This window comes from Spea bombifrons, chromosome 8 (genome assembly GCF_027358695.1).
Source record: "Spea bombifrons isolate aSpeBom1 chromosome 8, aSpeBom1.2.pri, whole genome shotgun sequence".
Lineage (NCBI taxonomy): Eukaryota > Metazoa > Chordata > Amphibia > Anura > Pelobatidae > Spea > Spea bombifrons.
The window spans coordinates 45,292,966-45,353,913 of NC_071094.1; the positions used below are offsets into that span (position 1 = coordinate 45,292,966).

Sequence of the window (60,948 nt, forward strand, 5' to 3'; positions counted from 1 at the left end):
TTAAACTTAAAAACAAATGGGGGGGGAATGACAATTTTTTTTAAAAAAAATTTTCTTTACTTAAATTCATTTAAAAATTAATATGAAGCGGAAAAAATCTTATATTTTTCTGCTTGCAAAAGTATCGTTTAATTTAAAAAATCAGACAGAAATGGGCGTCGATTCACTAAACGCCACGCTCTATCCGGAGAATGCGGATTGGGCGCCGACTCCCCGAACCGGTCAGGACCTCTCTGCGGGTCAGAACCGGCCGGGTTCAACGTCAGGGCAGGAATACGCTCCGTTTAACCCTTTATCTCCCCACCTCCAGCGTTTGGCGGAGTCACCCCAGTGGTAGGAGAGAGAGAGAGCAAAAGAGACGAACGGAGCGAGGAAGGAGACGGATGGAGAGAGGCCAAGGAGGAAGAGCGCGATGGAGGGAGGCCGGGGGACCGGTGAGGGAGGCCGGGGGACCGGTGAGGGAGGCCGGGGGACCGGTGAGGGAGGCCGGGGTGGGGGACCGGTGAGAGAGGCCGGGGTGGGGGACCGGTGAGAGAGGCCGGGGTGGGGGACCGGTGAGAGAGGCCGGGGTGAGGGACCGGTGAGAGAGGCCGGGGTGGGGGACCGGTGAGGGAGGCCGGGGTGAGGGACCGGTGAGAGAGGCCGGGGTGAGGGACCGGTGAGAGAGGCCGGGGTGGGGGACCGGTGAGAGAGGCCGGGGTGGGGGACCGGTGAGGGAGGCCGGGGACCGGTGAGGGAGGCCGGGAATGTTATGGGGTGGAAGAGGCTCATGGCTTGTATTGTATCAGCGCCCGCAGCCCGGCTGAGATTGATGAGACTTGCAGCCAACCAACAGTAGAAGGGGTTAAATGGCCTCCTGTACCCTGGCAGCCTCTAAACGCCGGCGGATGCCGGACTCTGCCCCCAAATATCCAGATACAGATAACACCGTCCGGGGCAGATTCCGGGGGCAATTCCTACATTTTTTTTGCCCCTGGAAAATACTGCGACCAAAGATCGAGGGGTTAAATTTCACTCCTGAAATCAGACGACATCTCTGGGTCGGCAACAACCTGTCGGAGATCCCCGAATTCACGCCGCGTCCCCCATTCCCGCTGCAGAGGCGTGGAACACGCGTGTACAGTGTGGCCCTTACATGTTATGAATTAACACTTTGAGCCCCACTGTGGCAGATACCCAGCTCCAGGGCACAGACAGGGTCAGGGGGGGCGCAAGGAGCCCTGCGTACCGGCCGCTAGGAGTGCCCCGCATGGGATGGGTATCTGCACGCAGGTCGGGGGTAATCGTGCGCTGCGTGTGCACAGGTGAGAGATGCGAGGGTGTAAGGGAAACTGCGTGTATCTGTGAAAGCGGTTTTTAGGCATGTGCCGGGGATGTGGGGTCCGGCGGCTCGCTGCGTTTGCCGTCTAGAAGATGTACACATAGATGATGCGTGTGCATGACGTGTACATGTCTTATTTTAAGGGCTAGACAGGGGCTGCCTGCATGCATGAGAGAACATGTGGGGGTGTTACGTGTGCCGTCTGCGCGTTCACTGAAGGCATGTATGTACGTGTGCACCGCAAGAAGTGTGTGCAAATAAGTACACACGGGCTGCTTGAGTGCACGATGGAAGACCTGTACATGTGTGCGAACTGGCATGTATACGTGTGCAGTCTGTGTGTGTACTGGAAGGCATGCATGTGTGTGATGTGTGTGCACTGGCGTGTATGCGTGTGCGGTCTGTGTGTGCAGTGGAAGGCATGTACACGTGTGCATCGTGGAAGGCGTGTGCACAGATGCACACCTCAAGGCCATTCCACACCGGAAAGGAGCGGAGCGATCCGTCCGGCCAATCGAATGCCATTAAATCCCAGCAGCCGGAGCGGATCCTGCGGGATCCCGGCCTCCTCGCTCATCCCGACATACCTGCCCCCCCAGCACACATGGGGTTAATGCCTCTGTCATAGGCGCAGACAATGCACACCCACTCCCCAGCGCGACACACATGTGTACCACACGCAACACCCAGCCAGGGCATTTACACGCCAGCAATAACACATTTAACCCCGCCAGGCCTGGATCCTGCTGCCACATCAGCTGGTGGGCTCTCCCCTGTGAATACTCTGCCTCCCCCATCACCCCAGGGCCACAGACCCCCGCTGGGCACAGGCAGCCCTCATATTACCCACCCTGCCTGTGAACCTCATTAAATGCCCCAGCCTGCTGCCCACAGGGGGCATAACCCCCCCCCCAGCCTGGGCACAGAGCCGATGTATGGATCAAACCTAATGCATTCAGATCAAAAAAAAAAAACCCAGCCAGGGTAGTAAAGAGCAGGATCTACTTACAGGGAGCAGAGGTAATCACAGCTCAGCCAGATCCCCTGATCCACCAGATCCTCCGTTCGCAGCGATGGGATCCCCGGATCCAGCGAGTGACCAATCCCAGCAGATTATCCCGGAGCGATTTAAACCCCGAACGATGTGTCTGCCCGTGGCTTTGTTAGCCTCTAATCCACGCATGCTCCTTAGACATGGTACAATCACCATAACCCCGCCCAGCTCCCATCTGATTGGTCGAGGTTGCTCCAGATTGCAAATTGCCATTCGTGGCCACGCCCACCCCTGTCCTCTGCTATCTTCGGTTACAAAGTAACAGAAACAGCAAACATTCCAAATGCAGCAAAACCAACCAATATTTACATAATTACAGGTTTCTCTCCAAAAACCGCGCGGAAGCGGTCATTTCCAGATTCAAATCATAGTATGGAGTGTTTTACAGAGCGCCATCATACGCCGCAGCGCTGTACAAAGTGATTTACTATTCTTTTTTATTTTTAGGTATTATTTTGTATAGCGCCGTCATAAGCCGCAGCGCTGTACAAAGTGATTTATGGGTATTACTTCTAATAATTATTTATTGTTTCATGTAGCGCCATCATACGCCGCAGCGCTGTACAAAGTGATTTATGGGTATTACTTCTAATAATTATTTATTGTTTCATGTAGCGCCATCATACGCCGCAGCGCTGTACAACGGTGTCAAAGAAAGGGAATCCAGATTCAAAAGTTCCAACTCCAATAATATATGAGTGAAAATTGTTTTATTTGATGATTATCCCGTCGGATTTATTACAGAATATATAATATTTGCGTTAACGCGCTCGGCTGGGGGTGGCATGCATGGAAAGGGTTAAACGTCTGGCTGATAGTTTTACACGTCCAGGAAATAATAGGGAAGGGAGTTCCCGATCCCGGATACCGAGGGGTAGATAGGAAGCTCTGCGGTCAACGGGGAGAGAGGGACGGGCCGTGCCACGCTGTGCCACGCTGTGCCACGCCGTATTACCCCCCTTTACAATGAACGCAGACGCCGTTGGATGCGACTCTATTGGACGGCAGTAACCGCTTCCTCATTGGTCGGTTTGGTCAGTTGGGTAGACAGAGGGCCCGGGAAGGGAACCAACTTTGGGGCCCAAATCCATAAACGAGGGCCCCCAATTCACATTAACGGCCGGTAACAAAGAGTTAAAAAGACTCTTTAATGTACTGCGGACCAATCACAGGACGTCCTCCAAACTGTCCTCATTTTAGGGTCAAACTCAGTGATTTCCTGGAAGTTACAGAAATTTTACAAAAAGCAGCCTGGAAAAAAAAACCCCGGACTTTCTCCATGGCGACGGAAACGCGGAGCCAGCAGGCGAGTACACCGTCAGCAAGGGGCCAGCGCCGTATCGCGCAGGAACCCAGACAGATTCTGAGTGAGGGGAATCGAGCGGGGGTCTATAGAAACCCAGAACTCGCCGACGGATCGGCCCCCGGCGGCCCACATTCACTGCTGTAACGACTCGAACCTTAATCAGCCGTTGGTCTCGTTTTAGATTCAGGAGCCGTATGTCTATCCCGCGCATGTTTAATCACTCACTGTATTACCCTCTACCACCTCTGCTGGGAGGATGTTCCACTTACCAACCACCCTCTCAGTAAAGTAAAACCTCCATTCCATCTCACCCTCTGACCCTCTAGTTTTAGATTCTGGCCTCCATTTCTCCCTCTTTCTCTTCTTCTTCCGACCCTCCTGATTCTCCGTAATCCTCCCTCTCTTTCCCGTTTGGCTAAGTGTGTCGGATCAGATGGGAATAATCTCTGGTGTCTCGTTTTAGAAAAACATCTCTGGGGACGGATCTTCATTACAGAAAACGACTAAAAAACGAGGACAGGCGTCGGAATTATTCGGTTTGGAGGATGCAGCAACCAGGAGGTGGCTAATTAAAAAAAGGTGGTGGATACATAGAATGGCCTCCCAGTGGAAGTGGTATAGGCTGACACAAGGAGCTAAAGTGCTGGAATGTGTCACGGAAAAGGCAAAATGGGCCAGTGATACACGGAACGGACGAAGACTTGGTGACCCCAACACAGATACTTCCTGCGCACCCCAAAAAGAAGCTCCATCTGCTCTCCGGCCTGTAAGGAAACCCCAGTCGGTGAAAATGACCTCATCGTGTAGGAAGTTACGACATCATCTAGGAACAATAACCAGCGCTGCAGGTGAAGCAAGAGCCGCACCACAAAGCACAGGACGTTGGGAAACGGACCGACCGACAAGATTAACCCTCAAAATGCCAAGAGGGGCGAAAAACCCAGATCTACATATATCTGATCGTACCCCACCCCTTATGGAGAATGTCACGCCCATTTCCATTACTTTGCCCCACCCATTTCCATTACTTGCGCCTCCCTATTGGAATAAAAAATAAAGCAGCGGCCGCTGGAACCTGAATTATTATTATTACTGATTTATATAGCACCAACATATTCCACGGCGCAGTACAACAGGTAAACAGGGCAGTAATAACGCTCGGAAAGAATTGCCCTCTCTCATGCCCCTAGATAATGCCCCCTTTTTATTAATTAATACATAGAGATCCCGGAACAGAATCAATTACCCCGGCTTGTCTGGCCTTTCTTGAATTCCTTTACTTTTTTTCCCTGTCCTACTTCCACCGGAAGTATATTCCAGGTATCTACTACCATTTCCGTAAATATGTTTATTAGGTCTTCGCATTCGGTTCCCCATCGTCGCTTAAGCGTTAAATCCTTAATCCAGACGGTGCACAGGAGAAGTGCCAGAGAGCACGCTAAGGACACGCTATGCTCATGCCTGGGTGTGTTCGCTATGAGTCACCCCTCTAGGGTTTGCGGTATTAGCTGCAAGTGAAACGACTTTGGCTCCAGAACACAGATCCGCCGCCCTGACGGCTGCATTCCTGCGCGGAGGAACCACAATTAACCTTTGGGTGTGTGCCTCACCCCTCTGGCACTCAAAGAGTTAAAGATGATGGCGTCAGAGGATTTCAGGGAAACAGACACAAACCTCAACAGTGTACTTTATGTGTGCAAGCACAGCACCACCTGGTGGTCAGACAGAGGTAGTGCGGACACAGCAAACCTGGTGGACAGACGGAGGGAGTGCGGACACAGCACCACCTGGTGGCCAGACGGAGGTAGTGCAGACACAGCACCGCCTCGTGGCCAGACGGAGGTAGTGCATGTCACCTAAATGGCTGCGCAGACTCCTATAAGTCGTCCAATAAATTGGGCAAAATCTAGTGGGAGGAGAGGAGATGCAGAGGAGATCTCCAGGAGAACACAGAGGAGACCTAGTGATCCCACTTTATAGATTCCCAATAGGATGATCTGTAGAATACTGTGTCCAGTTCTGTAGAGCAGACATCCAGGAGGACGCAGAGATCTAGTGATCCCACTTTATATCTCCCTGGTGAGATCCCCCCTAGAGTATTGTGTTCAGTTCTATGGAGCAGATCCCAGGAGGACGCAGAGATCCAGTGATCCCATTTTATAGATCCCTGGTAAGATCTCCCATAGAATACGGTGTCCAGTGCTGTAGAGCAGACCTCTAGGAATAGACAGGAGATAGAAGGTGGATGGAGGGGACAGTTAAAGGGCCCTGCTTGTTAGTTCTAGGGCAGTAGGGGGACCGAGTGGTGACGGCACAGAAGGAAAGCCATCCGGCCCCCCTTAATGACTCACCACTGCCCCCCCAGCCGACGGCTGCCCCGCAGACCTGCTTTCTCACAGTTAAATGGCTTTCAATAGGTTTTCCAACCTGCTTTTCCTTTTAGTAAAGCCGGCTTCTGGGAATCCGGCTACAGAGCAGCCATTGTGTCTCGTCGGTGAACTCTGGTGCCCTGCGGGGCTTTGTCCGCCAAGTAAAGCGTCGTGTGACATCCTCCGAGGGAGGCCGCCTCGCAACAAGGCCGGGATTCAGCTTAGAAATTCCTCCAAGCGGCCGAGTCGTTCTCCGACCGTAACAAATACAGCAGATTCAGCGAGTTTCCCAAATAACCAAACTGAAGATTTTTTAGAGATTTCTCCCCTACCGGCCCTGCGCTTCAGCCAGCGAACCCGATCTACCGTCACAAGATATCCTATATACTCCCTCCGCTAATTTATATCCGGCGTCAGAAATTACCTTAAACAGTGCAAAACATTTTTTTTATATAAAAAAAAAAAAAACCCTGACTTTTTTTGCTTTTAAACAACGACTCTTTCCGGTAAAAACAACATCGCGTTCTTTTCAGGCGTTTCACGAGTCCGCAGACTCCACAGAATGAAGAATTCAGACCTTTATAGATCAGCAGAGAGGAAAGGGTTACAGGCAGGGTGTTGCCTTGGTAACCGTTAACCCACAGCACGCCAGGATTTTGTCACTTGAGCCAACATTATACCCCTGGGTAGCGGATCTAAGATTGTGTCGATGCCACTGACCTGGATTCTAACGTTATAGCACTAGATTGCAAGCTCCTCGGTGCAAGATCACCCATGTAAGAAGATGAGGATTAAGTGATGAGAGAGAAGGGAGAGGAGGGCGAGGGCACGGGAAGAGGAGAGAGTGACGAGGGCACAGGAGAGATGGGGGAGAAGAGACATTTAAAGGAAGGGAGGGAATTTATTTCAAAGGAGGAGAAAAGAGACCGGAATCTAACAACAGAAAGGATGGGAGTTACTGAAAGGGTGGTAGATGAGTGGAACAGCCTCCCAGCAGAAGTAGTAGAGACTAATACAGTGAGGGAATTCTCATTCGCACCGGAACCAGCTTCTGCCCCCTATGGATAAACATTCTCTGACGCGCGATCACATATAAATTATTTAATAATAATAAAAAAATTCTCTGTATACATCATAAAGAATCGGAGATAAACCGGTTCCCATCCCCCGCGACGAACCCGTCATATCCCGCCGTCTAACCGAACGCAAAGCAAACAATGTACGAGAATCCCCCCCCCAAAAAAAACTTTTATATACCAAGAAAAAATGTATACATAAAAAAAAACAGATATGCTGGAGCGGGCTCGATGACATCATCAGCGCATCATAAGTAACAAGAGATTTAATGAGGGTTTTGTTATTCTGGGTGGCGTCCACAGAGACAGAGCTTCATAAAACACCCTAAATCCTCCCAACGAGGGAGTTTCACCCAATCCAAAGCCATTGCCATAAATAACTCATTAAAAAAAGTGCTTTTCCCCCAATTATAAAAAAGAACCCAAAAACCCTCCCCCCCCGCCGGAGATTTTTACTCCTTTAAAAAAAAACAAAACAAATACAGAAAAGACTAAATTAGACCAAAAAGACCATTTAATGAATCCTGAAGTTAATAAATCCCGCGGCTCGCTTCTGGTTTTTTTTCTGCAGGAATGGTGGTTTTTGGGTTTCTCTCCTCTCTGATTCCTCCCCATCCCTCCATATCTGCTCTCAATCTTTCACCGTCTCTCCTCCCCGTCCTCCGAATCCCGGTCCGTGAAGACGGGCGACTTTACCCAGATGCCCCGGTGATATCTGGCGGGCCGCCCCGCGCAGGTTACTCCGCGACCCCTCCCCCCGGGGGTCGTACGTCAGACCGCTTCACGCTGCGCCTGCCCCCCCTGGGCTGCCGCTCCCCGCCGTGCCCAGTACTCGTCGTACTCCCGCTGGAACAGCTTCTTGCACTCGATGAGCGCCTGCAGCTTGGCGCAGATGAGGAAGGAGCCGGCCATCTTGCGGTGCAGCGAGTACGTCTCCTCGGGCGGCGGGGCGAGCCGGTGCTTCAGCATCACCGGGATCAGGTTGTGGACGCGGCTCGTCGTGTTCTGGGTGCCGAAGTTGAACGGCCCGTCGGAGGCGAACGCCTCTCCCAGGATCATGATGGCGTCCACGTGAGCGTCTTCAAACACCTGGAAGAGACCAACGCGACGCTTCAGAGGGGATCCCCGGCCGTGACCCCTCCCCCGCTCCGACACTCGAGCTACCCGGGTGCAGCTGAACGTCCTTCATGTGGATAGAAGGCCAGGTCTGGTAAATGGGGAGTCTGCGGTGCCATGGAATTCATGACACGACACATTGTAACGGCGTTCTGTGACATCACCCCGGGGTCTGTATTAGCCGTCAGTCCGCAGGGGCCGCCGGGGAACGTGGCATCTCTTACCTTGGTTTCAAAGCCCGTCAGGAACTTGAGGTCTCGGGATTTCTGCAAAACTTTTCCTCTGTCGCCGTCCACGGCCGCCTTCACCACCTGCGCAGGAAACACAACGGGAGACGTTATAACGCGCGGGGCGTCTGCGCCCCGTCAGCTGGATATACTAAACGCAGCGACCGCCGAGTGAGCCTCAGGAACGGACCGCAGGGCAGATCGGCCCCCATCCGGCCCGTTTCTCCTGCTGTAACGACTCGAACCTTAATCAGTCGTTGGTCTCGTCTTAGATTCAGGAGCCGGATGTCTATCCCATGCATGTTTAATACACGCACTGTATTACCCTCTACCACTTCTGCTGGGAGGCTGCTCCACTTATCTACCACCCTCTCAGTAAAGTAAGACTTCCTTACATTATAACTAATTATTAGTTATTATTACATTATAACGAAGCTATTTTTGTGCCATGCTGGACTCCTGGAACCTGTATATATAATCACAAACCTCAATGTAATCATCAGTAAACTCTTCTCCGAATTCCCGGCTGGCACCGAAATCCAACAGCACCACCTAATGGGAGAGAGGCGGCCGTTAGTGCTTTTATCCCCTCCCCCCAGCATCATCAGATATCTCTCGATACCCGTTACCACCTCGCCCTGTGCGGCTGCTCCGCTGCGTTCTACTAACTTTGTTGTTCTCCTCGTCGTAGAAGAAGTTGGACCAGTTGGGATCGGTCTGCATGAAGCGGAACTGGAAGATCTCCTGCAGACAGAGCCGCAGAATGTTATGGGAGATCTGAAAGAGGGAGAGCCGGGGGTGAGAAACGGGGCCAGAGCGGCAGCTTCATCCAAAGGGCCGGCAATCGCTGATTTATCTATACATTATACAGGGGGCCGGTCACTGATTTATCTATACATTATACAGGGGCCGGTCGCTGATTTATCTATACATTATACAGGGGCCGGTCACTGATTTATCTATACATTATACAGGGGACGGTCACTGATTTATCTATACATTATACAGGGGGCCGGTCACTGATTTATCTATACATTATACAGGGGGCCGGTCACTGATTTATCTATACATTATACAGGGGCTGGTCACTGATTTATCTATACATTATACAGGGGGCCGGTCACTGATTTATCTATACATTATACAGGGGCTGGTCACTGATTTATCTATACATTATACAGGGGGCCGGTCACTGATTTATCTATACATTATACAGGGGCCGGTCACTGATTTATCTATACATTATACAGGGGCCGGCCCGCTGATTTATCTATACATTATACAGGGGGCCGGTCACTGATTTATCTATACATTATACAGGGGGCCGGTCACTGATTTATCTATACATTATACAGGGGCCGGCTCACTGATCTATACATTATACAGGGGGCCGGTCACTGATTTATCTATACATTATACAGGGGCCGGTCACTGATTTATCTATACATTATACAGGGGCCGGCTCACTGATCTATACATTATACAGGGGGCCGGTCACTGATTTATCTATACATTATACAGGGGGCCGGTCACTGATTTATCTATACATTATACAGGGGGCCGGCTCACTGATTTATCTATACATTATACAGGGGGCCGGTCACTGATTTATCTATACATTATACAGGGGGCCGGTCACTGATTTATCTATACATTATACAGGGGGCCGGTCACTGATTTATCTATACATTATACAGGGGCCGGTCACTGATTTATCTATACATTATACAGGGGCCGGCCCGCTGATTTATCTATACATTATACAGGGGGCCGGTCACTGATTTATCTATACATTATACAGGGGGCCGGTCACTGATTTATCTATACATTATACAGGGGCCGGCTCACTGATCTATACATTATACAGGGGGCCGGTCACTGATTTATCTATACATTATACAGGGGGCCGGTCACTGATTTATCTATACATTATACAGGGGCCGGTCACTGATTTATCTATACATTATACAGGGGCCGGCTCACTGATCTATACATTATACAGGGGGCCGGTCACTGATTTATCTATACATTATACAGGGGGCCGGTCACTGATTTATCTATACATTATACAGGGGCCGGTCACTGATTTATCTATACATTATACAGGGGGCCGGCTCACTGATTTATCTATACATTATACAGGGGGCCGGTCACTGATTTATCTATACATTATACAGGGGGCCGGTCACTGATTTATCTATACATTATACAGGGGCCGGTCACTGATTTATCTATACATTATACAGGGGCCGGTCACTGATTTATCTATACATTATACAGGGGCCGGTCACTGATTTATCTATACATTATACAGGGGGCCGGCCGACTTTCTCTGCGGATGCTGTAAAGAGAGTCACACAGAGAGCCGCACGCAGTTCTAGGCTAAACTCTTCCGATTTTGGACAATCCCCCCCCCCCCGCTGCTCTGACCTCGTTCCGCGTCTCCTGGGCGAGGGAAACGCATTGGTCCAACGGGACCCCCGAAACCAGCTCCATGGTCAGCACCCTCTCGGTTGTGAACTCATCGATGACCTGCGGGACGCTGAAGAAGGGATCCCCCTCCAGAAGCTGCCTGTTGGTGCCAAAAAAAAAAAGAGGATGGGTGTTAAGACCCCCAGGAGCGAAGACCCCCGAATGCTGAACGTGGCAGCTGCGGAGGGAACCCGTGGACCGGCTGCACGTCCGTATCATTAAATACCCCTGGGGGGGGTCCAGGGGGATTCACCAAACTCTACGGTTTAGGGACGCGCGCTTTCTCCAAGCAGCCGCCTGCCACGTGGGACTCGCCCGCTAAACGGGGAACCGACCTGAATCTCTTGGCACACCGGGCTTCCCGCTTATAATCGCACTCCCAGGACAGCTCCCTCTGCAGGACCTGCACGCTGTTATCCGCAAACAACCCTGAAAAACGGGGAGGAATTACGGGGTTAACGGGGATCACGCGGTGCGCAGGACAGTAACGGGCAGCAAGAAGAGGTAAGAGAGGAAGCGGATGGTGGAGAGAGCGAGCGAGAGAGCAGGGGAGAGCGAATCAGAGGGCGTAGAATATTTATTATTATTATTATCGCTACATTGAAACAAAAAGTAACATTTTAAAGAAAAAAACAAACGTGTAACAAAGTAACAGATAGGAGAAAATAAAGAGATGAAGACGCATTCAGGGACCACTTTCTACAGTCAATGGGGGGGGGGTCAGATGCGGATGCGGAGGCGGTCAGACCGCATCCTACGGTCCGGGGGGCCAGGCGTGGGGGCGTCCAGCGGGATTCGGCAGTCTCACCCTCGGGAATGGCCACGCTCATCTTCAGGACGGCCAGCAGGTTGTCCACGTCGCTGTTTATACTCTGAGCGATCCCAGGATACTGCAGGGACAGAGCGGGGTGTGAGGGGTTAACAGACGCGCAGGCCGCCGGGTGACATGACGAGATGCGGAACATACGGTAGCGTTGACTACACGCGTGTTGGGGGGGCGGGGCTCTCACCTGGATCTTCATGGCCACCTCTCGCCCGTCCAGCAGCCTGGCCAGATGCACCTGACCGATGGACGCCGCGGCGAAGGGCCTCTCCTCGAAGGAAGCCAGTCTGTCTCGCCAGCCGCGGCCCAGCTCCCCCTCCAGCACGTTCTGAAGAGACAAGAAGCCCGTGAAGACCCTCGAGGAGGACGAACCGGCCCGCGGACCCCCGCACCCAACACTCACGGTCATTTGCCACGTCGGCATGAAGTCCGCGCTCTGCCGGACTCTCTCAAAGATCTTCTGCAGCTGAGGACTCATAAAGCTATTATCTGTCGGGGTTAAATCACGACACCAACGTTACGAGGGGGGCCAGGGATACGGCAGGCGAGGGGTTAATGGGTGTCAGAGGGTGATTAGGGAACAAACTATTTCATCGTACAGCGCTGTGGGATATGATACATTGGATAGTATGGAGAAAACAGGGCTGTGGTGATTTCTGGGGGGGGTAGATAACGTAGAACAGCCTCTCAGCAGAGGTGGTAAAGGGTTCTAGACAAACCTTGGATGCTCAGCATCTGGCCGATCTTCAGAGCCGCTCCTCGCACTTTGCACAGGGTGTCCACGATTCTCTCTGCGTTCGCTTCCGACAGGAACGTGTTGGTGTCGAGGTAAGAATTTCTGCCTAGGAGACAATCGATGAGCGACTTCCCGGCAGAGGCGGCACCGACACCCCCCCAAAACCCCCCGACGCGCTTTACCAAAACCTGCAAATAGCCGCGCTTCTCACCTTTCTGTTTTTCCTCCCCGTTCAGAGACTGTCTCGCCGCCTCCGTTAAAGCCCCGATCCCGAGACTCACCGCAAGACCTGGACCGACAGAAAGCAGGAAGTCACCACGGGGGCCGGGGGGGTCAGAGCAACAAAACTTATCGGGGGGGGGGTATTACCTCCAAAATTTGCCAAGCGGCTCATCCGAGTAGCCGGCACCGTTCTCTCCCGCGCGCGGTCGCTGAGCTGAGGAGAGAAAGAGAAACCTAGAACCTGACAGCAGATCGGCCCCATTCGGCCCCCGTCTAGTCGCCCGTTTCTCCTGCCGTAAAGACTAAAACCTTAATCAGTCGTTGGTCTCGTCTTAGATTCAGGAGCCGTATGTCTATCCCATGCATGTTTTATACCCTCACTGTATTTCCCTCTACCACCTCTGCTGGGAGGCTGTTCCACGTATCTACCACCCTCTCAGTAAAAAAAAATATATATATTATTTGCACCTTTTGCCGTTTAGCCTTTCCCGGGCCCTCGGCTCCGCTCTGTGGTTTTGCGTCTCTCATTCTCTTGAGCTCGTCGGCCGTCAGCCCCCTGATGCTGCTGTAATTCCTGAACGTGGTGACCCGACCCATTCCCGCGCCGCTGACATCCGGGGCTTTTCTTGCCGACCACTGACTATTTCCGCCGGCCCTGGGGGGCCCCTGCGTAGAGCGGATCTCGTCTTCTTCAGGAGGGAAATCTGATGCCCCGTTCCACGCGACGGTCTCCGGAGAGTGAGAGCGCACCCGGGGGTCCGGACCCCCAGCCTGGGCACAAAGTATACAAATGGCACCGGGTAATAATGACAGCGACATGTTTCAGGGCCGGCCCCTCCTAGGGCCATCGGGTACTAATGACAGCAACATGTTTAAGGGCCGGCCCCTCCTAGGGCCACCGGGTACTAATGACAGCGACATGTTTAAGGGCCGGCCCCTCCTAGGGCCACCGGGTACTAATGACAGCGACATGTTTAAGGGCCGGCCCCTCCTAGGGCCACCGGCTACTAATGACAGCGACATGTTTAAGGGCCGGTCCCTTTACCGGTTAGACCGGCAGGTGCTGTTAAGGGGCCGTGGGTAATGTACGCACCTGCATGCGGGTGAATAGGGTCCCCGCGCATCGTTCGGCTGCCGCCTGCACGGACTTCATTTCCGCTCCCAACGTGGTCGAGGCCATCGCCGTCCTCAGCCGCTCGCACCCCGTTTCCATGGCCGCCTGCCCCACGCGTGTCGCTCCCCGTAACACGCATCGCACCTCGCTCCACATCCTGCAGGCCTGTAACATACAGAGCCAAGGTCAGATCTGCCCCCGGGCAGGGGGGGTTAGAAGAATAAATACCCCAAACGGGCTCAGAAAGTCCAAAGGTCGCACTGGAAGGGGCAATAAATGTGTTAGGCAGGGGCCCCCAGGCACCTGAACACATGATGAGGCGGAAAAACCAGTTCATATAAAGTACAGGTAAACACGCGTGTGCCAGCGGCTGCTATAGAGTTACCGTGCGGGACGCGGTGTTTATGGCTGTCGCGTGTTTTATCTCCGCTGCTAGAGAGACGCATCAAGGCTTTATCTGCATCACTGGGAGAGATGGAGGGACTGGGTCACAGAGCTCGGGGATGCTGGTTGAGCGGATCGCTACATTTAATATAATAATAAGTAAAGAGCGCCTTTAACCCCGCCAGGCGACCAATCACGTGTGGCTGATATTTGGGGATCTGCCCTACAGAAGGATCCAGTATCGCAGGCTTACCTGCCCCTGGGAGGGGTATCACCTGAGTGGGTCCCTGGCACGTACAGAGGGTATTGGCACCTAATCTGCCCCTGGGAGGGGTATAAATGGATGATATCACTGGCATGCACAGAGGCATTACTGGTTAATCTGCCCCTGGGAGGGGTAAAGAATGAGCATGCCACTGGCATAATCAGGGGGTATTAGCACCTAACCTGCCCTAGGGAGGGGTATAACCCGAGCGTGCCCTTGTAGTGCACGGGGGGTAAAAGTTGGAATATTACCCCCAGCGTGGGCTCATTGACAAGCTCTCACCTTCCTTCTGTCGGCAGCTACTCCAGGACTGCCCTCCACCGCTTACGTCACCCAATACCGCCATTTTGAATATGGGCAGTGCCAGGTTTCGCTCGCAAGGCACAGTCTCCTCACGCGGATTTTGGGTGCAGAATACCCGCGCCCCGTGGTTTTGGGCGCAGAGTAAACAAGGTTGGCAGTTGCCATAAACAACCTTCATTAACCGTGTAAGAGCCAGGTGCGCCTAGGGCCCCGTGCTCCTCATTTACTATCCGGGAATAACGGAGGGGAGCGCTGCTTGTTATTGGGGGTTTATTTCATATTAAGAGGAGCCCTCGAAAACCCGTCTGCGTCCTCTGCCCTTAACAAAGATGGTCTCCGTGAACCCTCGCTGAGTGACGTATATTGTGCGACCCTCTTGTCTTACCCGGCAAAGAGGTGTGGCCCCACTCGCTTCCTCCAATTAACTTCATGGGCATGCGAAGGAGGCGGGGCAATTACACAAGCAGGGCGCATTTAGGTTATCTAAGGACCAGAGAGCGGGGCGGGCGCTTCCATTGTACCCTTGGTAACGGTTTGACTGGCACTTTCCACGTCCAATTACTGCAAAGATTCGCTGAGACGTAATGCCCTTCTGTGCTGACGTAGAGGGAGGCAAGAAAAGGCGTAATTTTGTGGGGAGGTGATGCAGTAAGCTGCAGAAATTTCCCCTTTTTGATGAATAGCTGTAGGTTGAGACAGATAAGTGACATCAGCGGATGAGACGATGCCCACGTTCTCTGATATACCCCTCGTCGCGGGTAATCGCTGCATTAGAGTGCAAGCTTTTAAGACAACTTTTTAAGAATCCCACTTAGGCAATAAAGGCCTCATCACCCTCTTCCCTATATTTCCATGGTTAACATGGCACCCTCACTTCTCTGCATAGCCGATACCTCCCAACTGCCCCCTGTATGGAGGGCAGCAGTCCCTCTTTGGACCCCAAGTTCCATTTTATTAACAGTTTGCTTTTTATCGACAATAACGTTGAAACCGACAAATCACAACATTAACGAATCCTGGGGCAGAAGGAGAAGGCAGGCTGGTCCTGTGAGCTTACAATCTATTAGGAGGTTGGGGGGGAATAAGACAGAAGGAAATGAGCTGTTGGCTGAGGGTGATGAGATTGTAGCGAAGGGGATGCAGAGAAGTTTGTGGCCGGAGAGCTCGAAGCAAACATTCTGAGCTCCAGAAGGGCATTGGAGGAATTGGGGGGCATCAGGGGGAGGAGAGAGTGGGGCATTGTGGGGGGGGCAAGAGGCTTTGGAGACCAGGGAGGGACTGTCCACCCTATAGAGGGACACTTGGAAGGTATGCTATAGCTCCAAATACCCCGTGTAATTCCTCCCCTGGCCCGTGTAACCCCTCGTGCTCCGTAAGCCGCACTTCCCCTGCTGTCTCATCCTCGTTGCCCAACGTCTCTGTTATCAGTTGAGAGACTCCCATTTATTGCAGGCAGCAGGAAGTGAGCGCCGACAGCCTGCGCGGCAGAAGGCAGTTATTTGAGGTCCGCGCCGGGGCCCACAGCAGCCGCACCAAGCAGGTACGCCCGACCCCCCTAATCCCTAAAGCTGCCGCCCCGCTTACTCTGCCGAATGTAACGCTTTCACAACTAAATCCGCTGTCAGAAACCTCGTCCCGCTGACCGTCCCAGAAATCTTTCAAATTTTCCCTCGTTTATATTTGTGCCGGGAACACTTAATTGTCATGTGACATATAAGCAGGTGCTGATTGGTTGTTGTTACAGAAACTTATTAAAGGGGCAATCTAATGTCCCCGACAGCCCTCTATAGAAGAATGCGTGTTAAAGAACTCTGAGAGGACCCTGAGGTAGAAGCTGCAGCTCCCCTCCTCCTCAGCCAATCAGTGGCAAGGAAACGCTCCCATTGAAATCAGTGAGATCGCTTCCCGCACATGCGCGCTGATCCCGGAAATCTAAAGGGACCTCTCAGCTATCATTGGGTTGAAAAATTAACCTTTTAGTAGCCCATTGTGTACATATGTAGTGCAGGCCATGTGTGATACCCGTCACCATGGAAACCGTAACTTGTCATTATTTAAAGATGCACATTTGGTCACCGCCCCCCCCCCCCGAACGTCTCCTGAAATCTAACCCTATTTTATTTTCCTATGCAGGAAATACTTTTTCAAAGTCTGGTGATGTCATAACGCGTAGGAAAGAATGGCAGGGGTGATGTCATACTGCTGGACCAGTGATGCGATGGGTGACATCAGAGGGAAGCGGTGATTGCTGGCTCCTGAGGATGTGTGAAGGGTACGTTGGGTGGGAGACGGGGTGGATTTCTAAAAGGGCTTTGTCATCTAAATAGTGTTTACAGTTTGACCGCAATATATGTTGTAACTCATTGTGGGTTTCATAAAGATTTATTTATATTTTTACTTTACTGAAAGGGAGGTAGATAAGCGGAACAGCTTCCCAGCAGAGGTGGTAGAGGTTGATACAGCGAGGGGGATCGGGATATGGCATCGGATGGTTACGTGGGTACTTCGCATGCTTCTTAGTGCATTTTCTGCCACCTGGGGCAGCTGTGAGGGGCATAAGTTGCCATTGGCTGCGGGGAGTGGTCTGTTACCGCCTGTCTCTGGCCGGAGGAGGCAAGACTAGAGCTCGTGCCGTCCGCTTACTTGTTCCGTGACGGCCCTCGGGGCAACATGTTGGTTGTTTGCACCTGGGGGTATCAGACAATGCAGAAGGAAGTGCCCCGATCAGGAGAAGGAGTCTCCGTGGCGCCAGGCGAGCGGGTAAGTCACGCGGCATTTCAATGCTGCTCTTTCTCTGTGACGTTAGACAGCGCACCCTTTTGTGGATTAGATTGTCAGTTCTTGGGGTTACAAGTCGTTCCATCTTCAGGATTCTAAGAATGGAACCCGGGTTTTCTGGAATAAACTCCAGAAACTCGCCTGCGGTGGGCTCCGCGCCCCCCCCACTGTGAACCCCGCTCCCCCCATGGACTCGGGCCGCCCCCCCGTAAACTTTTCTAATCCCTTCAGGTATTCGAGGGACGCGGCCGAGCCAAACGCAGCATTAAAGGCGCAGCGATGCATACGGATACCCTGCGCAACTGCATGGTGCGTAGATACTCGGTACTCATGTACTGCGGCCCCTGGGGACACACACAAACCGTCTGTGCAACTGCATGATGCGTAGATACTCGGTACTCATGTACTGCGGCCCCTGGGGACACACACAAACCGTCTGTGCAACTGCATGATGCGTAGATACTCGGTACTCATGTACTGCGGCCCCTGGGGACACACACAAACCGTCTGTGCAACTGCATGATGCGTAGATACTCGGTACTCATGTACTGCGGCCCCTGGGGACACACACAAACCGTCTGTGCAACTGCATGATGCGTAGATACTCGGTGCTCATGTACTGTGGCCCCTGTTAACCCTTTCATCACCAGGGAACGCAGTTTGATCCATACATTCCGGATAAAATGGTATAGGTTCTGGGAGACCCCCATCAGGCCGACGCGCTTAGTGTGACAGTTTACTCTACTTTCTACCCCTTTAGGGCTACAACTCTCATCACTGCCAGCCAGCACGTTAGGCTGCCCGTAACGTCATGGTTACTGAATGTCCTGCTGCAGGTCACTCATCTCACCAGGTGGTGGCAGCACTGAGTCACTTGCCTTTTATTTCACATAAATACAGCTGCAGCCACACCCCTTCTGTGTGTCGCCCCGCAGTGGGAGGGGCAGAGTCCGTCTCCCATAGCTCCCCCCTGTCCGCATCACCAGGCAGTGGGAGGGGCAGAGTCTGCAACCTATAGTCCCCTTCTGTCCTGTTTACATGACTCAGTCCCACATGTTCGGGAGTCACGGGTGACGCTTCATTTACGCACTAAGCACAAAACATGCATTCTAAGCATGAAGGAGGGGGGGGCGTTGGGTCACTTCCCGTGGTGCCAATAACATGTTTATACACAGAGCTAAAAAAAGTATCATTATACAGCGCGCCGTGACACTCGGAACCGTTATAGAGCGCGCCGTGACACTCGGTACCGTTATAGAGCGCACCGTGACACTCGATACCGTTATAGAGCGCGCCGTGACACTCGGTACCGTTATAGAGCGCGCCGTGACACTCGGTACCGTTATAGAGCGCGCCGTGACACTCGGTACCGTTATAGAGCGCGCCGTGATACTCGGTACCGTTATAGAGCGCGCCATCATACTCGGTACCGTTATAGAGCGCGCCGCGATACTCGGGATCGTTATAGAGCGCGCCGTGACACTCGGGATCGTTATAGAGCGCGCCGTGACACTCGGGATCGTTATAGAGCGCGCCGTGACACTCAGGATCGTTATAGAGCGTGCCGTGACACTCGGGATCGTTATAGAGCGTGCCGTGACACTCGGGATCGTTATAGAGCGTGCCGTGACACTCGGGATCGTTATAGAGCGTGCCGTGACACTCGGGATCGTTATAGAGCGTGCCGCGACACTCGGGATCGTTATAGAGCGTGCCGTGACACTCGGGATCGTTATAGAGCGCACCGTGACACTCGGGATCATTATAGAGCGCGCCGTGGCACTCGGGATCGTTATAGAGCGCGCCGTGACAATCTGTATCGCTATAGAGCGCGCCGTGACACTCGGTACCGTTATAGAGCGCGCCGTGGCACTCAGGATCGTTATAGAGCGCGCCGTGACACTCTGTATCGTTATAGAGCGCGCCGTGACACTCTGTATCGTTATAGAGCGCGCCGTGACACTCTGTATCGTTATAGAGCGCGCCGTGACACTCTGTATCGCTATAGAGCGCGCTGTGACACTCGGTACCGTTATAGAGCGCGCCGTGACACTCTGTATCGTTATAGAGCGCGCCGTGACACTCTGTATCGTTATAGAGCGCGCCGTGACACTCTGTATCGTTATAGAGCGCGCCGTGACACTCTGTATTGTTATAGAGCGCGCCGTGACACTCTGTATCGTTATAGAGCGCGCCGTGACACTCTGTATCGTTTAGAGCGCGCCGTGACACTCTGTATCGTTTAAAGCGCGCCGTGGCACTCAGGATTGTTATAGAGCGCGCCGTGACACTCGGTATGATGTTTTTAGGGATATTGTGATCTTTCCTGTCACCCCGTCTCTGTCCCTCTGTCTGTCTCTCTATCCCCGTCTGGCTGCCTCTCTTCCTTTAGACGTCGGTTCCCAGCAGCGCTCACTTCATACAACTACATGACCAGCAACCAGGACAGGTTCAGACAGCCCCGGCGCGCAGGAACACGCAGAGCGAGCCTCATCCCCACATTACATACCGAGCCGGCCCTGCCCGAGCCCGTCCGGACACCCCGCCCCGGCCTGTCCCGATACTGTGCCGGAGCCTGTCCCGATACCCTGCCGGGGCCCGTCCCGATACCCCGCTGGGGCCCGTCCCGATACCCCACCGGACCCTGTCCCCATACCCCGCCCCCAAACCCCCGGGTAGCGAGAAGGGGCAGAGCGTGGGGCAAATCCTGAATACGGGAGCGAGAAGGGGTCCCCCGGCCGCCATCACACATTATATATATATTTCACCAAAAATAAGTTACCGAAGAGCTGCCTGATACACACACCAGGGAGCCGTCAGTCAGCGACTGGCTGAGGGTGATGGGAGCAGATGTCAAATGCTTCTAACGCGTTGCGCAAACCTTCATTTTATACACTTAATTCCAGCCCAATGAAGAATGCGTCCTCTGCCACTCAGGGGGCTGCGGCTGGCTGAGCATGCTGGGAGTTGTAGCCCCTGCCTCTGATGTGTGTGTGTGTGTGTGTGTATATATATATATATATATATATATATATATGTTATTAGCATGTTCCGTTTTGTATGTAAAGGGAGTTTTGGGGATGTTCGGGAATATTTCACGTTTCCCTGGAAACGCATTAGTATATTCTGTATGTAAAGGCTCTGTATGTATATAACAAGCCCTGCTCTTGTCTTTCTGCACAGATAAACCCTACGGAGACACCAGCAGCATTCGGAAGGGTCCTGCCGGTGACCGGTCACTACTTCTTGCCGGTGACCGGTCACTTCCTTTATTAATCACATTTCCGGCTTCCCCCTTTTTTTTTTGCAATCGTTGGAAGTGTTATGGACTATATTTTGGGAGCGCAGCTTCCCCGCGGAGGCACACCTGTTATACGACCTAAGATACACCATGCGGCGCAAGGATACGCGCCGCTGAATGTGTTGCTGGGACACGCTAGGCTTTGTTTTTCCAGTCACGCCTTCTCGTCTTTGATTGGCTGTTTCCGCTCGTGACGTATGCTACGAGGGTAGGGAGTCTCCGGATAACGGTGGCTGGGATGGGACAAAGATCATCTAGTCGCGCAGCTGGGGCTGCCGCTGCTCCCTCCGCACCCGGAGACTGGAAGAAGCTGTTGGAAGTTCGGAGGCGTCGGCGAGGGGAGAGCAGGAGCCCGAACAACACGCTCACCCCTACCCCGAGGACCGAGAGGGGCACCGAGCAAGCACCGTACCAGCAGCCGGGCCGAGAGAGGGGTACAGTACAGAGTACACAGGCTGAAATAGTGAGGGGTACAGTGCTTAGTATACAGCCAGGTACAGAGAGGGGTACAGTACTGAGTACATGGCCTGAAGTAGAAAGGGGTTCAGTACTCTGTACTCATTCTGTAATAGAGAGGGGTAGAGAACAGAGTACACAGTCTGAAGTAGCGAGGGGTACAGTACAGAGTATAGAGTGTGGTGTAGAGACCAGTGCAGTACAAAGTATACAGACTGAATTAGATGTGGGTACAGCACAGGGTTTAGAGCCTGGCGCAGCCAGGGGTACAGTGCTGAGTATAGCAGCAGTCACAGGGCAGAGTTTAGAGTCTATGAGGATTGCTGGCACAGTGCAGCCTGGACTGTCTGCTGGCACAGCGCCGTGCGCAGAGGTCCCAGCACCGGGTACACCGCAGGCTGACACCATCGTAAGGCTGTTATCGGGCACAGCACTGAGTACAAGGACTGACGCAGGAGCCACAACTCTTAAACCCTCACAAAGAGCAGATCCCCCGATCGGAGCTGCCGGTCCGTCTCTGGGCGCAGGCGGCCGAGGCTGGCCAAGCGGAGCTGGTTTAGGAGGAGCGGAAGCAACAGTGGCCCTTCGCGGAGGTACAGCACCGAGCACACAAGCCATCCCGGCACCTGACATGACACTGGATGTGCAGGGAGTCGGATGCACGAGGGATTTATCCACAGCGGGCGGCTCAGCGACTGAAATGACCGGGAGAGAGAAGCCGTGGCCCGTGGACTGCGGCAAAAGCCAAGCGGGGTCACTAGGAGACCCCCCAATCATCACAGCGGGGGGCAACAAACACACGAGCAGCCTTGGGGCAGAACACCGGAGCGGGGCAACGGACAGCCTGGGGCAGTTACACATTCCAGAGGGTTTGGGGCCCAGGGGTAACGACACAGTGATCTGCCCCGGACCCCCTGGGACTGCGGACCCCCCGGTAGGGGTGGTCTTTACTGGAGAAACAACGACCATAACGCTCGAGAGGACGGGGAAGACGGACTGTTTCCATCTGGCCGACCTGTCGCTACCCGGGACAGGGCACTGCTGCCCGGCCCCTCGGCCCCCCTCTCGCCCGCTTGAGGGTCCGGGCATCGGTGCTCTTGGCATCACCAGCTTGAGGCTGACTGTTACCCCACCTGCTCAGGAGACCCTTCATGAGATGTCGCCCGGGACGGACCCCCCGAGAGAGCAGCCGCGGTGTAAGAAAGGACCCCCTCTCCTGGAGTTCAGGCTGCTGCCGGCCGAGCTGGCCCCCGACACCCAAACTTACCCCATCCCGAGGCTCATCGTCACGCGGGACCCCGGCCCCAACCACCACCTGTCCTCCTCCCCCCAGCTCTCCGACCCCGGCTGCTGCCTGGACGTGCCCCTCTGCGGGGAGGCCGAGTCCCCCTGCTCCGACAGCGGCTGCGGGGGGTCGCCGGTGCCCTCCCTCTACCTGCGGAAGCTGTCCAGCTCGTCGGGCCTCTCGTCAGCTTCTTCCTTCGAGGAGTCCGAGGATGACTTCGGCGGCAGCGACGCGGAGCCCAACGGGGTTCATGTCCTCCTCTGCAGCCCCGACGACCAGGCGGCCGCCGTGAGTATCTCCTCTTCTCGCCTGTCCGCACGCTGGGTTTATGTGCCTCCCGAGCCTCGTTTATAGCGCAGGTCGGCCCCATCCGGCCCCCGTCTAGTCGCCCGTTTCTCCTGCTGTAACGACTCAACCCTTAATCAGTCGTTGGTCTCGTCTTAGATTCAGGAGCCGTATGTCTATCCCATGTGTGTTTAATCCCCTCACTGTATTACCCTCTACCACCTCTGCTGGGAGGCTGTTCCACTTATCTACCACCCTAGTAGTAACGTTTTCCGAGGATGGAATATCTCTGCAGGGTAACTATAGGGCAACCACAATGAATGTGTATCTAATGCTGAGCAATGTGATAAAAATGTGAGAGACGGTCCCACGGGGGCCGGTTCAGGGATTGCTGTACGGGGCATTCAGAAGCGGGTCGGGGGGGGGGGTCACCAGCAGTCACCCCAGAAAATGCCCTCAGGGTGTGGAAGTCCGAAAAGGGCTCGACGATGCATGGGGGGCATTGACAAGGGTTTTATGTCTGCATTGGGATGGAATGTGGGGGGGGCTCCCTGGGGGCCGCGGGTTCCCGGCTGATCCTGCAGGTCATGGAGCCGGTGCCCCCCCCCGTGGTGAGACAGTTCATTAGAGCGCTGCCTGTGTTTGCCGAGAGATAATCGTCGTTGTGTTTGCTCTTCAGGCGCTTTGTGCTCCGTTTACCTCCGGCAAACACTTTGTGTGGAGGGACTCGGTACTCAGCGCCGAGCAAGCTGTCCGCGCGTGCCCCCCTCCGCCCCCAAAGAGAGCGCCGTCCCAAAGAGAGCGCCGTCCCCGTGCCCCCCAAAGAGAGCGCCGCCCCCGTGCCCCCCAAAAAGAGCGCCGTCCCCGTGCCCCCCAAAGAGAGCGCACCGTCCCCCCACACATGTAATTAGGGGGTATAATGCAGAATTGCCCCCATGTGTTTGCACCTAATATTAAAGGGGAATCCCCCCCCCATCCTATGAGAGCGCGGGTGACGCCGCAGCGCCCGAATCATTGCTGCGGATACAAAGTATCTGCCGCTCTAAAGCTGCCGTCCCACCGACTCGCGGAATTCGACACTTCTTGTAACTAAACGCTGTTTTGGAAGCGTCGTTCCCGCTTTTGGCGGCCGGCCGGGCCCCTCCCCCTCTCCGTCTGGTATGGCGCCGTCATATTCCGCAGCGCTGTACAATCATCCCTTAATCAAATACCATGTTGCAGTTTTTATTTGCTGGGGACGTTTAATTGTCACGTGACACGGAAGCGGGCAGTGATTGGATGATGAAGAAGCGTGAAGTTTTATCGCATGATGGATCTGCTCCGGGTGATGAGTTTAAGTTTTTCCCTGAAAAAGGGACCTCCGTGGCATTTATCCGGGCCGTGGGGAAGAGGAAGCTTCTGATTTAACCCTGTGTGTTCCGCGCTGGGTGACGCATGATGATGATGATGATGAGGCTGTGAGTCATTGGGTTTGAATCTGTTTTGATTTACTGGGACGGGATCCAAACGGCGCGGCCCGGACACGCCGCTCCGCCGAGCTCTGCAGGTGCTGCGGAAATACCTGTCCGACCGGTGCAGCATGCGCGACTCGGGGGAAAAGTTCACATTCCTGCATCATCATCATCATCATCGTCGTTCCATTCCTGCCAACTGTCCCGTGCTCCAATGAAGTCCTGTGTTTTCACGCGTGAGACACGTACTCTTTCCCTTCTGGGTGTTCTGGCTGAGCGTAGTGGGAGTTGCTCTCCAGCAGTTATAACCCCCTGATAAGGCTTGGCGAGGGGTAATTGGCGCGTCTCCTTTCATTCATTTACAATGCCGGTTGAGCCCCCTGTAGAGGGCAGAGCGCGGGATCTTGGTGGAAGGTTTGGGGGGCGCCCCCCCTCCTCAGGACCCGTATTAAATTACCCCCAGAGAGGTTTTACAACAGGGGGCAAAATCCATTGCGGAATTTCTATACCCCCTTTGATTGGCTGAGATGCTCGCTGACATCATTGATGCTAATCATTCCATCACAATGGTTTTTTTTTAACTTTTTTTATTTTAACTTTTTTTATTTATTTAATGGGTAATTAATACATTTACAACATACCGTCACGAGGTGTTAACCCCTTAAAGGCATTGTAAAAATCATTGAAAACAAAACTTAGAAGGTTGTTTTCTAGTTTATTTTATTTTTTTTGAAGGGCCACAAAAGAATAATCTAAATACCTGCGTATGAAGGTGGTCCCGCGGGCCCCCACCTACGAGTGACTCGGTACCCGCCGGGGGGGGGGCACCGGATAAAGGTGTCATTAAATTCCTAGCTGGAATGCGGAAGGAATTCTGCGTGTAATTCCTCACGCTCCCTGCAGACCTCAGCAGTCTCTTCTACGCGTCAAAGATGATTAAAGGTTGTTTACGTTTTTTGCGCGGCGTTTCCTTCTCGCAGGTTTCCCGGCCGGGGATGTTTCCCGTTTTCTTGGCGCCGTCACCCGGCAATTAACTTATTTTTAGGTACCAGAAACCTGAGGGTATTTACCAGGTCGTAATACGAGTGATTAGATGATGTTATGTATCGAGAGGGCGGTAGACCGCCTCCCAGCAGAAACGGTAGAGGCTAAACCAGTGAGGGCAGATCGGCCCCCGGCGGCCCCCGTCTAGTCGCCCGTTTCACTCAAACCTTAATCAGTCGTTGGTCTCGTCTTAGATTCAGGAGCCGGATGTCTATCCCATGCATGTTTAATCCCCTCACTGTATTACCCTCTACCACCTCAGCTGGGAAGCTGTTCCACATATCTACCAGGAACAAGGACCACTCGGCTATTATGTGCAATAAAGTGCATGTGATGGCTTTAATGTCCCTTTTAACGCGCGTTGTGTCCAGCAGAAGGGTCCGGCTCCCTCCCAGGGGTTTGGGGTGATGGGCCGTTTGGCCCCGGGGGGGGGGGGTCTGTTTGGCAGGCAGGGTTTGTCTGATAGGAATTCCTCTGTCAGAAATTCCTGTCCTGCTGAGCAAACAGGGTGTGCAAGTCCTGCTGCCCCGGGAGAGTCGGCACAAAGTGATACTTCAGCAGTTACCTCCGCAAACGCAGGCAGGGGCCCCGATTAACCCTTTGCGGGGCACCAGAGTCTAACACTAGAGGGTCTGAGGCTGAGATGGAATGGAAGGGAGATTTACTTTACTGAGAGGGTGGTGGATAAGCGGAGCAGCCTCCCAGCAGAGGTGGTAGAGGGTAATACAGTGAGGGGATTAAACATGCATGGGATAGACATACGGCTCCTGAATCTAAGACGAGACCGACGGCTGATTTCTCCATTCAGCGTAACTGGCGCCAGACTCCAGGCGCGCCCCTTAACCGCGTCCCTGTCCTTCAGGTCTCTCTCGCCGTGACGTCTGCCCCGTGTTTTTTCCTCCCCCTTCTCTTTTTTTTTTGAGAATAAGCAGCGTTTTCCGTCCGCGTCTCTGTTGTTTCCAGATGGCGTTTAATGACCGCGATGTTTAGCGCAGACCAGGCGTGTGGCAGCAAATCACGGCTTTATGTGTTTAGCCGGGAAATCCTGGCTCTGTTTACATTTTTCTTTATTTTTTTTGAAGGAATTTTTATGATTTTAGGAAGTTCGGTTGATCTTCGGCGGGTCCCGACGCATCACAGATCCTGGCACACAGAGGGTTAAAGCATTGTTGTTGGTTTGGGTCTTTTCCAAAAAAAAATCCACGTTTTGTTTTGTTGGGGATTAGAAACGTTCTGTATTAACCTCTACCGCTTCTGCTGGGAGGCCGTTCCACGTATTTACCAACCAATACAAACATCTTAAAGAGCCAGAAGCCCCTGTGGATCAGGGTTTATAAAGTATTACGGGGTCCGCTGCAGACCGTCGCTTCAGGGCTCCGTGGATGGACGGCGTCACCTCCGTCCCCGTTTTACCTGCTCTCGGCTCTCCCCGGGGGCGGGAGGTCTGCGGGAGGTCGGGGGTTAATACGCACACGCAGTTTTTCTCCTGTGTCATGGAAAATTCTCCTGTGGTTGCAGCTACTGAGCAACTTCTCAACGTCAGCACCGAGTCCTCCCTCCTTCCACCTATCCCCCCCCTCCTTCCACCTACCCCCCCCCATTGTACCTTTTTAGTGTTTTTTGTCTCATTGTCACTGAAAGCCACAGACAGGTGTGACGCTGGTAGGTTAAAAGGGGTTCAGGGGTAACAAGTCCCAGTGTGTGGGGGGTAGATTTCAGGTCAGTGGATGATGAGGGGGTCCTAATACCCACCTAGGGGGCTGACCCCCCCCTCTGCCTCCCCATCTTCAGATTTTTTTTCTGAAAGTATGGTGGGGCAAATAACCTGCAGAAGGGCTATAGATATACCTGCAGGGGTATGTGCCTGTAGGGAGGGAGGGGGCTAGTTGTATCTTCAGGGGGGTTACTGCCAAGAGGTGTAGGTACTTACCTGTAGTGATGGGGGTTGTTTATATCTGCAAAGTGTTAATACCAAGAGGGGTATGTACCTACTTGCGTTGAGGGGGTGTGTGTACCTACTTGCGTTGAGGGGGTGTGTGTACCTACTTGCATTGAGGGGGGTGTGTGTACCTACTTGCATTGAGGGGGGGTATGTACCTACTTGCGTTGAGGGGGTGTGTGTACCTACTTGCATTGAGGGGGTGTGTGTACCTACTTGCGTTGAGGGGGGGTATGTACCTACTTGCGTTGGGGGGGTTATGTACCCACAGGGGGCTTAGCAGAGGGGATGTGCCAAGTTAGAGAGAGAGTGAGAGAGACCCAGCCGTGTGCGCACCACGTGTGTCGGTGTGCTCGTGTACACGCTGCACGCACAGGGCACACAGAATGCGAAGTGCGTGGCTTAGTGGCTTGGTTTTTCGTTGACCCCCCCAGGATAGTGAGAGTTGCCCCGAGGCCCCGGCTGGGTGTGATCGGAGTGAACCACGTCCGTCGTTGCTTTTCATGATGTCATCAGCGGTGGGTTTTTGTTCGGAATTCTGTGTTCGCCCTGAGGCTCATCTGTGGTTTAAAGGGCAGTTGGTATTGAGGGGCTTCTTGGTGCTGCGGGGGGTATTCTGTGGCTTTTGCGGTGCTGAGGAGCGGGGCGGTGGCATTCGGTGGCGTTGGTGACGCGGGGCGAGTGCTTGAGGCTCGTTGTCTGTTTGGTGAGAAAGGGCCTGCCGTGGCTCCGTGACTCGCGTCATGTGAGTGTCTTGATGAGGCTTGCCCATTCCCTCCTACCCACGCGGAGCTCTGGCTTTGGGGGGGGGACACGGCCGGGGGGCTCATAGGACTGTCTCACCGGATGCCGTAGCCCCCCCGTCGGATCTGTGCATGCGCGGGTCCTCCAGAAAAAGACAGAGAAATCCTGGCCTTGTCTGCCTCCTGGTAGCCATTGATGGTCCCTCCATTGGCTGCCCACCCCTGGGGCATAGCGAGGGGCTTGGCTCTTGTGGCGCGTGGCAGAGCGCCCGTGTTCCCCGCGTGTAACGCGTCGCGTGTTCTGATGTATGCAGTCCCTGTGTCGCGTCTGTTTGCACAGAGACCTCTCACACCAGTGACCTCCAAACCACAAGCAGACGGCAGCGGAAACGAGCTGTCATCAGCGACATTCCCCCCGCGCCGCTCTGATTCCTCCCCACGAGACTAACAAACATGCTGGCGTTTACTGTGTGCAGAGGGTGGACCGTTAAGCATACCGGCCGAGTATCCCTACTTAGTCTGTCCAGTCCCGTGAGAATGCTATAATGGTATGGGGGGGGGGTCAGTTCTCCTGCTGAGTCTCTGTTAAAGTCGGGACCCCCCCCACTTGTTTGTTGTGTCTGTGAATCCCCCTCCTCACAGTTGGGGTAAATTCCGCAGGCGCCCCCCGTTGCCGGAGTTTGGAGTCCTCGTGGAATTGTCGGGATTCTCATTTTTTCTTTAAACGCCCCTAAAAAATATTTTCTAACAAAATCTGCAGACCTGGAGCCGCCGTCGCTGTCAGTCATGTGATATTTTGGGTGACTTTCCCGGCTCAAACACAGCACTGAGCTGATGCTTTATGGCGATGCTAATGAAGTCCGCCCCTCCATAGACTTTCATTAGTCGGAGAGTCCGACTGGGTGATTAAGACTGAGTAATTCTTTTATTCCCACAGGCAGTATGACAAGGAGTCGGGTGGGGGGGGGATCAGATCCTCTGGTGCCACAGATTGCCTAAAATAAGGCTGCAGGCCTTTCTGTAACGTGGGTTGGGGGCTCCCAGCGGCTTCCGGGGTTGTGAGGGGGGGAACGAGCGCCCGAGGCTGGGGGGGAGGGGGATGCGAGGGTTCGAGTCGACGCTCCGTGGAGGTAACGTGAACGTTTTTGGAATTTCCCTTTAAAGCCAAACAACGCGTCCTTTATGCAGGAACAGCCTGTGGCTGAAAGGCCGCGTCTGGGAGGTTCGGGGCATCAATTACAGGTAATAGCGGCGCGCTATAAATACCTTCATTCCGTGAATCCCGCATTGTGCGAGCGGTAGGCGGAGCTGTGAGTCAGCGGGACGCCGGCGCCCGACAGCTGCTTTCATCACTTAACTCGATAAACCGGTTGTAGTTTTTGCCCCAAAATATGTTTTCAGGCAGCTGCATATCAGCCGTTTGTATGTAACCCCCCCCCGACTCCTTATACTGCCTGCGAGAAACAATAGAATGGCTCAGCCTTAATCACACAGCTGGACTCTCTGACTAATGAAAGTCTATAAAGGAACGGACTTCATTAGCATCGCCATAAAGCATCAGCTCAGTGTGGTGTTCGAGTCAGGAATACATATTATACCGGGTATACAGCGCTGGGGGGTTATATTACTGTATACAGCGCTGGGGGGTTATATTACTGTATACAGCGCTGGGAGTTATATTACTGTATACAGTGCTGGGGGGTTATATTACTGTATACAGCGCTGGGGGTTATATTACTGTATACAGCGCTGGGGGGTTATATTACTGTATACAGCGCTGGGGGTTATATTACTGTATACAGCGCTGGGGGTTATATTACTGTATACAGCGCTGGGGGTTATATTACTGTATAGAGCGCTGGGGGTTATATTACTGTATACAGTGCTGGGGGTTATATTACTGTATACAGCGCTGGGGGTTATATTACTGTATACAGCGCTGGGGGTTATATTACTGTATACAGCGCTGGGGGGTTATATTACTGTATACAGCGCTGGGAGTTATATTACTGTATACAGCGCTGGGGGGGTTATATTACTGTATACAGCGCTGGGGGTTATATTACTGTATACAGTGCTGGGGGTTATATTACTGTATACAGCGCTGGGGGTTATATTACTGTATACAGCGCTGGGGGGTTATATTACTGTATACAGCGCTGGGGGGTTATATTACTGTATACAGCGCTGGGGGTTATATTACTGTATACAGCGCGGGGGGTTATATTACTGTATACAGCGCTGGGGGTTATATTACTGTATACAGCGCTGGGGGGGTTATATTACTGCATACAGCGCTGGGGGGTTATATTACTGTATACAGCACTGGGGGTTATATTACTGTATACAGTGCTGGGGGGTTATATTACTGTATACAGTGCTGGGGGGTTATATTACTGTATACAGCGCTGGGGGTTATATTACTGCATACAGTGCTGGGGGGTTATATTACTGTATACAGCGCTGGGGGTTATATTACTGCATACAGCGCTGGGGGTTATATTACTGTATACAGCGCTGGGGGTTATGTTACTGTATACAGCGCTGGGGGGTTATATTGCTGTATACAGCGCTGGGGGGTTATATTACTGTATACAGCGCCGGGGGTTATATTACAGTATACAGCGCCGGGGGTTATATTACAGTATACAGCGCCGGGGGTTATATTACTGTATACAGCACTGGGGGTTATATTACTGTATACAGCACTGGGGGTTATATTACTGTATACAGTGCTGGGGGTTATATTACTGTATACAGTGCTGGGGGTTATATTACTGTATACAGCGCTGGGGGGTTATATTACTGTATACAGCGCTGGGGGGTTATATTACTGTATACAGTGCTGGGGGTTATATTACTGTATACAGTGCTGGGGGTTATATTACTGTATACAGCGCTGGGGGTTATATTACTGTATACAGCGCTGGGGGGTTATATTACTGTATACAGCGCTGGGGGGTTATATTACTGTATACAGCGCTGGGGGTTATATTACTGTATACAGCGCTGGGGGTTATATTACTGTATACAGCGCTGGGGGTTATATTACTGTATACAGCGCGGGGGGTTATATTACTGTATACAGCGCTGGGGGGATATATTACTGTATACAGCGCTGGGGGGTTATTACTTTATACAGAGCTGGGGGGTTATTACTTTATACAGAGCTGGGGGGTTATATTACTGTATACAGCGCTGGGGGGTTATTACTTTATACAGAGCTGGGGGGTTATATTACTGTATACAGCGCTGGGGGTTATATTACTGTATACAGCGCTGGGGGTTATATTACTGTATACAGCGCTGGGGGGGTTATATTACTGTATACAGTGCTGGGGGTTATATTACTGCATACAGCGCTGGGGGGTTATATTACTGTATACAGTGCTGGGGGTTATATTACTGTATACAGTGCTGGGGGTTATATTACTGTATACAGTGCTGGGGGTTATATTACTGTATACAGCGTGGGGGGTTATATTACTGTATACAGTGCTGGGGGTTATATTACTGTATACAGTGCTGGGGGGTTATATTACTGTATACAGCGCTGGGGGTTATATTACTGTATACAGCGCTGGGGGGTTATATTACTGTATACAGCGCGGGGGTTATATTACTGTATACAGCGCTGGGGGGTTATATTACTGTATACAGCGCTGGGGGTTATATTACTGTATACAGCGCTGGGGGTTATATTACTGTATACAGCGCTGGGGGTTATATTACTGTATACAGCGCTGGGGGTTATATTACTGTATACAGCGCTGGGGGTTATATTACTGTATACAGCGCTGGGGGGTTATATTACTGTATACAGCGCTGGGGGGTTATATTACTGTATACAGCGCTGGGGGTTATATTACTGTATACAGTGCTGGGGGTTATATTACTGTATACAGCGCTGGGGGGTTATATTACTGTATACAGCGCTGGGGGGTTATATTACTGTATACAGCGCTGGGGGGTTATATTACTGTATACAGAGCTGGGGGTTATATTACTGTATACAGTGCTGGGGGTTATATTACTGTATACAGCGCTGGGGGGTTATATTACTGTATACAGCGCTGGGGGGTTATATTACTGTATACAGCGCTGGGGGGTTATATTACTGTATACAGCGCTGGGGGGTTATATTACTGTATACAGCGCTGGGGGTTATATTACTGTATACAGCACGGGGGGGTTATATTACTGTATACAGTGCTGGGGGGTTATATTACTGTATACAGCGCTGGGGGTTATATTTCTGTATACAGCGCTGGGGGTTATATTACTGTATACAGCGCTGGGGGTTATATTACTGTATACAGTGCTGGGGGTTATATTACTGTATACAGCGCTGGGGGTTATATTACTGTATACAGTGCTGGGGGGTTATATTACTGTATACAGTGCTGGGGGTTATATTACTGTATACAGCGCTGGGGGGTTATATTACTGTATACAGCGCGGGGGTTATATTACTGTATACAGCGCTGGGGGGTTATATTACTGTATACAGCGCTGGGGGTTATATTACTGTATACAGCGCTGGGGGTTATATTACTGTATACAGCGCTGGGGGTTATATTACTGTATACAGCGCTGGGGGTTATATTACTGTATACAGCGCTGGGGGTTATATTACTGTATACAGTGCTGGGGGGTTATATTACTGTATACAGTGCTGGGGGTTATATTACTGTATACAGCGCTGGGGGTTATATTACTGTATACAGCGCTGGGGGTTATATTACTGTATACAGCGCTGGGGGTTATATTACTGTATACAGTGCTGGGGGTTATATTACTGTATACAGTGCTGGGGGTTATATTACTGTATACAGCGCTGGGGGTTATATTACTGTATACAGCGCTGGGGGGTTATATTACTGTATACAGCGCTGGGGGGGTTATATTACTGTATACAGCACTGGGGGTTATATTACTGTATACAGCACTGGGGGTTATATTACTGTATACAGCGCTGGGGGTTATATTACTGTATACAGCGCTGGGGGGTTATATTACTGTATACAGCGCTGGGGGGGTTATATTACTGTATACAGCGCTGGGGGGGTTATATTACTGTATACAGCGCTGGGGGGTTATATTACTGTATACAGCGCTGGGGGGTTATATTACTGTATACAGCGCTGGGGGTTATATTACTGTATACAGCGCTGGGGGTTATATTACTGTATACAGCGCTGGGGGGTTATATTACTGTATACAGCGCTGGGGGGTTATATTACTGTATACAGCGCTGGGGGTTATATTACTGTATACAGCGCTGGGGGTTATATTACTGTATACAGCGCTGGGGGGTTATATTACTGTATACAGCGCTGGGGGTTATATTACTGTATACAGCGCTGGGGGTTATATTACTGTATACAGCGCTGGGGGTTATTACTGTATACAGCGCTGGGGGTTATATTACTGTATACAGCGCTGGGGATTATATTACTGTATACAGCGCTGGGGGTTATATTACTGTATACAGCACTGGGGGTTATATTACTGTATACAGCGCTGGGGGTTATATTACTGTATACAGCGCTGGGGGTTATATTACTGTATACAGCGCTGGGGGTTATATTACTGTATACAGAGCTGGGGGTTATATTACTGTATACAGTGCTGGGGGGTTATATTACTGTATACAGTGCTGGGGTTATATTACTGTATACAGCGCTGGGGGGTTATATTACTGTATACAGTGCTGGGGGTTATATTACCGTATACAGCGCTGGGGGGGTTATATTACCGTATACAGCCCTGGGGGGGTATATTACTGTATACAGCGCTGGGGGGTTATATTACCGTATACAGCGCTGGGGGGGTTTGATAGTTCGGCCCCCGTGGCCGGCATCGGCCCGGCCGTCCTGCACACAGATCCGCCACTTGTCGCTTTAAGCTCTCTGTAAATATTTGTCCCAAAGTACTAACAAGCGCCACATCGGTCCCCCCGTCGCGCTGTTTACTCTCTGCTCCTGTATACATTGACTCTGAAACAATGGTCACGCTCCTCGAAATCTATCAACCCCGCGAGACGGGCAAACAGAGGGCCACGTGATGGCGTCACGGCTGAGTGACACGCGGGGTGATGCCACATCGGGCTCTTTCTCTCTCATCGAGGGCTTTATTCACTAAACTGTGAGATGCAGTGACTTGAAACATTGTAGTCGGGCATTTATTCCGGGCCAAACCTAAAGAGAAGAGCCAAGCTGGCTCCCCGTGATCATTCCATATGAAGAAGAGACCTCTGAGGTCTGGCGCTGTGTGACGTACAGTTAACCCCATAGGAGCAGCTCTGTGATTGGTCGGAAACGTTTTAATCCCTCCACGAATGAATACGTGCAAACCGATTCTTTTGTTTTTTGGTGGGAGCGCTTTGTCATGTGACGCAAACGCAGGCATTGATTGGTTGTTTCTGCAGAGTCCCTTTAACACGCGCCGGAGTGCAACAGCAGCTTAAACTGCGTACTTTAAATGGTAGAATGTAAGCTCTTTGGCCCGGCTCCCGTTCTGTTACTGAGATAAAAATAATTAGAATAATAAATTAGCCTTTTCTATAAAAAAAAAACAAAAAACAAAAGCTTTAAAGCGATTTAGTTTGCTGTAGATTTTCGCTTAGGCCCGCGTCTGCTAAGTCGTTTACCCCTCCTGGTGCAAGGTGACCGACGCTGGCTGCGCCTACCCTGTGTGATCAGTGCTTGGGGCTTCTGCGAGCTTGTAATACCCTCACGCGGGGCAACAGACCCCCCCCCCCCGTTACTGGCTCAATGCCGAGGGGGCCGTCGGGTATTACTGTGATGTGCATGCCTGTGGCACTCAGGGGGTTAAAAGTAAATCGCCTTCCCTTATAGCTTTTAACCCCCTATCTTCTGTGCTGCCGAGGGCGGAAGCCTCCTGGGTCTCCCTCTCTGTCGCTCAGTAAGCCGGTGGAGTTAGGACTTTGCCCGGCCCCGACACAAAGTGTTTCAGACGCGCTGAGATTCCAGGCTCGCCCCACCGGCCCCTCTCTGTGGCCCTGAGCCGTCCTCGGAGCCTGTAGGTGCAGGCCGGGGGCCCCCCTGGTGCTGTAATGGAAGCTGACCTGCCCTCTGATGAGGTAGGATGGGGTTAATCGGGGGGTTCATTGATACTTCAATGAAACCTCTATAGTTTCCAAAGGGTTAAGTCTCTATTTCTGGCCAAACGAGCCCAGTTTTAGTCTGAGGATTGCTTTGGGGCGGAACAGATCCCTTGGGGCAAACGTGGACCCCGCCGGCTTTCTGTGAGGGGCTTTAAAGACCTCCGCTGCTGTCTCTTTAAATGTCGTTTCCTCTTCCTGCTTCCCACCAGACTGTGGGGTCTTCGGTTAGTTGCCCCGCTGTGGGGCAGATAAACGAGCCTGGAAGTGATGAGAGCGGCCGGGGGATTCGGGTATCTTCTCGCGTCCCGCTAGCTGTATTTCCCCGGTGGTTGTCCGGGGGCCGCAGGGGCCGCCGCTCCTTTTGTAATCAATGTTCCGTTATAGAATGTTTGGGAAGCCGCCGGATTCTTCTTGAGCTGACCTGAAGTCGTCATTCTTTCCATAAGATCCCCGGGGCCTTCATACAGGCGTCTACAGGGGGGCTCGGAGCGACGGGGGACACGTGAAGTACATGTTAAGCGCCCCTCGCGTGTTTCCGTGTGTGACTTATCTGTCTGTTTGTTTCCAGAGGTCCTGGAGAAAGCTGAAGAACATCGTGCATTGGTCCCCGTTTGTGGTGTCCTTCAGGAAGAACTATCCTTGGATCCAGCTGGCGGGACACGCAGGTAATTTGGACCCGAGTGCATGATGGGAGTCGTAGTTCCGCTGGGTGTGTGGTTTTAAAGCCCCCCGTGCCGTCCGGATGTCCCTTCGCCGCGGTCCACGCTCCCCGTCCACATCCGCTCCACATCCGCTCCCCGTCCACATCCGCTCCCCGTCCACATCCGCTCCTTTTTCCCCCCCGTCAGGTAACTTCAAGGCCGGAGAATACGGGAAGATCCTGAAGAAGTTCTGCCAGTCGGAGCAGCAGTGTTTGGAATGGCTGAACAGAGACTCGCTGCGTCCGTTTGTCCCCGGGTACTACGGCGTGGTGGAGAAAGACGGAGAGACCTACAACCAGATGGAAGACCTCCTCTCCGACTTCGACTCTCCGTCCATCATGGACTGCAAAATGGGGGTCAGGTAAGCGACGTTTTGGTCCGGCTCTTCCTCGGCGCGGTTTTCTTGTCCCCTTCGACGTTCTCCTCCTCGACCTTCTTCTGCTTCCCCGTCCAGGACGTATTTGGAGGAGGAGCTGGTGAAAGCGCGAGAGAAGCCCAAGCTGAGGAGGGACATGTACGAGAAGATGATAGCCGTCGACCCCGACGCTCCCACGGAGGAAGAGCACAAGCAGAAGGCCATCCTGAAGCCACGATACATGCAGTGGAGAGAGACCCTCAGTTCCACGGCTACTCTGGGATTTAGGATAGAGGGGATTAAGGTGAGGCCGGGCTTTTGGGGTATTTAACTCGTTGGGTTGGGGGGGCGGGGGCCTCCGTCTTGGAGATCTGGAGTGATCCGCGTCCAGCGTGGTTCTGGCCAAAGCTGGAAACTTAGGTGTGACCATCGTACCTGGACCGTACCATCGTACCTGGACCGTACCATGGACACCCGTGTAACGGGGGCCGCGCCGTGTATGTTGAAGGCAGCGCGTGTGTCTTTTATGGGGATGCTCTGTAACATTCACCTGACGGTCCTGTCTCCGGAGCCGCGGGGGGGGGGGGAATTAGAATGTTTACGCGTGGAATTCGGAGACCCCGCCGTCTAACTCGGCCGTCACTTTACTCTGCAGAAAGGCGACGGGACGTGCGACACGAACTTCAAGAAGACCAAGCACCGCGAGCAGATCGTCCGGACGCTGGAGGACTTTGTAGACGGAAATAAAAACATCTTGGTGAGTGTGAGGAACGGCGGCTGCCTTTTTTCCCCCTTGCATGTTTAATACCCTCACTGTATTACCTTCTACCACCCCTGCTGGGAGGCTGTTCCACTTATCTACCACCCTCTCAGTAAAGTAAGACTCTCTTCCATATCCATATCCATATCTGACCCCTCTAGTGTTAGATTCCGGTCTCTTCTCCTAGCATTTATCCCCCTGGTCTTTGTTAAATCCCTTCTATGTATTTAAATGCCCCCCCCCCCGACGGACATATTGAGACCCCCCAGTCTTTCCTGATCGCGTTTATCCTGCAGACCGTTCCCCGTTTTAGTCGCCTCCTCTGATCTCTGTCCAGAATGCCTCTGTCCTTCCGGAGACGGGGGCCTCCAGCACTGTAACCACTACTCTAGGTTGAGATCTGGCCAGAGATCCCAGAACTGATCCAACACGTTTTTTTTTTCTTTCTTATTTAACAGAAAAACTACTTAATGAGGTTAAAAGATCTTCGCACGGAGCTCGAGAAATCCGAGTTCTTCAAGCTGCACGAGGTAAGAAGCTGTCGGCCGCCGGGACGCCGCGCTTTGGGCTGAAAACGCATCTTTCTGAGAAAAAATAAATAAATAATCAAAACCAGAACGTCTGAATCGCCGTAATAGGAATGTTTAGAATGTGCGAGTCGGAACGCGGCGGTTCGGATAGATCGTATTCATTGGGCTCTGTGACGCTCGGCACGCGTGTAACACGCTAGGGAAGGGATCCGTGTCACCGGTGGGGGGGTCCGTGTTTTCGGATCCTGGCGGATCCCCGGCGCTCACTCTGTCCTTCCGCCCCGCGCAGGTCGTCGGGAGCTCCCTGCTCTTCGTCCACGACGCCTCGGAGCTCGCCAAAGTGTGGATGATCGACTTCGGGAAGACGGTTCGGCTGCCGTACAAGCAGACCCTAAACCACCGGACGCCGTGGGCCGAGGGCAACCGGGAAGACGGCTACCTGTGGGGCCTGGACAACCTCATCAACATCTTCACCGACATGGTGCAGGACTAGCCGAGGAGACCGCGGGGGGGCGACCTCGACCCGCCAGCCCGGCCCCCGCCCCGCTGCCTGGACTTCCGGCTCCGAGACGCCGAGAATATTTTTCCTGGAATTTTTTATTTTTTTTTTTGCTCTATGAAAATCGTGTATTTTACCCGAATGTATTTTTTTTATAATTCTGTTTATTTATGCTGTATATTCCCGAGAGACAACACTGGAACTTCCTGTACATACGGAGCGGCTTTAAAGCCGAGGAGACGGAGTCCGCTCCTTTTTTTTTTATTGTATATATTATTTTTATGACGACTTTAGATACCCGGAAGCGATTTCTCTTCTATTTTAATATATATATATTTTTTAAAGCAAATAATGTTAATAAGAGGGTGAGGATTTATACTTTTATTTATCTGTTATACATGACTATAGATTTTAGGGTTTTTTTTTTTTATACTTCCTTACTAAACCAAAGAAAGTGAGTGAATGAGGATTTAATGGGGTGCAGTAATTTCCTTTATGGGCTTCCTCTCCGGGGTGGAAACAACCAATCAGCTGCCAGCTCCAGCCTCCCTTACCGAACATTTTATATGACGCTTTCAGCCCAAATACGACAAAAATCCTCATTCATTCACTCTGATTTCATTCGTATTGCAGACCAAACGTAGATTACATCGTTCTAGGAAATAAAATCTGCAAAAACTGGATTTTTTGGAATCTTTCTGTATTTAATTTTCAGACTTTTTCTCCCTCCCTGTGTTTTTGTTATTAACACATTCAGTGCCGTGGACGGCGTGGAGTCTTGAAAGGGGGTTAGAGCAGAGGATGCAGATAAGAGACTCCTGGCGCTCACCAGAATTCTTGGGCCGACTGCTTTCATGTTGGCAAAGGTTGATGGGAGTTGTAGTTCGCTATAGCAACAATGCACTCAGATTGGTGGAGGGGTCACCGTCGGGGCTGATTCCTAAGGGGGAGATATCTGTCATCAGGGACGTTAACAATCCTTACCCCAGGGGCCACAATTGTGATAGAGACCGCCAGTCCAGGGGGCCCTAGATTAGTCTGCGTGAGACACGGACCGCTCTCGTGGGTAAGTGGTGTGGGCTCGGGCAGGATGTTTGGGGGCAAATATGGCAAAGGCAAGCTGGGGGTAAACACGGCACTGATAAGTTGCTTGGGGTCAAAGTTGGCATTGTAGGAAGTGTTGCTCGGTAAAGTCGAGGGGGGCAGTTATTTTTGCAGTGGGGTCCTGCGGTCTCTAGTTTTGCCCAGGAGAAGAGGGCCTGTCCCTGTGAGCTTACAGTGTATCAGGAGGCAGAGGAGGGATGAGGCATATACCGAGTCAGGGTGGTCTTTCTGCAGACCCTACGTCCGTGCCCGAGCTATCGAGTAAAAAAATATATATATATATATATTTGGAAAATTAAAAGAATTGTATCAAATTCCCCCCAATCAGATTTATATTTATTGCTGAATATTGCTCCTTTTTATGACTTTACGTGTAAATAATTATTGATTTGGGGAGATGGGGCTGGAAGGACAAAAAAATGGGGCCTACATGGCTTCAGAGACGCCGGCGGTAACCAAACTGTCGGGAGTCCGTTCTTCCGGTACCTCCGGTAACGATGCCGCCAGAAACTGTCTTATGTCAGCAATAAAGAGCGCCAGACGCGCATGCGCCCGTTTAAACATTTCCTTGTGAATCTGACTTTCTGTGTAAAATATGTAAATAATTTACAGGAAATAGTTTGGTATTTTGGGCTGAGTTCTGTAAATGCGGTTCTCCAGCGTTCACCCCCTGTCCTTCTGCAGAGTCCAGTCCACGGTGGCCCCGAGGGCCTCCTAACGAGGGGGACAGAAGATCCAAATTTTCGGTGTTTTGGTAAACTGCAGAGTGCAATAAATAATATTGGTTTATATGTTATTTCATCCTCCGCTTTGATTCGAGGTTTCTTGAGGTCTCTGTGTAGTTGTTGCATAGGTGGAGAGCCCTGTGGAGTTGGGCCCGGTATCAGACTCACGTGTTTTTCTTTTCTGGATTGTTCTGGATCACACACGAGGATTTGGGGGTTTGGTGGAGGATCCCCAAAAGCACTCCACTGATTTTATCCTCAGGCCTCTCTGGGTTGCAGGAGGACGGTCTGCCCGCACAGCCCGGCCCTTACGCCCCCCTCGGGTACCACGTACACGCTGCCGTCGCTGGCTCTTTTGGGGTCGAGCTGCGTAAGCTGACCGTTACTCCTACTCACGGACTCGTAGTCCCACAGCTGGTACCGGACGCTCTTGCCCTGCTTGGCTACCAGGTACGTCTCCAGAATGTCTCCGGGCTCCAAAGCGCGCAAGTCCGACGTCGGGTGATACAATCCGGGGACCTCGGGATCAGGTTCAAAGGATCCGTTCTTCATCCCGACCAGGACACCTTAAAGAGACCGTCGTTAGAGCGTAGAGTGCTGGGACGGGCAAAGACAAGGGACCCCCAAATAACATTAACTGTCTCAATGTCCCATCCGGAGCGTCTCCAGACCCGTACCTGATATGACTGCCCAATGAGCGCGATGGCCGCTTCGCTGACACGGCTCGTGATTAAAGTCCTCGTCGTATCTGTGGCGGAGGTTAAAGGCTGTAAGAAAAGATTTACCCCGGAGCGGGACCCGGACCGCGATGGACTATTGTGTACGAACCACACCGACCCTGATCAATGCTCCAGACAGAAAGCTCCGGGGTTCTACGGGTATATATCAGGTTCTAACGCCGATCTGTGGGGCGTATTCGCTAAGTCTGCGCACGCACGGAACAGCTGGCTGAGCGAACCGATGCCCTCTGTAGCCATTGGGTCAGGAAGGATACGGTATGAGTATCGGAAGGCCGGCGGTCAGCTGCTTCAAGATTCGGGTTCTGTTCTCTCCCTCCATTCCCCCGGTGAGAAGCCGGCAACGGCAGCCAAAGACTTCTTCTGCCAGACGGGCCACGTTAGCCGCTGGGAGAGAAAGCGCAGGACAACGGCTCACAGATCCGCGGAGTCTACAGACCCGGAGAGTTTCAGCCGAGCCGCGGCCCCTCCTGCAGTCCACCGGCGGCTGCCGTCTCTGCTCCGGGGTAACGGTAATGCGGTATCAAGCTATAGAACTGACCTGAAAACATCTCCCCCTGGGCTGTGAACCCCTTCGAAACAGCAAAATTAACGACTGTGTCCAGGGGCACTTCCTGTGCAACGTCCAATAGCTTCCCTGCCATCCAGAGAGCCACCAGTCCGCACCTGAGAGGGGAAAGAGCAGTAAATGAGTGTTATACACTGGGGGGGAATAAATCGGTTCCGTATACCGCGTGGTCTCTGTGTACAGCGCTGCGCGGCGTGTAAATACTTACTGGGGTCCTTCCTGTATCAGGGACGGCACATCCTTGTTGTACAGAAGCCATTTTAACTCCTGGCTGAATCTAGAAACAAAAGAAATAAGAGTAAAGATACACGGGGAGGGTGAATGTCAGGTCTGTCCGACTCCGGCCCATTAACCCCTGCGCTCTTAGCTCACCGGCCCTGTCTGTTTCTAATCATCCGCTTTAACTCTTTGCATCCTGCCACCGACGGGTCGCTGTTCTCTGCCACCGTCTTAAAGAACTTGCTTTTCGCTAGCACCGGTGGAACGGGGGGAGAGAGGGCAGGAGGTGGGGGAGGGGGTGGAGGTTTCGGCTCGGTGGGGGGTCTCTCGCCATCTTCTTCAGGCATGGGGTCCTGCAAAAGCAGTCATTGCGCAGGCGTTACGTTATTTTATGGAGGATGTAAACAGGCGGCGGTTATCCATAAGAATAGTTCCGTGATATGATAGCGAGCGCTGGCTTGCACATGCGCATTACTGAAGCCATTAGCAGCCAATGGCATTAATGCCCTCCTGAGACCCCCCGTACACCGCACGTACACACAATCTGCCCTCCCCACCTTCCAGATCTCCGGCTGCTGACCCTTCTGCATCCCCCTCGCTACAATCACATCATCCTCAGCATACCCTCAACCTCCTAATAGAGTGTTAGCTCCTACGAGCAGGGCGCTCCCTTCCTCCTGTCCCGTCTATCTTAATGGCCATTAATTCATATTGTTCATTTTCACTGTCCCCCTAATGTAACAGCGCTATGGAATCTGCTGGCGCTATATACATTTATGGCATTTACGTTCTAAAAGTTCCTAATAGCCCGCATGGCTGAGCGTGATGGGAAGTCATATCTGACATCAGGCGGGCCAAGACGCCGACGGGCAAATTTACTGAAACAAGAACAATTCTCGGGTTTAATTTATATTCCCGGGCAATTTATCAGGAGAGTCTAAACCCGTCTCTCAAACACAGCAGGGTGAGCGGTCTAAAAACAGGGGGGACAGGACACCTCTAGGACAGCAACGGTTAGAGTTTAACCTTAACAGACTGAGGGTGATGGGAGTTGTCCTCAAGAGTGAACCTGGCAGGCTTTTCACTTATATAGATTAGTTGCAATGAAGTGTCCTCGCCCTGGGGAATAAAAATAGTAGTTTTATTAATTAATATGAATAGCAATTGGATAATAATAATAATAATAATATGAATTGGCTGCTCCACATCCCTGGGTGGATAACACACGTGACACGAAATAATATAAAGATGGCAGCCTGACCTGGAGTAATAACTGTGTTCAAAGGTCAGGCTGCTGTTAGGGTAATCCTTTAGCCCTGAGCGCGATCTCGGGACTCCAAGCCCAGCTGCAGGGAAGTTTCCACTAACCAGTTGAAAATAACCGGTAAGTATATGTTACAATCACGTTCCGGCTCCTCGGGAGGTTCCGTTTCCGGGAGGAAGGTTTCAGCAGGCGTACCGTCTCATCTGTTTCCTGTGCTGGAGTTGGGCAGTATTACTATTGGCTAGAAGAACTATCAATCACGCAAGCGTACGGCGAAGGACAGGAAAAGGCCTGAATACTATAAGCCAATCAGCAGCGGAAAAGCATTATGAAGGCGGGACTGGGAAAGCTTTTTTAACCTGGACGCCCCCTGGTTGCTTTGGTAACGCGGCCTAGGCTCAATCCGAGTTGAATCGTTGCGATAATTCACCATCCGTCGCCCCTTTATCGCCGGCTGTTATCTGCGGCTGCTCTGGTTTGCACTCTTCTGGTTCTGTACGGAAGCAATCGGTAGGTAACGCGCACTCCATGTTGGCGACTGCGGCCTAGTACACCGGATATGGTCGGGTAGCGTAGGTTCTGGGCAGAGTTTGTTTGCAAGGAAGTTAGGCCTCAGGTAGAAACAAAGCCTGTGGCGGTAAGGCGGCCCCGGAGGCCCAAACGCTCGGTGGCTTAGTTCTTTGCTTTGGGGCTTCTGTGGGAAGCGGCGCAGTCTCTATGGCTACCGCTGGAATGTTTCGGTGCAAGTCCCTCTCTGCCCGCGGGGCGCTCCCCGGTTTCGTCTCTCTATCCGTTCCCAGCAGCAGTCTTCGTTGGGCCCACTCGCCCAATGCATTAGATTCCCCTCTATACCCCAGCGCTGCTTCGCTGCCTCCAGGCCCTTTGGCTTGTATTGGCTGCAGCCCCAGCCCTTCCAGATGTATATATTATATGTAAGGCACCTCCTGGGTGCTATATTCTCTGCCGGTGTCTGTGCTGCAGCCCCCGATGTGCCTCCGCTGGTGTGAATGGGAGCAGGTTGCCCGGGGTTGATGCGAGGGCCGCCATTATTGAATGTATATATAATGTGTGTATATATGTTCTGTCGGCGCGCCGCGTGGTCTGTAAGTGTAAAGTACTCGTTATTAACATCTTACTAAATATGTCGCGGTTTCTTCTTTTTTAGTTAACGGTAAAGCATGGCGGTTCAGGAGTCCCGGCCGAATAACACGATCTACATCAACAACCTGAACGAGAAGATCAAGAAGGATGGTAAGTGCCTGCGCTGCCCCGATGAGCCGCTATTAACCCTTCGTGTACCCAGCGGCCCGGTAATGTCGGTGCCCGGTGCGATCCTCCGTGCGGTGTCTGGCGATACCCGTAGGCTGCAGTCGGGTTTTGTCAGTGGCTGTAGTTCATTCTGCCAAAGAGCTTGCACTCAGGGCAGGGAAATCGTGCGTTAGATGGCCGCTTTGTCCTTGGAAAGGATCACAGTGTGTGCAGCCAGAGACTTAAATATTACCTTGGTGTTAAGCTGGGGGGCCAAGGTACTAAATAGCTGTTAACCCCTTCTGCCCTTCGCTATAAACTGTTAACCTGTTCATAACCCCTGCGTTCTTCAGAATATTTGTCATTTCCAGCTGGTGATAAACTAGAATGCAGAATGGGCTTGTGACGTTGTTACCAAATATAAAACCATGGAGGGAGGGGTAAAACTGGCCCCGGCACCCAGCGGGGGTGAACCCAATGCACCCACCCAGTGGGGCACAGTGTTGGACGCTGATGCTTTGATTTCCCCGGCTGTTATATTAAATGCCGGCCATGAATTTCATCTCCTCTCCTTATAGAGTTGAAGAAGTCTCTCTACGCCATATTCTCCCAGTTCGGGCAGATCCTGGACATCCTGGTTTCCCGCAGTCTGAAGATGAGGGGTCAGGCTTTCGTCATCTTCAAGGAAGCAAGCAGTGGAACCAACGCCTTGCGCTCCATGCAGGGCTTCCCCTTCTACGACAAGCCCATGGTTGGTGTTCTGAGTGGAGGGTATGGGCTGGGTGGGCTGGGGGGGGAATTACATTGTGCTGGGGGGAGGCTCACAGACCTGGCATGTTGGTCATTTTGAGTCTTAAGCTGCCCGCTAGTCTAACTGGTGAGATTAGGAGATTGTAATAAATGGGGACTGCACCTTTAATAGCCCCGCGGTGCTTTATAAACGGGAGTCTCTGCCACCTGCCCTCACGAGTGGCTTCCGCTATCCGCAGAGAATCCAGTACGCAAAGACCGACTCTGACATCATCGCCAAAATGAAGGGCACCTTCGTGGAGAGAGACAGAAAGCGACAGGAGAAGAGGAAGGTTAAAGGGCAGGAAGCTGCAGCGAAGAAGCCTGTGCCGGGAGCTCCCGTGGTGACCGGCGTGCCGGGCCAGATGCCGGTAAGGGGGGCTGCTTCTGGTTCTGGAGAACTGCGTTTGGGTCTCTGTGACGGGAATTAACGGTGTTGCTGCTGTTTCAGGGCATGCAGGCTATTCCGGGGATGACGCAGGCTCCTCGTATGATGCACATGGCCGGGCAGAACCCTTACATGCACCATCCGGGCATGATGCCCCCGCCGGGAATTGCCCCGGGACAAATCCCCCCTGGTGGAATGCCGCAGATGATGCCGGGGCAGATGGCGCCAATGCAGCCGGTAAGTGATGTAAAATGTCCTTTAAACGCCGGCTCTCCTACATGACCTCTAGAAGCGCCGGTGAGGATCTCGTAGCACGGATCTGCTGGTTGTCAGATCGCTTTCTGTCCGCTGACTTACGATGTTCTTTCTTTCAAAGATCTCGGAGAATCCTCCCAACCACATCCTCTTCCTCACCAACCTTCCCGAGGAGACCAACGAGCTCATGCTGTCCATGTTGTTCAACCAGTAAGTATCTCCAGAATGCTTCTCCTCCATAGACCAATTCCCTCCCCCCACGGCCCCCAGCGGACTCCTCACCTCCATCCTCTCCCCTCAGGTTCCCCGGCTTCAAAGAGGTCCGCCTGGTCCCGGGTCGGCACGACATCGCCTTCGTGGAGTTTGACAACGAGGTCCAAGCGGGAGCGGCTCGCGAGTCTCTCCAAGGATTTAAGATCACGCAGAGCAACTCGATGAAGATTTCCTTCGCCAAAAAGTAGTGGGGCGCCGGCGCCTCGCTCCCGCCGCCAAAACAAACTGTTTCCTGTATATTTTTACGCTTTATTTTATTTTTTTATAATAAACTGCTGTTGCCCCCGTTGCCGGTGGTGAGTATGAACCGTTTGTTTTTACGTGTGGAAGCATTGCACCCAGCGTCTGGCGCTCAGACATTGTACCTGGAGCTCTTCAATAAAACTCTTTAACACCATCCGCGCTCGTCGCTTTATTTCACCGGGGTGTCCGGCCAATGAAATGCTCCGCGGAGAGGAGTGACGGGCCGGTTACATGTCCGGCCAATGAAATGCTCCGCAGAGAGGAGTGACGGCCCGGTTACATGTCCGGCCAATGAAATGCTCCGCGGAGAGGAGTGACGGTCCGGTTACATGTCCGGCCAATGAAATGCTCCGCGGAGAGGAGCGACGGTCCGGTTACGTGTCCGGCCAATGAAATGCTCCGCGGAGGAGCGACGGGCCGCTTACGTGTCTGGCCAATGAAATGCTCAGCAGAGAAGAGTGACGGTCCGGTTACATGTCCGGCCAATGAAATGCTCCGCGGAGAGGAGCGACGGTCCGGTTACGTGTCCGGCCAATGAAATGCTCCGCGGAGAGGAGCGACGGGCCGCTTACGTGTCCGGCCAATGAAATGCTCCGCGGAGAGGAGTGACGGGCCGGTTACATCTCTGGCCAATGAAATGCTCCGAGGAGAGGAGCGACGGTCCGGTTACGTGTCGCTCAGCAGTGCTCGATTAGATTGCTGGCTGTTGGAACGGGAGTTCTAGAGTCCAGCATAGTGTTAACCCCGTCTGTGTTTTTTAAATCCCTCGCTGGGTTAACGTATAGGAGGAGGGGCTTCCTGTTATCTATTTTAGGGCTGCAGCAACTCAGCCATAATGAAAATCGTTGCCAACAAACTTCATTATCAATTGGTTGAATCGATTATAAGATGAGGGTTTTTATAATCCGACCTGAAATCGAGGTCAGGTCATAACACTAACAGCCAAGGGCACAGTGGGTGTATAAGGCATACCGGAGGGGCGTAGTGGTGTATCTGCGGGTATAGGGCAGCAGCGGAGAGGCGTTTCTGGGGGGCAGTGTGGGAAGCCTGGGCTCAAACGTGCGTGACGGGGGGGCAGGTTCGGAAATAAAAACAAGAAATGCATTTTTATCAGTTTTTGGGTCTTTTTTTTTTATTCTGCTGTTTGTTTTTAACGCCCTACGTTGCTTTATTAAATTAAAAAATAATCGGCCAACTAGTCTATAAAAATAATCGTTTGTTGCAGCCCTAATCTAGCAATATTTATAATATTTATTATACATCCATCATCCCAAGAGCATCACCCCCCCCCTGACATATGTAATGTTAGGCGTGAGTACACGCATGTAAACCAATCCACTAACACGCTTCCTCCACCATCCACGATAACACGCAGACACAGTACCTGCTTTAACATACATATGGGGGGGGCGGCTCCATTGACTGACACGCTGCGCGTTCCTGGGGTCCGGATTCTTGGCCGCGCCGTCTTCATATACAGAATATCCAATCAGAAGCCGCGAGCGGAGCCCCCGCTGGCATTAGTGTCACCGAGGGGTAACCGTGTACCCCGTATAGGTGCAGATCCTCGGCCCCCCCGTGACCCCCCAGCTCTGTATGTCGCGCTCTTAGTCCTCCCCGTGGAAGATGTGGCGTCACATAAGCTACCGAGACCTCGGAGGTCCCTTCTTCAGAAATACTCTGCGCAGGGAGACTCCGTCTTAAAAATTCTGCAAAGTTCTTTTTAATGGAGAAGTTGTAATAATTGTTATTTATGATTATTGGTATCCGGCTCAGAAGTGGAAATCAGGACTTAGGCGTAAAAACAGGGCCTCCTCTGTGCGGCGACTCCATCCTGAACTACTCCTGTGTCTGAGGGTTTGTTTTTTTTCCCCCCATCAGACTCCTATAAAAGAGACCCCTGTGCTCTCCGAACACTGGAGGCTCTGTGCTTTGAATTTAAAGATTGAGTTTACGGTTCCCGTCCGGCTCGGAGGCTCCAGAACCGCGCGGGAGGGCGGAACGTTCTAGATTTTATCTTTCCCTCGAAATTTATTATCCAATTATCTCTGAATAAAAGTCATAATAGTGCAAAAAAATATTAACCGTAAAAACACCCGATCCTGCCGGCAGATCGGCCCCCGGCGGCCCCCGTCTAGTCGCCCGTTTCACTCAAACCTTAATCAGTCGTTGGTCTCGTCTTAGATTCAGGAGCTGTATGTCTATCCCATGCATGTTTAATCCCCTCACTGTATTACCCTCTACCACCTCTGCTGGGAGGCTGTTCCGCTCATCTCCCACCCTCTTAGACATTATACCATTTCTTTACACTTTTTTTCTGGTTTTGGCAGATTTTTCCTGTGGTGAAAATATGATGAGTCGGGAACGTGCAGCGAAGTAACGAGACTCTGCGAGACCGCGGCTGGTGATCGGCTCGGTGCGAGAGGACGTTGGTCGAGGGGCTGCGATCATGCGTTGGGGGGTCCTGTGTTTTGCCCTCTGCCTCCTCGGGGTGGCCCAGAGCGGCAGGAAGATGCCCAAACTGTCCGACAGGAAGCTCTGCGCGGACGAGGAGTGCAGCCGTAAGTACATACAGCGCATCGTTCCCGCTCGAGGCCTCAGAGGTCTCCTCTTCGCATGTAATGTCTCCCGCCAGCTGCAGTGACCAGAGTGTGTTTGTAGATCCCATTTCCATAGCCGTGGCGCTGGCCGACTACGTCCCGCCGGACTGCCGCTTCATCCCCGTCAGACGCGGCCAAACCATCTACGTCTTCTCCAAGCTGAAAGGCAGAGGGAGGCTCTTCTGGTCGGGAAGTGTGAGTCTGGGACTGCCCAGCTAAATCCGGGACTGTTGGGAGGTGTTACGGTACTCGGCTTTACGCGCTCTCCTCCGCGCAGGTTCAGGATGATTATTACGGCGAGCAGGCGGCGCGGCTCGGATATTTCCCCAGCTCCATCGTCCAGGAGGAACATTACCTGATGCCCGGGAAAGTGGAGCTCAAAACTGACGTGAGTTTAACTTTAACTCCAACACGTCAATGGGGAGATAAGTGGAACAGCCTCCCAGCAGAGGTGGTAGAGGGTAATACAGTGAGAGGGATTAAACATGCATGGGATAGACATACGGCTCCTGAATCTAAGACGAGACCAACGACTGATTAAGGTTTGAGTCGTTACAGCAGGAGAAACGGGCGACTAGCCGGATTCTCTATAATAATGTTTTTTATTCCAGGCGTGGGACTTCGCCTGCCAGTGACAGAAGAATCCGACCTCCGGCAGTAATACCCCCGACACTGTATACAGTAATATACCCCCGGCACTGTATACAGTAATATAACCCCCAGCGCTGTATACAGTAATATAACCCCCGACACTGTATACAGTAATATACCCCCGACACTGTATACAGTAATATAACCACCGACACTGTATACAGTAATATACCCCCGACACTGTATACAGTAATATAACCCCCCAGCGCTGTATACAGTAATATAACCCCCCAGCGCTGTATACAGTAATATACCCCCGACACTGTATACAGTAATATAACCCCCGACACTGTATACAGTAATATACCCCCGACACTGTATACAGTAATATAACCCCCCAGCGCTGTATACAGTAATATAACCCCCGACACTGTATACAATAATATAACCCCCAGCGCTGTATACAGTAATATACCCCCCAGCGCTGTATACAGTAATATAACCCCCCAGCGCTGTATACAGTAATATAACCCCCCCGACACTGTATACAATAATATAACCCCCGACACTGTATACAATAATATAACCCCCAGCGCTGTATACAATAATATAACCCCCGACACTGTATACACAAATATACCCCCGCACAAAAACTACAACTGGGGTAAAAAAGAAATAAATAGCGCAATATCTTTAAAACTCATTTTTATTCTGAAACTGGGAATCAACTTTAAAAATAAAATGAAATTGGTAATATTAGAAATAATTAAATGTCATTTATTGTATAAATCTGAAGCTTTGAGTATTTGGGGGACTTTTTGTCTGATTATTATAATAAATCTTCATCTCTGCGAGACGACAATCAATTCAATGAATGCAGCGGCTGCAAGAAATGAGGATTCACAGAATATCCTAATTATAATGGGGGGTGATTTAATTATAATGGGGGGGTGATTTAATTATAATGGGGGGGTGATTTAATTATAATGGGGGGGTTACTGCCCCCGGCCCCTCAGCAGCAGGTACTCTGGGGTAATTTATCATTTTACAGTTAGCTGTCATTCACCGATTTCACCACCAGATGGCGCTAGATAACAGCGCTCTGCGTAGAATCCGTTGCCGCATCCGTTCATTGATTTAGCGCCAGCAGATTCCGTAGCGCTGTTACAAATAATAAATAAATAAACATTTACAGTAAGAATGAAGCAGACAGGAGGCGAGGGGGCTCTGCTCCACGAAGCTTACAATCTAAGCTCATGAAAAGTAATAGAATTCTACGGTGGAACTTGGCATTTTACCCCCCAGCCTCCCGCCAACTCTTCTTTTAGGGACAGCCTGGCAGGGGTTCCCGGCGGAGGAGATCGATGTCCCCAAAAAAGGACCCTCATCTAGAACGCGTCATCTAATTACTGCATTTCACAGCCGCCCGCCGCTTCGTGACACAGCAAACGGTGGGCGATGAGAGCTTCTGTGGGGGCTGCGGGGGTAAGAATTGGACCTGCCTGATGAGGCTGGCTACCCGAAATAATAATACTAATAATAATAATAATATTAATAATAATAACAGATAATATAATAATAGTAATAATAACAGATAATATTCAAATAATAATAAAAATAATAATGGATAATATGAAAATAATAATAATAATGGATAGTGTTAAAATAATAATAAAAATAATAATAATGGCTAATATTATAATGATAATAGATAATAGAATAATAATAATAAATAATATCTCGCTGTGGAAGCGGCTCTGTTATTATTTTTATTCCCAGGATTTAAATAAACTGCACGTTGACCTCAGGTGGGAGAGGAAGCTCAGTGGAGGCGGCTCGGGGCAGGAAGGCAGATCGCGGGGGTCACAATAACAGGAGGGGCAGAAGGGGAACCGGATTTACTGCATTCACTGTCCGGGGCGTCCAGTCCGGGCAGAAACTTCCCAAAGAAATAAAAACAGAGGCTGACAGAGTCGGGGCGGGAGATCCGGCCGCGCAGGGAGAGCTTGGGGGTTATTCACTATACAGAATGAGGGGCTTCTCCTGCAGGATTTATCTATACATAATACAGGGGGCCGGTCACTGATTTATCTATACATTATACAGGGGCCGGTCACTGATTTATCTATACATTATACAGGGGCCGGTCACTGATTTATCTATACATTATACAGGGGGCCGGTCACTGATTTATCTATACATTATACAGGGGCCGGTCACTGATTTATCTATACATTATACAGGGGCCGACTCACTGATTTATCTATACATTATACAGGGGCCGGTCACTGATTTATCTATACATTATACAGGGGCCGACTCACTGATTTATCTATACATTATACAGGGGGCCGGGTCACTGATTTATCTATACATTATACAGGGGGCCGGTCACTGATATATCTATACATTATACAGGGGCCGGTCACTGATTTATCTATACATTATACAGGGGCCGGTCACTGATTTATCTATACATTATACAGGGGGCCGGTCACTGATTTCGCTATACATTATACAGGGGCCGGTCACTGATTTCGCTATACATTATACAGGGGCCGGTCACTGATTTATCTATACATTATACAGGGGCCGGTCACTGATTTATCTATACATTATACAGGGGCTGGTCACTGATCTATGTATACATTATACAGGGGCCGGTCACTGATCTATGTATACATTATACAGGGGGCCGGTCACTGATTTATCTATACATTATACAGGGGGCCGGTCACTGATCTATGTATACATTATACAGGGGCCGGTCACTGATCTATGTATACATTATACAGGGGCCGGTCACTGATCTATGTATACATTATACAGGGGGCCGGTCACTGATTTATCTATACATTATACAGGGGGCCGGTCACTGATCTATGTATACATTATACAGGGGGCCGGTCACTGATTTATCTATACATTATACAGGGGGCCGGTCACTGATTTATCTATACATTATACAGGGGCCGGTCACTGATCTATGTATACATTATACAGGGGGCCGGTCACTGATTTATCTATACGTTATACAGGGGGCCGGTCACTGATCTATGTATACATTATACAGGGGGCCGGTCACTGATCTATGTATACATTAGACAGGGGCCGGTCACTGATTTATCTATACATTATACAGGGGCCGGTCACTGATTTATGTATACATTATACAGGGGGCCGGGTCACTGATTTATCTATACATTATACAGGGGCCGGTCACTGATTTATCTATACATTATACAGGGGGCCGGTCACTGATTTATCTATACATTATACAGGGGACCGGTCACTGATTTATCTATACATTATACAGGGGCTGGTCACTGATTTATCTATACATTATACAGGGGGCCGGTCACTGATCTATGTATACATTATACAGGGGGCCGGTCACTGATTTATCTATACATTATACAGGGGCCGGCTCGCTGATTTATCTATACATTATACAGGGGGCCGGTCACTGATCTATGTATACATTATACAGGGGGCCGGTCACTGATCTATGTATACATTATACAGTCTGGTGAATGGGAATCGACTCGGCGTTCGTCCTCTGGCTGCGATGTATGACGCGGCCACTAGATGGTGCTGACCGCTGGTTATTGTGACCCCGGGGCATTTGCTCCAGCAGACGGCCGCACGGAGGGTTTACATGAAATCCATCCGGTTTCCCGCACATCCCGTGAAGATGCCGGGGGGGGGGGGCTGTGGATTTTAGGATTTGGAAGCTGTAATAGGATTTAGGCGTCATTTACACTCAAATCGTAGCTGCTAACAGTCCTGTGTTTTCCAGGGCAGTCCTGACTGCCCCGATGCTTGGGAATGCTGGCAGTGTAACATCTTCTGACATCACAACGAGATGACATCACAACGACGCTATTTATGGCAGCTGAGCTCCGTCCTCCCTACAAGCAGATTCTTTCACTAAAAAAAGATAAAAACGTCAAAAAATGAGCTCTTTCTCCATTAAACACAAGTCTGAACGCGACTGCCTCAAAGACGCTGCCCCCCCCCCGCCGCAGAGGGTTATTGCATCACAGATATTATTATTACTTTAGCGCCGTCATACGCTGCAGCGCTGTACAACGGGTGGTTTGGCTGCCGCTGAGGATTCTGGGTAACCGGCGATAATTACGCTGTATCTCACACCGTACAGCGCCGGGCGGGCGAAGGGTTAATTACGGTTTTACCAAACTTCCTACAAGTCAAGAAAAAGTCGCAGGATACGGAGCGACAGGAAAGGGTTAAATGGTTTATAAGAAGGATTCCAGCACTGTTTGGGTTAAATTGCAATATTGCCCCAAAAGGGAGTCTCTAACGGCGTGCCGCAGGGGGCAGCTGGGTGGTCCGCGCGGCGTCTGCGTGTCCCCCGGCACAGGGGCAGATGGGGGGGGCAGCTCTGGAGAGGCGACAAAATCCACACCTCTGGCGTTTGGTGGGAAAGTGTGCGTCGGCCTCCTGTGGCCCCCATCTGGCATGAACTTCCCCGAATACACCCAGGCGGGGGGCAAACTGATGTACAGGGGGGGCACGGGGCAGAAATAGAGCTCACGTGGGGGGTATCTTTAATAATAATAATGAGTGACATCAATTTTAAGACCTCGGAGGTCTCTTCTTCAGTTGGCTTTTTTTCTATGTTGATTTAATAAAAGGTATCCAGGAGCGTCGCCGTGTGAGGGATCTGCGTGGGGGGGTGCGCATGCACCGCCGGGGTAGAGGGATGTGTGTGGGGGGGAGGAGCGCATGCACCGCCGGGGTAGAGGGATGTGCGTGGGGGGGGGCGCGCATGCACCGCCGGGGTGGAGGGATGTGCGTGGGGGGGGGCGCGCATGCACCGCCGGGGTAGAGGGATGTGCGTGGGGGGGGGCGCGCATGCACCGCCGGGGTGGAGGGATGTGCGTGGGGGGGGGCGCGCATGCACCGCCGGGGTGGAGGGATGTGCGTGGGGGGGGGGGCGCGCATGCACCGCCGGGGTGGAGGGATGTGCGTGGCGGGGGGCGCGCATGCACCGCCGGGGTGGAGGGATGTGCGTGGGGGTGGAGGGGCCGCCGGCAGCCATGTTGGTCTCTCCCGGAGTTTAGGCGCTGAGTGATGCGGAGCGGGGGATGTTCCAAAGTGTTACATAAAAGCCGATGACATCACTCAGAGCGCCCGAGGCGACTCAACTCACTGAGTGATGTCAGCGGAACGAGTGAGCGCTCGTTACCCTGCAACCAACTCGGAAACGCTGAGAGCCGGGCGGCCGTAGAGCTTCCCTCCGTGGAGCGTCAGCTCTGCAGGACAGATTATTACTGTACCCCATGTCTGTGTATTACATCTAGACCTATCTGTATATTAGACTGTCAGCTCTGCGGGTCAGGATCCCCCTCTCTGTATGATATATCTTTCTGCATATAGGACTGTAATCTCTGCAACCTCTGAATTAGAATGTAAGCTCTGTGGGTCAGGCTCTCCTTTCTCTGTATTATGTTAATATATATATATATATCCGTATATTAGATTGTCAGCTCTGCGGGTCAGGGCATTAGACTGTCAGCTCTGCGGGTCAAGACTCCTTTGAAGTCGTACATTAGATTGTCAGCTCTGTGGGTCAGGCTCCCCTTTCTCTGTATTATGTTAATATATATATCCGTATATTAGATTGTAAGCTCTGTGGGTCAGGCTCCCCTTTCTCTGTATTATGTTAATATATATATCTGTATATTAGATTGTCAGCTCTGTGGGTCAGGCTCCCCTTTCTCTGTATTATGTTAATATATATATCTGTATATTAGATTGTCAGCTCTGTGGGTCAGGCTCCCCTTTCTCTGTATTATGTTAATATATATATCTGTACATTAGATTGTCAGCTCTGTGGGTCAGGCTCCCCTTTCTCTGTATTATGTTAATATATATATCCGTATATTAGATTGTAAGCTCTGTGGGTCAGGCTCCCCTTTCTCTGTATTATGTTAATATATATATCTGTATATTAGATTGTCAGCTCTGTGGGTCAGGCTCCCCTTTCTCTGTATTATGTTAATATATATATCTGTATATTAGATTGTCAGCTCTGTGGGTCAGGCTCCCCTTTCTCTGTATTATGTTAATATATATATATATCCGTATATTAGATTGTCAGCTCTCTGGGTCAGGCTCCCCTTTCTCTGTATTATGTTAATATATATATCTGTATATTAGATTGTCAGCTCTGTGGGTCAGGCTCCCTGCAGCTCACCTGGGTGACACAGGAGGATTGGTGTGAAGTGTCCTTCAGGGAGGTCCAGCCCCCCCCTCTCACCTCTCCTCCCCCATCTGCCCCCCCTCTCCCCTCCCCGGGGCAGTTCCTTCCACCCAGGAGGCGGGGAGTGGATTTAAAAAGTAATCCTTACCCTCCCCGGAGCACTGACTGAGCAGGAGACCTGGGAGACCTGGTAAGGTTGTTGTTGTCGCCTCCGGAGAAGCCCCCCGCGCACGGATTATGCCCCCTCAAGAGCCCGCCATGGATTTTATGTCGCACTTCGCCCCTCCTGTTCCGCCCCACATGCCCAAAGTGACCCCCGCGCCGGGCAGCCAGGAGCGGAGCCTGAAGTGCGTGCTGCTCGGGGACGGCGCGGTCGGGAAGACGAGTCTGCTGGTCAGCTACACCACGAACGGCTACCCCACCCGGTACATCCCCACCGCCTTCGACGACTTCTCCGGTAGGTCGCAGCCCGGGACCGGTGTAATTCGGGGGGTTTGGGGGTAATTCGGGGGGGGGTTTGGGGTAAAACCAAGACTCCTTCACAGATAGGGGGCAGATATTTGGTATTTTATATCCTTGGTTTAAATACAGGGGGAGTTCTGGAACTTTGGGTTTAATACCCCCCCCCAAGGGGCAGCATGTTTACCCCAATGCAGGGTAAAAACACCCCCCACCTGGTACCCTGTATGTGCGCCCCCCGTGTTGTTATGACAGATGATGGAATCTTATTGGGATTCGCAACAAGTTTTTGTAACTTTGTATCCGTGTCCTTCCTTTACGTCACAATCGCGTGCGCCCCCCCCCCAGCTGCCGGTAACTCCCAGCACTCTCAGCCACGGCAGCATACAGCTCGCTGGGGGTACTCTGAGGGGGGGGCTGATCTCGCTGGGGGGGCTGACAGTTGTACCCCAACTCACCAGATCCCGGGGGGGGGGGTCAGTTGTACCACTCCAACTCGGGGGGGGGTCATACTCGTTATTTAGGCTTTGATGAAAGATCCGGGTTCTGGGCTCAGGTGGAGCGCGGAGGATTACAGTTCGTCACGGATCAAAGGTCACAGGCTTGCTTTTTCCGCCCCACCCCCCATTTGGACCGGTGACAAGGAAAATAAACCCGGATCACCGGATCTAGCGCTGCAGATAACAACCCTTTGAGTGCCAGAAGGGAACATTTTTAACCCCCCTCCCCCGAACATGAAGGCGATAAGACGCCGAGATGGATTTCTTTTGAGTTTGAGACGTCGCAGGACTGTCACAGAGTTTCAGGGCAGACATCAGCGTTACCGGCGGGACCCTGAGTGCGATGGGTCCGTAATGGGATCCCTCTACCTTTTCTCTGCGTATTTCCAATGGAAACCCGGTTGGCGTGTCTGAGTCGCGCATGCTGTCACGCGCCCTCGCACCGATCACTTGGACGGCGCTTATCGGCTGCCTTCTGCTCTCAATCACTCCCATTATTCTCGGTGCCAGAGCAGCCATCTTAACTTCCTGTTCTCAGGATCTGCGGGATTATTCCTCCCCGTTAAGTTACCCCCCCCTCTTATTCCTAAACTGCTGATTGGTTGGGGTGAAAAATCCCTGATGGTTAAAGTTCACCCCTAGAACCCCGAGTAGGGCAGCTGATAGGGAGGAGGGTGACACTGACAGGGGGGTAATAAACAAGTGGCGTCAGCTGATCGATTAACCCTTTGTTGCCTCTTTTTTTCTCTTCCTGCAGCTCTGGTGGAAGTCGGAAAGATTCCCGTGAAGCTGCAGCTGTGCGACACGGCCGGCCAGGTGAGTCATTGTGCCTGGCTGAGGATCGTAGGAGTTGTAGTTAGACGCCCCCTCTACATAAACATAATATAGCCGGGTGCCTGGGGGGGTGATGGGGGCACCTGACCTCCTTTAGGGGCCGCTTGTTTTCTCTAAACGCGATAATTGCCTCCTAGAGAGAGCAGAATTTTTTTATTTATTTATTTAAGGTGTTTTTAGTATTTTATTTTTTATTTAACATGTTTTTTTTTTTTTACATGTTAATATTTGTATCACTTAATGTGTTTTTAAAATTTATTTATATATTTTTTTTAAGGTGTTAAAAAAACTGTAATTTTTAAAACATTTTATTTGATTTTTTTTTTTTTTTTTTTTATTATTTTACGTGGTTTTTAATATAATTTTTTCATATTTTTTTTTTATTTTTCGAATCCAGGACGAGTTCGACAAACTGCGCCACTTCTGTTACCCCAGAACGGACGTCCTGATCCTGTGCTTCAGCGTGGTCAGCCCGGCCTCCTTCCAGAACATCTCCGAGAAGTGGATGGAGGAGATCCGTGGCCACTGCCCCAACGTGCCGCTGGTCCTGGTCGGGACGCAGTGCGACCTCCGGGAGGACGTGAAGGTCCTCATCCAGCTGGCCCGGTACCGGGAGAAGCCGGTGCCCCCCGCGTCGGCGCGGGCCCTGGCCGAGAAGATCGGGGCCGTGGCCTACGTGGAGTGCTCCGCGCTGACCCAGAAGAACCTCAAAGAGGTCTTCGACACGGCCATCGTCTCCGGCCTGCGCTACTCGGAGGTCCGCGGGCAGCGCGAGAGGAAGATGGCGTCCACGGCCAACAAAATGAAGACCCTCTCGAAGGCCTGGTGGAAGAAGTACGTGTGCATATGATGCCACCGCCCCCCCCCACACGGGCCACGACGCCACGTTCCTTGGCCGAAGAGCTATCGCTCGAGACGTCCGCGGTTACCCCGCGGAAAGCTGAATCCCCCCACGGAGGGAATGACGACAAAAGAAAATTCTTTTTTTGGACCAAAACACGCACCGCGAGGAAGAGATCCTGATCCCGACGACCGCAGCTGACACTCTGATTGGCTGGGATAAGACTTGGGCTCCTCCAATCACAGAGCGATTTCTCTGTGAGGAAGCCACTGAATTGCCCCCCCGAATCTTCACTGCGGGGGAGGGGGAGCGTTGATTGTCCCCCTAATGTATGGGACCGAAGCCGAGCTCCAGCAATCGATGAGTTAAAGGGGCGGAACTGTTTCAGACCACTGGAATTCTAATACAGCTTCTGTTTAAAGGAGCGTGCGCCATGGGACTCGGGTCCTGGGGGGCTTTGGGGGCTCCTTCCCCACCCCCGACCCGGGTCCTTTAGATGTTTGTCTCTGTAATTAAAGCTTCATAAGCGAGCGTTTGGGACGATTTCTGGGATTTGATTCATGAAATAAAATCAATTTTTTTGTAAAAATAAAAATGTCGTTGTTTCACTGCGTGGGGGGAGGGGTAATGGCAGAAAGGGAGCTCTGGCGCGTGGAGTTGGCTCCTCCCACTGCGGGGCGACACAGACAGAAGGGCGCTCCTTCCCGTTGTACTGCGCCGTGGTATATGATTGGCTGCGCGTTATGACGTCGGGGGAGGGGATCTCCTATAAATAGTTTATTATAAATTGCGCTTCTTCTCAAGGACTTTTTTTTTTCCCCTCCAAAATTAGCCGCGTCGCCATGGAGACCAGAAATGACATCATTAGGACGGCAGGTTAATTTACTTCGCTAATTCCTAATGGGGGTCTATTTATAGGAGACGCCGGCCGCGGGAGGAAGTCGCCGGGATGGGAATCTTTATCTTCCACGCGTGGCGGGCGACGTCTGTGGGGCCACGTGTGTGGGGGGGATTCTCTAATATATCTGCCCCCACCGGGCCCCGGGAGGCTCTATTCTATACGTTTCATGGTTGCCCTGTAGGATGGGGGGGTATGGACTGGTTCGCCCCGTTCCCTGAGGGGGGTAATAGATCGGGGCAGATCAGGTGGGGCAATAACTTAATTATACCCAGAAGCGGAATCTTTCTAAATGAGCAGCCCCTGGCATATTAACCCTTTAATAACCCATTGTGAAGACTCACCTGCATTCAAGCAGGGATATCACCCATAACATACTGGGAGCAAAAGCACTGACTGAGAGTCTTATATATATAATCCCGGGGGGGAGGGGATAGGAAGGAGTCAAACTGTGCGACATGGAGAATCTGCCCCTTCACCCTGAGACTTTGGGGCAGATCCCGAGAGTTCCCAGGGGTAAGATATCCTGCATGCGATAAGAAGTGCCCCCCCCCCCCCCCCGACCGCAGGCCGTGCCAATGGAAATACCCCGGGCTCAGATAAGGAGCGGGAGCTGCTCAGGACGGGGATTCCTTATCTCCGGCTGAAGGTCACTTGGGAGATTTCATTGTCAGCGTGAAGGCGCTCGGTATCGATATACAGCGCTGCACCGATATATAACGCAGGGGCCGGGGTATCTGCGTCCCGGATGGCACACGCACGGCGTACGCGTGGCAACGAGTCCACGGGGCAAACGTGTTCTGCTTCTACCTGTGGGAAGAAAGCGAGTGACGCACAATCCCCCCCCCCCGCGCGTGTGCCAGCGGATCTCTGCCCCCGGGGGCCCGAGGCGCTGGAACATCCCGCTGAGTGACGAGGGCGAGGCGGCGAGATGACGGCCGCCACCTCATTCCCTCATATATCCTCATACGTGTCATCAAAGGCACCGATGACATCACAACCTAAAATAACACCACGGAGGGATTTATCGTATAAACAAATGAAAACCCCCCTTCTGGAAAGTTCTGCTTCCCGCGGGGTGGTCCGCCAGGAGGTAACGCTTAGCCCGAGGTGCCCCTGATGACCCTGCGTCCCGGGGACAGAGGCCAACAGGAAACATTGTATCCAGAACGATTTCCTAGACCATCCCCCACATCCTACCGGCCCCCCCATCAGATACGGAGGATGTGCCCGGGGGGGTCGCGTATCAATTAGGAAGACCCCAAAGGTCTATATATAGCACACGGGGCAAAGGATGCCTGACCTAGGAACGGGGGCTGTGTGCGGGTGGCCCTGGGGGGGCAGAATAAGAAGGGGGTCTCGGGCCTATACGTTAAAGCTGCTGTTCCACTGACCCTGCTAAATGTAACACATTTATTCAGAAACATCATTTCCCGATGGCGTCTCGTTCTCGGCGCGTCACGCGGCCCCTGATTGGCTGTTGCCGTAGAAATTGAAAAGGCTTCCGAAACGTTTTGGGTGAAACCTGCGCAGGGGAGAATAAAATGGCAGATCCGCTAAGGTGCGCTCGCTTTACGCGCCAGCAGAGCGCGAGGATCGGCCTTCAGTGGAACGGCAGCTTGAAAAGAGTTGTCTGGAGTTTGGAGGTTCTTTTATCAGCCATTTTCGCTGAAATTCCCCCTAAAATTCCTGCCTGTTTTCTGTTTGAGTTCCGGGTTTATTTATTTTTATGCACAGCGCTACGGTATATGACGCCGCTTCATACTGATATCTATCTATCTATATACATCTATAACCATCGCCCGCTGAAATCCAGTCTCTGCTCCCCCCAGTACCGGGTGTGCTTAGCTTTTCTGTCTATGAAAGGGTTAATAGTGCCCCCCCCACCTTTCCACCTCCTGTCAATCACCAAAAGGTGAAAAAGGGGCAAATCGGAAAAAAAAAGTGCAATGGAAAAAAAGGTGGAATTCCGTAAAGATGAGGTCAGAACTTTCCACTTCTGTTTGGAGAGACGGACAGGTAATGGAGAGAGAGAGAGACAGGTAATGGAGAGAGAGACAGGTAATGGAGAGAGAGACAGGTAATGGAGAGAGAGAGAGACAGGTAATGGAGAGAGAGACAGGTAATGGAGAGAGAGAC

At 51.9% G+C, this 60,948-nt stretch overlaps 6 protein-coding genes across 6 annotated transcripts; 4 read left to right on the top strand and 2 right to left on the bottom strand.

The window, feature by feature from the left end:
* Positions 1–7,647: 7,647 nt before the first annotated feature.
* Positions 7,648–14,020, bottom strand: COQ8B (coenzyme Q8B). The gene is made up of 14 exons (XM_053473149.1): positions 13,816–14,020; positions 13,191–13,493; positions 12,870–12,936; positions 12,712–12,789; positions 12,484–12,606; positions 12,168–12,253; positions 11,952–12,092; positions 11,750–11,831; positions 11,277–11,370; positions 10,900–11,041; positions 9,139–9,246; positions 8,956–9,021; positions 8,467–8,553; positions 7,648–8,215 (listed from the first exon to the last, which is right to left on the bottom strand). The coding sequence occupies exons 1-14, from the start codon at positions 14,008–14,010 to the stop codon at positions 7,898–7,900; spliced, it is 1,890 nt and encodes a 629-aa protein (XP_053329124.1). The 5' UTR covers positions 14,011–14,020; the 3' UTR covers positions 7,648–7,897.
* Positions 14,021–21,636: 7,616 nt separating this feature from the next.
* ITPKC (inositol-trisphosphate 3-kinase C) lies at positions 21,637–38,154 on the top strand. Its single transcript, XM_053474142.1, has 7 exons — positions 21,637–22,896; positions 35,768–35,864; positions 36,048–36,261; positions 36,355–36,559; positions 36,911–37,012; positions 37,474–37,545; positions 37,835–38,154. The coding sequence occupies exons 1-7, from the start codon at positions 21,637–21,639 to the stop codon at positions 38,036–38,038; spliced, it is 2,154 nt and encodes a 717-aa protein (XP_053330117.1). The 3' UTR covers positions 38,039–38,154.
* A 1,890-nt stretch (positions 38,155–40,044) lies between these two features.
* Positions 40,045–41,765, bottom strand: ACTMAP (actin maturation protease). The gene is made up of 6 exons (XM_053473446.1): positions 41,551–41,765; positions 41,387–41,455; positions 41,152–41,276; positions 40,868–40,997; positions 40,551–40,621; positions 40,045–40,439 (listed from the first exon to the last, which is right to left on the bottom strand). The coding sequence occupies exons 1-6, from the start codon at positions 41,742–41,744 to the stop codon at positions 40,132–40,134; spliced, it is 897 nt and encodes a 298-aa protein (XP_053329421.1). The 5' UTR covers positions 41,745–41,765; the 3' UTR covers positions 40,045–40,131.
* A 1,209-nt stretch (positions 41,766–42,974) lies between these two features.
* Positions 42,975–46,011, top strand: SNRPA (small nuclear ribonucleoprotein polypeptide A). The gene is made up of 7 exons (XM_053473447.1): positions 42,975–43,171; positions 43,827–43,912; positions 44,488–44,660; positions 44,899–45,069; positions 45,150–45,323; positions 45,463–45,551; positions 45,643–46,011. The coding sequence occupies exons 2-7, from the start codon at positions 43,840–43,842 to the stop codon at positions 45,800–45,802; spliced, it is 840 nt and encodes a 279-aa protein (XP_053329422.1). The 5' UTR covers positions 42,975–43,171; positions 43,827–43,839; the 3' UTR covers positions 45,803–46,011.
* Positions 46,012–48,215: 2,204 nt separating this feature from the next.
* Positions 48,216–49,134, top strand: MIA (MIA SH3 domain containing). Its single transcript, XM_053473681.1, has 4 exons — positions 48,216–48,418; positions 48,519–48,652; positions 48,735–48,845; positions 49,069–49,134. Exons 1-4 carry the CDS (start codon positions 48,307–48,309, stop codon positions 49,090–49,092), a joined length of 381 nt encoding a protein of 126 aa, XP_053329656.1. The 5' UTR covers positions 48,216–48,306; the 3' UTR covers positions 49,093–49,134.
* A 6,330-nt stretch (positions 49,135–55,464) lies between these two features.
* Positions 55,465–58,027, top strand: LOC128502957 (rho-related GTP-binding protein RhoU-like). Its single transcript, XM_053472932.1, has 3 exons — positions 55,465–55,734; positions 56,994–57,052; positions 57,468–58,027. The coding sequence occupies exons 1-3, from the start codon at positions 55,515–55,517 to the stop codon at positions 57,918–57,920; spliced, it is 732 nt and encodes a 243-aa protein (XP_053328907.1). The 5' UTR covers positions 55,465–55,514; the 3' UTR covers positions 57,921–58,027.
* The last annotated feature ends 2,921 nt before the right edge of the window (positions 58,028–60,948 follow it).

Bases quoted from the DNA above. Each gene is read 5' to 3' on its own strand.
- LOC128502957 (XM_053472932.1), top strand. From the start codon at position 55,515: ATGCCCCCTCAAGAGCCCGCCATGGATTTTATGTCGCACTTCGCCCCT. The intron at 55,735-56,993 runs GTAGGTCGCAGC...CTCTTCCTGCAG, and splicing joins CGCCTTCGACGACTTCTCCG to CTCTGGTGGAAGTCGGAAAG. The intron at 57,053-57,467 runs GTGAGTCATTGT...TTTCGAATCCAG, and splicing joins TGTGCGACACGGCCGGCCAG to GACGAGTTCGACAAACTGCG.
- ITPKC (XM_053474142.1), top strand. From the start codon at position 21,637: ATGAGGATTGCTGGCACAGTGCAGCCTGGACTGTCTGCTGGCACAGCG. The intron at 36,560-36,910 runs GTGAGGCCGGGC...TTTACTCTGCAG, and splicing joins TTAGGATAGAGGGGATTAAG to AAAGGCGACGGGACGTGCGA. The intron at 37,546-37,834 runs GTAAGAAGCTGT...CGCCCCGCGCAG, and splicing joins AGTTCTTCAAGCTGCACGAG to GTCGTCGGGAGCTCCCTGCT.
- COQ8B (XM_053473149.1), bottom strand. From the start codon at position 14,010: ATGTTACAGGCCTGCAGGATGTGGAGCGAGGTGCGATGCGTGTTACGG. The intron at 12,790-12,869 runs GTAATACCCCCC...CTGTCGGTCCAG, and splicing joins CCGCTTGGCAAATTTTGGAG to GTCTTGCGGTGAGTCTCGGG. The intron at 12,607-12,711 runs GTGAGAAGCGCG...ATTGTCTCCTAG, and splicing joins CGGGGAGGAAAAACAGAAAG to GCAGAAATTCTTACCTCGAC.
- ACTMAP (XM_053473446.1), bottom strand. From the start codon at position 41,744: ATGCCTGAAGAAGATGGCGAGAGACCCCCCACCGAGCCGAAACCTCCA. The intron at 40,998-41,151 runs GTCAGTTCTATA...TTTCTCTCCCAG, and splicing joins CCAGGGGGAGATGTTTTCAG to CGGCTAACGTGGCCCGTCTG. The intron at 40,622-40,867 runs GTATCCTTCCTG...CCTCCGCCACAG, and splicing joins GGCCTTCCGATACTCATACC to ATACGACGAGGACTTTAATC.
- MIA (XM_053473681.1), top strand. From the start codon at position 48,307: ATGCGTTGGGGGGTCCTGTGTTTTGCCCTCTGCCTCCTCGGGGTGGCC. The intron at 48,419-48,518 runs GTAAGTACATAC...GTGTGTTTGTAG, and splicing joins CGCGGACGAGGAGTGCAGCC to ATCCCATTTCCATAGCCGTG. The intron at 48,653-48,734 runs GTGAGTCTGGGA...TCCTCCGCGCAG, and splicing joins GGCTCTTCTGGTCGGGAAGT to GTTCAGGATGATTATTACGG.
- SNRPA (XM_053473447.1), top strand. From the start codon at position 43,840: ATGGCGGTTCAGGAGTCCCGGCCGAATAACACGATCTACATCAACAAC. The intron at 43,913-44,487 runs GTAAGTGCCTGC...CTCTCCTTATAG, and splicing joins CGAGAAGATCAAGAAGGATG to AGTTGAAGAAGTCTCTCTAC. The intron at 44,661-44,898 runs GTTGGTGTTCTG...CGCTATCCGCAG, and splicing joins CCTTCTACGACAAGCCCATG to AGAATCCAGTACGCAAAGAC.